The 72,089-nt window shown below is 34.9% G+C and overlaps 1 protein-coding gene across 3 annotated transcripts; it reads left to right on the forward strand.

Moving 5' to 3' along the window:
* The first annotated feature begins 395 nt into the window (after nt 1-395).
* LOC121322260 (growth factor receptor-bound protein 14-like) lies at nt 396-44,481 on the forward strand. 3 transcript variants are annotated; one of them, XM_041261955.1, is made up of 14 exons: nt 396-481; nt 15,578-15,707; nt 32,628-32,784; nt 33,755-33,876; nt 37,070-37,144; nt 37,477-37,614; nt 39,825-39,935; nt 40,183-40,278; nt 40,534-40,596; nt 41,306-41,422; nt 41,976-42,042; nt 42,757-42,844; nt 43,329-43,422; nt 44,026-44,481. In XM_041261955.1, exons 2-14 carry the CDS (start codon nt 15,600-15,602, stop codon nt 44,179-44,181), a joined length of 1,392 nt encoding a protein of 463 aa, XP_041117889.1. In that variant the 5' UTR covers nt 396-481; nt 15,578-15,599; the 3' UTR covers nt 44,182-44,481. The 3 variants fall into 3 exon arrangements, with proteins under 3 accessions (XP_041117889.1, XP_041117891.1, XP_041117890.1); XM_041261957.1 differs by lacking the exons at nt 396-481; nt 15,578-15,707 and adding an exon at nt 21,836-22,027; XM_041261956.1 differs by lacking the exons at nt 396-481; nt 15,578-15,707 and adding an exon at nt 31,876-32,163.
* The last annotated feature ends 27,608 nt before the right edge of the window (nt 44,482-72,089 follow it).

The raw sequence follows: 72,089 nt of genomic DNA on the forward strand, positions 1-72,089 counted from the left end.
AGAATATCTGGATGTTTGGGGGTTGTCTGTAAATAAGTCACTCTTATATCTAAACATACGTCTAATGAAACCATTTGTACAATTGTGATGAACCTTGTACAGCACAGGCTTCAGCACAAGTTATTGAATGTATCAGAATCATGGGGTATATGCAGGTTGTCAGTCTGGAAAGCAGCATTAATGAGAGAAACGTGAACACGTCTAGAAAACTAAACGATAATAAAAATATATTTTTAAGCCTTGGTTATGTACAGCGTGGCCCCGTTAATATTTCGCAGCTTCAACAGGTGAGGGCTGAACTGATAATTTTCTACATCCAAACAGCTGAGGTTGCAATGACGTAATACAGACGTGTCTCGAAGCTGACACCTGTTTAATAGGACCCGCAAGTGAGTCAGACACTCGAACCGAGCAGAGAGAAGAAAATTTTATTCTGCAAATCCAAAAGTGAAAACTGAAAAAAAAAAAAAAAACGTGGGAGGTGAGCACGATATTTATTTTGTACCACACATTATATACCTGTACTTACATTGTTCTGTATTGTTTGTTTTACGTGCCTGATTTTTAAGTTGCAAACTCTGTTTTACAGCAAGGACCCTTGGAGACGTATTTTCTGTAGTCTGTATAGTGTGAAATTTTACACTTTTTTTAAAAAACTTTTTCTAGTTGCGCACAAAGTCCATATATTTAATGCAGCTGGTGCTGAAAGTATAATCACGATAGACAGCTCCATTAATTATTGAATTTGCAACGCCCATTGAGAGTTAACTGGTGGATTGCTGAACATTTAGGTTATCTGTGTTTGGGTACATTTCACTTAATGTATTTAACCAACGTTGGGTGCATGTATGCACACTACAGTATCGGTAACCTCAGGGCATAGGTTTGGAGCATTGTACAATATTTCTTAATACAGCAGTAAGTGCATGTGTTTCATAATGTTTTAGGCAACATAACTGTTTAATTGTTTCATTATTTGAAAAAAAGTACTCAAGTATTTTTGGTGTATAATTTCATGATTGATTTAAACTGTTTAAAAGTACAATATATGATGCCATTGTAATGATTTACAATCATTACAAATAGTGGAAGTTATCAAACTTATGAAGTAAAAATAGAAGACATTTTAATTGTATTTAATGACATGTTAAACCCCCGGTAAGGCAAATGGGAAGGGTACAGAACCTTTTTCAAAGTCAACAGTTGAGTTAAACAGTGTCCCAAATCAAATGCACATCACGGTAATCTGCAGAAGCACTATATTGTGCATGCAGTATTGAATACATTTCAGTATGTGTAAATAACTTCTGACTTGGCTGCCCAAGTCATACCTAATCCTACTGACTGCAATCGTAATAAAGCCTTTCTTGTGTCCCCCGTAACAGGTAGTATTTTTGTGATGAAGCTTGGTTAGAATATTCTTTAACAAATGTGGCATAATCAAGGGGTATATGGAGCCATCTGTCTGCATCAAACTTATGTGCATACGATGGATGTAGGTCATTGGGATTTACCGTACCTCTGTATCTAGGTCAAATGATCTGTTTTGAACCAAGTGATTTTCATAATGAATTGAATGCTTAAAAACATGACTACTCTCCAGCCTTCAGGCTAAAAGCTGGTAGAGCAATGTGAGTAATGCAGTGATAAGCAGATGGTTCTTCCAAAGAGGCAGTGTCCTGTAATACACCCCACATGTTATACTGGGTGATTAAAACAATGATAGAAACACTCTCCATATTTACTGTGTTACAGCCAAGGGACTGTTCTTCCCATGGCTGTGAATAGCACAGCTGTTACACTACCAGGAATGTTAAGGAGAGAGAGTTCTCTTGCATTATTTTCAAGGCCTTTTATTGAAGGCCCACCAAATATTATAGCCTGTAACATAACTTGCATGTTTGCAGTAGGTTAATATAAAAGCTAGTTGGTTGAAATATGAGCCACAGTTAGATATTTCTCTTAGGGCTGGTTGAATGCCAGTCCTATTACTATCATATTGCCAGAGGAATGTTGGTGTCACAGTTGGGATTACACTGGGGCTTGCTGGGGTTAGGCCCCAATAGCTCAGTAATGAACAACGATAGCTTTATAAAAATGTCAGCAATCTTGTGGAAGGGGTCAAAGTCTGGTTGGCAGTTCTCTTCTGCAATACCTTAATGCTGGAGCAGTAGGCTGACTGCACCAATAAACATTTCCTACAACACAAGAATAAGTACTGGGAGATTTATGGGGAAATATATAACATTTCCCTTCAGCTGAGGTTTGTACAGGATGTCGTGAGTGTTGTCATATTTACAGTACTCCACAAATTACGTTTATCATTTACTGGCTAAAATAACCAGGATAAAATATGAAACACTTTGATAAAAAACAAAACAAACAAAAAAAAAACTAAAAGGTGTTGACTGACTCGTTGCTGTACACAGGTTCAGTGCTGTATATCGCCTGACTGTAATTTAAATAGCGCTGCTTTTAATGTAAATGCTTTAACATGGCTAATTATAGCTTTATTAAAAGCAGTAGAAAGAAATAAACTAAACAGTAATTAAATAGGCAATTCGTTTAGCTGATTTACTTTGAGAAAGCCTCGCCTTGAGCTCAGTAAAGTTTTTCAGCACAGAAGACTGCAGTACTCTGCCAATTTGTTGCTGTCTTGTTTTGCTTTCTTGTTCTCTACGTGTTTACGACTGGCAATATAATCTTTAATGGTAATGACTCATGGAGAATAATATCTCGGCATCCTCATAGACGATCAGAAAATGACTTAGCTCTGTCTTTTGCTGAAACGTTGCATTTTTTCTTCGTTTCAGCATAAAAGCAAGTTGACTGGGTGTAGTAAAAAAGAGCAGAGGAGACTGTCGCATTCCCAATGCCTAATTCCGCGATCTTGTGTGCAGTTCCGCAATCGCGGAAAATCAATAGCGAGTTTCTTTAGTTTTGCTCAGATTATAGTTTAGTGTTTGAAAATGTGTATGAATAAGGTACAGTGATACAGCTAAGTATGAATATGAATTTGCAGAGGCCTGTCAAAATGAAATAGCTGTATGAACCAATCACTAGAAATGTCATGGCGACCTGCAGATGAGTTTAACAAATGCTAGAGTGAATAGAAATGTATTAGTAGGTGTATCTTGGCAAAGCCTCTTGTTGACAAAATGGAAAAAGTACTGGGATTCTATCCTTAACCTGAAAGCTGTGGTAAACCTCCAAGCATACTGTGTAGTGCCTTCTGTTTATATAGGTTTCTTTTATTTTATTCTTGAGGAAAACAGAGAGGATTAATAACTGCAGGATACACGGAGAAAGGATGCTAAGAGATGTCTGGAAGGCAGCAAATGATGGCAGTAAGGTATAGTATGATGGAAGAAATGGGTAAGAAAGACAGGGAGTGGCATTGCCAATGTTAGATTATTAATTAAAATATTGGGTGCAAACTCCATTTTATAATAACTCCAAAGTTATTATAAAATACTTTGGTCTGAAATTCTTTGTACAATATAGAACTTTATTTAACCAGGAACTAAAACATGAGGTATTGTGGGGAGCTAAATCTTACTGGTACAACAGTTTTTATTTTTTTTAAAAATTTTTTGTAATGTAATTTAAATAGTGACAGTATTTAGATATGTAACCAGTTGAGTCATTTGAAGTAGAAGATTTGCTATCAAATGTAATTAGTTACTAAGTCAGATTAGGCTTTCTTTGAGAGAACAACACTTGCAGCATTTATTTTACAGGTCAATGTCAATTACTTATGTCAAAGTATGCAATAATGAGCATAGTTATTTGCAAGGAAGTGTAAATTATGTATTAATTAATAGCGACATGCATGTTGTGGAAAAAAGGTTTTTAACAAACTAGGATTGAAAAGACAGTACCATGCCACAGGGATCTAAATTTCTAGTTAACATTTTTCATTGGAAATTACATTTTACTTTCTAATATTGTGGTCAAGAAAGAGATCACTTTCTGCTTATTCTTTGTGCTCCCTACTCTCTCGGAAAGTGGGTGTCGCCTCGGGACCTTTGAAAATACAGTAATATTGGCTTATCATTGGCATGAGGGGCTCTGTAGGAGTTTGAGATATGTAAAGTAATTGTGTTAGGTGGTGCAGGGAAAAAAAGAACATACCACTTCTAACAGTTGTTTGCATTTTATTTATGTAGTGCTTGAAATAAGATATGAGAGGTAACACAATTAATTCAAATCATTTGTTCAACTTTCAGTACCACATGATGATGGTTGATACTTGAAGGTATTGTTAATAGTTTAGTGTCGAGTGGTATATTAAAAACTTACTGTATTGAAAATGTGAAACGCGAAACAGTCACCAAAATAGCTTCAAGTGAGAACTCTCATTCGTATCATAACAAACCTATTATATGCATTCACAACATTTTCACAAAGTTATTGCATCATAGAAAGGGTTTTGTGGCTTTATGCTGTTGTATATGAATGTTAACTGGAAATATGCTAGCTGTGCTTGTCTGTGGCAGACACTTTGTTGTAGGCTGAAGCATTGGGCTGTTGGATTGCATGTCAGATTTATCTCTGCTTTAACTCTGTTTGTTGATGAATCGTAGCATAACTGCCAAGTCACATAAATCCAGGAAGTGTCACAAGGGGCTGTCTATTGTTATGTTATCAGCATATGGTGTCTTAGCAGTTCAATCAAGCACACAGTAGCGCCTACAGTAATTATGACTATCCTGATCCACAACTTTTTTTTGATAATTGTAATACAGAAATAAAAACATTTAGGGGTGTATATAGATTTTGTTTAATTTCACAAACATTTAAACTTTAAAATAGTTGGACTGTATTTGTAATTAGAAAAAAAAACATCTCAAGAAGCCCTTGTTTTTATAAACTGTATTCCTTTAAATTGAAGATGCCCTCGAATTTAAGATGCAGCCCAAATTTCCCACCCTCAATTTGAGGGAAAAAAATCTAATAAATATGCATTTACAAAGATACCTCAGTTGCGCATATGGAGGGAGTTTGCCGACGTCGGCTATCACAAAGCATTTCAGTTATGTGCTGTTTCTCATTTCCAGTCATGATTACTCGCACCTGTTTTTCTCCCAGTTTGTGAACTGTGGTATTGCTTGGTATGTCGAAAAATACGGGTGTCTGATCAGCATTTCCGATCTGTCCAAGCTGGTTGTAAAAGCTTGTCTTTGAATTCCTCAGGAAGGTAATGACGCTTCTTTGAAAATGGCTGCCTGTATGTCATGGGTGATTCGAGATCGGGCTGTTGACATCACGACGATGCTGCAAAGTGGTCTGTTGATCTTGAGCAGGTATTGTGACTCTTGTCTCACAGTTTGTGGCCTGTCATTGCTGGCTGTGCTCAACCAAGACGGCAAGCCACAGTCTGCTGCCCTAGTCCAGCCTCCAACATGTCGATTGCACAAAGGCTCTGCTCTCTTGACAGACGTGGCATTTTTTTTTTTTTCCTGTGACTTTCTTTATTGCTTTTATTCAAGTTTGAAATTGAACAGCTGAAATCATTCCATATTCGGTGTCTCACTAATTAGGTGGTTAAGTGCATATGCTTCGATCATATTCACTCAAGCATGTCATGGTCAAGGATGAATGATCAAGTGAATAAAAAGAAACCAAAAACATTTCGTCAGTATTTATATATTTTTTTTATATACCTTATTGTTTTCGAAAATTATAATAGTGATAAGTTTCTTTTGATGCTCGGTGTGTGTGTGAGATACACATACACACAGTACCAGTCAAAACTTTGAGTACACTTGCTAGTAACTAGTTTTTTTTTTTCCATAATTGACAATGTTTTACATCATATATGTTTCTGTAAATACTTGAAAATGAAAACACATGTTACAATATACAAAACAAAACATAAGGAGTATCAAAGCAATGTTCAAGAAAATTTAGAATTGTCTCTAGTTAACTCAGAGAGCATCTAACAAAGACACTTTTATACTTAGGCCTGTGTTCTGACTCCTCATTTCAGACTTGTAACTGACTTGGACTTCAGACTGAAATCCCCTTGCTTTGGGTGACCATTTCATTGAAATTGACAAGTGTGACAGGGTGCAGCCTGTCTTTGTGGTTTGCAGTGTTTTAGAGTGAATGTGAGAGAATGAGTTTGTGTGAAAGGTGCTGCAGCTGATGAGCTGTGAATTGCCCAATTAGGTGCAGCACCTGTATAAAAGGGAGTGGTTGGGAGTGTTAGTTGGTGAGTGTTTGTAAGAGTGAGAAGGTGCGTGCGTGCGTGCGTGCGTGCGTGCGTGCGAGAGAGAGCGATCCTATGTGAGAGAGTGTATTTTGTGTTTAGAATTTATTGTTAACAGTGTTTTGTGTTTGTTCTGTTTATTTGGCCATCGTGCCTTTTTATTTGGCAATTATTAATTAAAAGTATTATATTTGCTGTACTTTCCGTCTCTGCGTCTCCTCACTTTGGCTATCCTGTCACAACAAGATTTACATTTTCATTTAAAAATTACATTTTGGAATGCAATTCACTTATGATTATCAGCTTATATAAGTACACATCATATAATGAAATATTAAGTGTTTATAGACAAGTTTATACAGTTAAAAGCATAGATAATCATGAACAACTGGTTGTCAAACTTGACTGGTACTAATATATATATATATATATATATATATATATATATATATATATATATATATATATATATATATATATATATATATATATATATATATATATATATATACACACACTAAGACTAAAATAAATATTTACATACACTGACAATGGTTGACTTGTAGGCAATATTAGAAATTATTATACAGTAATGTCCGACTAAGAGGACACCGTTCAGGAAGCAAATGAAGAGCTTGCTAAGGCGAACTTGACCACTGGACACAATATGCAACAAATATATATATTACTTGTCATGACGCAAGTGCATCAACATATGAAATTAACTGAATGAGAGAAGCAATATGCAAGTGTGTGTTAATAAACTGTAATAGTAAAGTAACAGACAAACTGTCAAACTAAATGAACGCAGCACCCCTACACGTTAAATGCAGAAGCCGCTCTAGATTAATTATGAATGCTTGCACAGGAGCAATATTCAAGATAAAATTATTTAACAGCAACTCGCCAGAACGGAAAACCCCAAATTGCTCTAATTGAGGATTTTTTCAGGAGCTCGAAAAATTTTCACCTTTTTGTACCACAAGAAACAGCGGTGCATTTCGCCATTTGAATTTAAGTTTGATGATGAGTTATCAGGTTACAAAACCATACTAGATCAGTTGTGAATGAATCGCTAGCGGTACCAAAAAAGTGTTATTTTAAGTGAAGTTCCTGTTTCTTGAGCCAGAGCATTTACGATGGGGAAACATATTTTTCACCACAAAGGTGTTCTCTTAGGGGGGGTGTTCTTGTACGCGGAGATGACTGTATGTCTTCAGGGCATAGAGACCTTGGAGTAACAGTTTTCTTCCATAAGCCTCAACAGTCAGTGTTTGTATAGAGGTAGTACTCCACAAGCAGCTCAAAGTAACAGTAGATTTCAGACTGTGAAATAAGGTGTAAAAAGGCAGTATAGTTTTTTTTTTTTTTTTTAATGTATCTATCTATATTATTTGCCTGCTGCCACATACAGAACATTTGTAAATGTAGCCCATGGTACCATAACTCCCAGTAAAAATAGTTCACCACTGGGTGTCAATGTTGCTCCATCCACAGTTTATTTTATGTCAGCAGAAAAGTATAACTTGAAAGGCACTCAAACTGAAATAACCTGACCACATGTGTGCACATCATCTGTATAATTTGTGTGCAGGGCTTCACATGTTTTTTTGGTTTCAGTTCTTCACATGGTTTCAGTTTTGAAGTTTCACACTTTAATGCCTCGGTACATGCTGACATTTGAATTGAAAATCTCAATGATAGTCCTTCAGTATTTCAAAACCTTAACTTCTGGATCAATGGTTAACAGCTTGCTGTCCAGGGACTGCATGTGGTCATGAGCAAATCCAAGGATGTACCCATTTACCACACACCCAAGCAGATCAATCCACTGCCCTGTACAGCAGCTCAGCCAATAGGCTGTGTGCTTCCTAAAAACATCCTTGTTACCATTTATCTGTCTATTCCGAAGAAAGTAAAGCATGTATCATATTAATTTTAATAATGGAATCACCTTTGTGCAACTAGAATGCAATTTTGCCCAAAAGAAAACTTGCAGTTTCCAGATTTAACCACAAAAACGTCTAAAGCTATAGTGGTACAGTATGAATACATTTTAGGCAAAACCTGTTACCAAGGCATGAAAATGTTCAGCTTCTTTAACTTCTAATGTTTTCCATGCTTGTCCTTAAATTCCTACTTTTATTCTATTTTATTCTCTCATAACATATTTTCTAATGCTATTGCTGTGAAAACAAAACAGATAAAACAGACCTTGCCTTCCGTTGCAGTTTAATATTTCATCCCCATACCTTATGGATTTACCAGCTGCTTCAATAATTAAGTTAGGCTTGTGATAACCAGCCTGGCTGAACAACTGCAAAACCAACTGTGATTGAAACTTTGCCTTCTAACTGAGGGACTTGCACACGTGACTTGAGTGCAGGAAGCGTGTTTTATTTTGAGAATTCAGGGTAGCACAGTTTGCGACTTTGGGGGACATTATATGAAGCCTGGTTTTGTTTCATTAATATTTAGTTTCTTTTGACATCCTTTTTTGTAACTGAAATAGGTTGTCATTTTGAATAAGCAATGTTTTTTGGTAATATCTTGGTAATATCCTTTTTGAATTGGGGGAGAGAAGGTTAAACTGAACATAAATAGTGATAATCTCCAAATAAGTGCAGAAAGTAACATTATAAAATACTTGCATTGCATTATGCAAGTCATAAATACACACAATACCACAGTGTACTACTGTGTGTGTGTGTGTGTGTGTGTGTGTGTATGTGTGTGTGTGTGTGTATAATATATATATATATATATATATATATATATATATATATATATATATATTATTATTTAGCATTTTGTTTTGGACATTGATTTTCTAGTCATTATCTAACTTTACTGGTGATATTTTGCTGAAGTGTAGGATGAGTTCGTACTGACACTGCTGTTGCAAAATTAGATTTGTCTCTCTGCTTATATGAATGTAATTAGAAAGTATTCACTTTGACTGATACCAGAAGAATGTGTTTTAAGCCACTCTATTTTTAGCTAAGTCATGCTGCTTTAGCAGTATTTTCCTGGAGGTCGAATTTTGCTACTCAGCGGTTACACCACACAGATCCTGTGTAAGTTAAAGGGATGCCCAAGATATTGATTTAAAGTACATATATGCATTAAATTACAGTAATGCTCACAAAGCTTTTCCTTTTTAAATAAAGTGGTTTGCAGGCAGCCAATGTTTAGTTATTTTCTTCTCGCCACATTCTCACATAATTTTCTTTGTCCATGCTAACATTCTCCTAAGAGAAAAGTTTAACTAATTGCTATTGGTGTCTTCACATACAGTACAGTAATTATGTCAAACTGAATGGGTAATATGAGACCCATCTACAACTGGTTTATCAAGAAGTATCCCCAGTTCAGTGCATTCTGCATTGCTGGAACAGACATCAACAGGTAATGTGGGTCAGACTGATTTCCATTTACCAAACATTTTAACAAAAACTTTAACAAACGCGAAGAGCCTGACAAAAGCAGTTTGTTCGAGTGGACTGAGAATGGCTTTCTTCCCTATTTCTCTAGTTCCCAAGAAGGTCAGACGCTATCTTATGGTTGCAAGCTGCTAGGTCGCCACCTTTTTTTTTTTTAACTGAAAACTTTGGAACTTTTGAAGGTGTAGCTTCTTAAAGAAACTATGTAAAGCAAGGCCCAAGGGACCTTGATCTTCAGCCAAGAAACTGCATGCAAACTGTAAGAGTTAATACACAGCATTTAGATAGAAGTTTTTTGAAGTAGATTTACAGAGCGGAAATGCAGTAAAAATAACATTATACAGCTTGTGGTGTAGGGTTAAGTAACCTATTCAATGTTGAAGAGAGTCTACACCTTTTAAAAATACTGAAAATGAGTTGGTGTGTACATTGGTGTACACCAGGTGATTGGAGGTCTTTCAAAAAAGTACTTATAAGGCAATGTATTTTGTAAATTGTCGTACAGTAAAATACATATTACTGTGTACACCACTGCAATTTATTGGAATTTAATGGAACATTACATTGGCAGGTAATTGTAATATTTCACATGTATCTCAATTTATTTATTTATTTTTTTAACAAAGATTCTGAGAAGCATATTATTCAGTTATATAGTTTTTACAGTTTGAAAGAAAACAACTATTAAAATAGATAGCTCTGTTGGTGACAATGAATACATGTATATTCTTAATTCCAAAGGTCTGTCAGTTATTTCTTGTGCTGATTGATTTCATTGCACAATTAACAGTTGTGTGTTAATTAAACAATCAGAGTCAGAGGTAGACATTTAAATATTGAGGGAACTATAACTTGTTTTTCACACACACATTAAAAATCAGTAGGGTCTTTTATTCAGATATATTTTTGAAAAGTGGTTTACTTGCTACTGTTTTTCCACAGCATTTTTCTTAGGTCCAGCCAGGTTGCTTTTTATTAGCTGCAGAGATCACTGGATCCCTTGACCTATAGGATGGGTACAAACACAGTTCACCTATAAATGCTGTATTTGCTTTTTTCCCCCAGTTTTTTAATAGCTGCTAATTGTTTTAACTTATTTTAACTTTCTTATTTACAGTTTGATGTTTTATATTCGATCTAGTATATATTTTTTTTCAATCAAATATAACATCCCCTGTGTTCACAAAAGCACGCAATTATGGCAGTCCGGATAATTGCATACTGAAGGAGTTATTTGCAAAAGTCAGTGAGCAATAAGAATTGACGACATCTGATAGCAGTTGGCTTTTTACAGTGCCAAACCATTTCCAAATAAAGATTACTTAAACTGTGGGCCAGTAAACGTGGCATTAACGTGTGCTCATTATCGTTAAGAAACTTTTAGCATTTGAAGTACTTATCTTAAAAGTTTCAATATAATTCTGAGTATAAAGAACAATTAGTGCAAAGTCCATGACAAAGAAACAGCTAGTTTACAGTCTGGAGGCTTGCCAGATCTTATTGTAGCACGTTGCATACCAACCTCTGCATGCACCCCTATTACCACCAAAACTACAAGAAAGGGCAGCTCTTTTCAAAAGAAATAAGTATGGTCAGCTTAATTACTGTTAAACACTTTTTTAATAGGGTTTCTCTGTGTGTATTTGAAATATCCTTCATCAGATACTGGGGAAGAATATCTATCGGAGGGAGTGTTTTTATGTATTTTATGTTGTGAATTGATTGGGCTAGTCTAGATTTTTTAATCAATAATTGTCTTTATAAGTTACAGCATTATATCTACTATGATCTCAGTAATGTGGCAATCTGTAGTTCTATGCACCTGTAAACCATATAGATCAAAGGTTGATTGATTTTTATGTTTATTTTTATGTTTATCACTAAGTCAGCTATAGCTGTGCACATTTCATTTTGTAATTTGATATTGCCTTCTGTTTCTTTCCTGTAATATATTCCGTGGAGCTCTGCTCTTTCTCTGTAGAGCAGCTCAGCTACCTGTGGCATACCCAGCCTGGTTGTTAACAAGACTGTCACAGCCACTGCCTTCTCCTCCTTACATAGTTGTGTTTTTTTTTTTTTCCTGCAGTCTAACAATACACAACTTTTTTGTATTTATTAATTTTATAAAATACCGTATTTGCTCAAGTAAAATTCAACCTTGGTTAAAAGTCGACCCCCACAAATTATCTTATGAGGGCGAGATTCGGGTATACAGTTCAGATGTTTATTTTTGTTATATATATATATATATATATATATATATATATATATATATATATATATATATATATATATATATATATATATATATATATACCTGACACCTAGAACCGCCAGACACCTTGTATGTGTGTACTTTACTTGTGAGACTGCGTGACTGTCGACTAGTAATTATTTAATTAGCTGACAGTCACGCAGATTTATTAAACTCATGCAAACTATGGCCGCGGGGTTAACAAGATAATTAAGAGCCAGTTGATCCCTTGTCCATAGTATAAAAGACCTGCAGCTTTGGCTGCTCGGGAGGAGTGTGTACAAGCGGAACGAAGCGTGAGCTGTGAAAAGTACTACAGGATATAACAATTGCTACGTATGCTGATTTTTGCAACCAGAATAATAGTTTTTGCTATTTGTGTTCCGTGTTTGTCAATTTTAGCCCATGTGCTGTTAATTTTGAGTGTTTTGTTTTATGTTTAAATCTTTTATTTGTAAATTTAAACTTGCGCATCAGCGGTTTCATTACCCCAGTCTGTTGTCTGTGTCCACGGTCTTCTGGGTCTGACATCATCACTCAAGCCATCCTGCCACTAGCATTCAATAGTATACAAGCACCACCCCCACTTCCTTCCTAGCCCACATGGAAGTCTGTATTTCAATGGAATGTGGAGGGTGATGTGATCTTCTGTAATTCAATTAAACTCCGTCTGTGTTTTACGTGACAGCTCCTGGATGTAAACAAACGAGAGAGAGAGAGAGAGAGAGAGAGAGAGAGAGAGAGAGAGAGAGAGAGAGAGAGAGAGAGAGAGAGAGAGAGAGAGAGAGAGAGAGAGAGAGAGAGAGAGAGAGAGAGAGAGAGAGAGAGAGAGAATCATTTTTGCCAAATCTTTACATGTTTGCATTTTGATTTGAGAAAAATTAGAAGCGTTCCCTCTAGGGGGGTCACATGACCTACAAACGCAATGGTCGATGAACACTAGCACTCCTAGCCCAAACCCTTCTTTTTGCTTAATTAAGGCTATATTTACTTTTATTTAATGACTTTTGTAATATCCTCGCTGTTGTAATGTCAGAGCACAAAGACACGACTTCGCCGTCTACAACTCCATCTGGGAAACATTTCGGACCATTGGGGGAGGACGTACCAATAATATGTGTGATGATGTGTTTTTTTTTTCTGTACTGTGTAAAAATCTATAAAAATTTGATCACAAAAAAAGAAGCATTTGCTCTGGCAACAAGGATTTGCCCACAACAATGGGGGTGCTGCTGTTTCCCACAGAAGCACTCTGCTGTAGGGTCACGCAATAGAAAAGGTAATGTTGTTTGCTCCTCCATAGCATTCATACTGCCGACAGTCATCGCAATCGGTAAATATAGGCTCTTACTATAAATTATAGATTGGTTCATGTTTGAGCGTGTATTGGTCGGACCCCCCCCAACTTAAGGATTGTGTTTTGGGTTTAAATTTTATAGTCAAGCAAATACGGTATACTGCAAGCAGTGTGTCCTGAAATGCTGGAGACCATGGTTGATACATTATCTATGAAAAGGCTGATGCTTGTCAAGCATGATAAATATGATCTACGTATACAATCCTGTTAATCTTCATGTGGCAGAACAAAGCTCTGCCCTTTAAATTGGCAGGGATGGGGTTAACTTCCCCTACCTGCCTGGGTTTATTATGTTCAGGTGGCTGGGGTTGATTAGTTGATTAGGTTGATTAACGATCAATCAGCGCCCAGCCACCTGATATAAAAGGAGGCCTCTGCTTCTCATTTGGAGAGGGAGCTGAGGAAGCAGGTTGGTGTTTGTTTTGTGGTTTTTGAATTTTCTAAATCCAGTGAAGGCATTGCCCAGCCTGGAAACTTTATTTTTGTGAGTTTTGTTTTTGCTTTATTTGTGTTTGAGTATCTGTTATTTTGCCCTTGTGCACTTTCATTTTGTGTTTATTTATAATAAAATAGTTATTTTTTTGAACTGCAGTCTGTCTCTGGGCCTCTATCCACTCGCCAGCCTGCCACATTTGGTGTCAGAAGTGGGATAGCGCCACCTAGAGGCCCAGAGACAGACTGCAGTTCAAAAAAATAACTATTTTATTATAAATAAACAAAAATAAAGTGCACAAGGGCAAAATAACAGATACTCAAACACAAATAAAGCAAAAACAAAACTCACAAAAATAAAGTTTCCAGGCTGGGCAATGCCTTCACTGGATTTAGAAAATTCAAAAACCACAAAACAAACACCAACCTGCTCCCTCTCCAAATGAGAAGCAGAGGCCTCCTTTTATATCAGGTGGCTGGGCGCTGATTGATCGTTAATCAACCTAATCAACTAATTAACCCCAGCCACCTGAACATAATAAACCCAGGCAGGTAGGGGAAGTTAACCCCATCCCTGCCAATTTAAAGGGCAGAGCTTTGCTCTGCCACACTTCATAATTCGCAAATTCAAAAAAAAAAAAAAAAAAAAAAAAAAACGCACAGATATGCTTCAGATAATTGCTGTTGTGGTTGCTGTGTTGGTATCATCCTTATGTGATGGTGGGTGTTGACCCTTTTGTTCTTTTGCAAGCAGAGGGGGAGGGTGGTATTTGGGAAGATGGAGAAATGATTTCAGATCTCTCTTTGCTAACTGTACTGAGCCGCTTGCTGACTCAGTGAGGACACTGATCATGCACTTATTTATCTATCTATCTATCCTATATCGATGTGTCTGCCTGTATGCATTATACAAGCATAAACAAACTCAGTGGAGTTTGTTTTTTAAATGTGTACCTCAGTACCTAGTCGTGCTTTTTTTATTTTCATACATTTTACAATATGTGTTAAACCATGGAGTTGTGAGTTACATTTTCTTCAAATAGGTTAAATTCTGTTTTAAGTACATTTTAGAAAATCTGGGGTGGACAGACCTGTGGTACATTTTTAGAGGTTATGCCAGAGAAAACAGCTGGCATGCTGATATGTTTTTTATTCAAATTGAAGCAGGTGAAAATCTGTTTTGATTGGGTAGGGTTTGTAACCCCAGGACTGTCCATTTAAAACTTTGAAATAAACAAAGTAATGTTTTTTTTTTTTTTTTTTTTTCTGAGTGTTGTATTTTTGAGGTGTTACTCTTAGTTTTAGTTACACTAAAACCTTTAAAGGCATTGAGACAGGCTTCTAGTTGGAATGTTTTGTCAAATAATGATATTCTTTTCTTATATACTAGCATCGAGTGCTTTTTATAGTTATCCGTCATCTGTACCTGTAACATACACCCACGGGTTGGGTTACCTTACAACCTATTTAATATGCCTGTGGTAATGATATTTCAATTAATTTCATTTAAACATCAAGGAGTAATTACCTTTCATAGCTCACTATGACCTACATGTAAAGCTTGTGGAATAACGTCTTACAACAAATGTCTAACAAACATTTTAATAAATATTATTCAATGTTTTACCTTAGTAATTACCCTTTAAATGAGGTGTGCTGCCAAGATAAAATTGTTGGAGATTTAATGGTTAAAGGATTTTATCTTGTTGCATAATCTGTGGCCAATTAATGTTTTTTTTTTTCTTTTAGCATTTAAGCAAGTACAGTATACAGTAATTCTATTTGAATGTTTTATATTTTAGATAACTGTATTAGTGATACCAGTTATGCACAGTAATTTATTGCACAGTAATATCTGGATCATGTTTTTCATTCAGGAAACATGAAGAGGGTGAGAAAATGCTGGAAGCCTCAATTCCAAATCCTTTTCCAGAGCTGTCCACCTCCACAGTTTCATCAATAGTCTCCGAATGCTTATTACCTTGGACCAAGAAGAGTACAACTCAGGTTTGTAATATTAAAGTTTTATACAGACAAACTGTTTAATTTTGGCAGACATTAATACAAAATAATCCTATTTACAAGCTTATTTGAAAGTAACACATATTGGTAAATATCCTGCATAACAGTATACACCATGCCCAGTGCTGCATAATATTCTTTATTGCAATTGTACTTTGATAGCTTTTGGTAATGTTAAGCATGTTTGTCATATTGCCACGCAGTATTGATTTAGGTCAAGAAAACACACAAAAGGACAGAAGCTCTTTGTTTGTTGTTGTTAAAAGAGATCAGTCATATATTCAGTTAATGTACACATGTAGAGTAACATTAAGTACGTCAATTGCATATATATATATATATATATATATATATACATACACAATAATTTAATAGATACAGCAAGAGACATCCATATTTACACATGTTGTTTGAGCAAATATATTTTCATATGTCATACTATATAGTCCAAGTAATAAATAATTATAGTGTTTACAGTGATGTTTGTCACATTGTATTTAAAGAATACGTGATTGGTTTCCACACACTGATAAAGCAGTATAGCTTTCTCCTCCTCCAGTAGAAGCTATTTAGTTTCTGGTGAATGAGTCATCGACTTGTCCTTTTTCAGATATATACAAGTCTTTGTTTAAAGTCTGCTGACAGCATGAATTAGTACAGTAGCTTCCTGCAGTTTGTGTTAGATTAACCTCTCTTGGCAGAATTTGAATTGTGCTCATTGTTAGTTATCTCCCCAAATGAGTTTGGTTCTCAACTCAAACTCATTTTCAACTCATTGAAATTCCTCTACTAAAATATCCTCATCTCGGTCAATATGTAGTTCAGTTTACTTCCATCCTAAATGTTTGATACTTTGTGAATATTAGTTAGGTTGTTTGGATTTGTCATAACACCAATTTCAGAGCCGGTCAGGGAACTAAAGTCCTATCACCTACTGCTTTGGGGGGTTAGATATGTTTAGGTCAGGGAGTCCCGTCTATCCAGTGAATATAATAGATGATGGTGGGACTATGCCAGGGTGTAATTCTGCCGGTATTCACTGATACTCTGTACCGGGTCTTATTTTAATGCCTACATTGGGTACCGGGACTTAATTCATCTGCTTTTCATCCAGATCACTTGCAATCTGTTCATTCACACTAGCGCAACATTTCTCAAATGTGCTTTCATTCAGCACAGTTTGTGCTGCTTGCACTCTGTTTCCTAATACTGCTTCTCTGTCTCTTCGCTGCTATTGGCTACCATTAAAGTCGGTATAATCACTGCATGTTGATTGGCCGAGCTTTCATTCTGATTAGATTTCATTTTGGCATGCGCCACAAATCTCTGCCCATTTCGCTTTGTGTCAGTACTCATCGGTTGATCGAGAGAAGACTTTAGCAGTGAGATGTGAAAACAGCTGCATGGAGTAATTATTATATTCTTCAGTTTGGAGAAACTATCTGAATATTAGAATGACCATTGATGCACAAGAATATGAAGGCAAAAATTCACGTGGTTGTCCGCCATAAATTAGAGTTGATAAATATTATAAATAATTATCACAAGGTGCTTTGTCTTGTACCGATTTATAAAATAGAAGATGATGTGTGGGACAGCAGGGATTAACATAAGAAAACAGGATCAACAATTTAAAGTGTGCTTCAGATTGGGCAAGCGAGTCAGAGTTGGGATACAGATTCAGCCTTGCTTTTATGCTTTCCAAACACTGGCTCAACTTGCAAGGTAAATGTTAAGTACAGTGATCAAAATTTAGTTTTGTTGTGATCCTAGTATTTTCTGTAATGAGAACTGTAAATGTACAATGCCCCTTCTCTACAGTTTAAGTTAAATTTTAGTTTGCACTTGCATGTAAAGGCATAAAACCACAGTAATGATATTACTTTATGAAAATGTGTAATTTGTATGTGTAGGAACCACAATGCCAGGGATTAAAAAATAAAGATGTCTACTTTTATACTGTTTCTGCCTGAAATATGCAAATCTTTTTTTGGAATAGGTCATGGTATAATTCATCTACACAGAAACACAACAGCAAAGCACACAGAACATATTGTAGGATAAGTAATCCGTGAAAAAATAAAAAAAACTAATAATAATAACAGGGATATATGTTCTAGTCAAGGGGTGGAGATCCTGGTCCTGGAGGGCCGGTGCCCCTCCTGTTTTTTGTTCCAACTGTGCCCTAAATTACTTAATTAGAACAACAATTGGTCCAATTAAGTAACGTAGGACACAGTTGGAACAAAAACCAGGCAGGACACCGGCCCTCCAGGACCAGGATTGGACACCCCTGTTGAATCTAATCCAAGGTTATCAATGTAGCTTGGCCAGGTCCTGTTGTAGGTGAGCACCCAGGGTCTGGAAAGTACAGGGAGGGTTTCAGAGAATTATTATTAGTATCTTTTATAAAGTGGGAAACCATTGCTAATAGAGCTTCACGATAGATGACTGAGGTTTGTATCTCCCACATGTATATACGCGCAAGGCCCACAATGCAAATCGTATTGTACAGTGGAGTACACATACCTACAGTACAGAACAACGTGGATACAATTTAAAGGTGTGAAGTTTATTTTATAGACCAAAAATAAAATTTAAATAACTATTAAAAACATTACGGTTTTATAAGATAACGGGCAGTGACCTGACAGGATATTAAGTTCATTCAGTGTCTATAAAATGCTATGTTAATCTGTCATGGAGGTTATTTTGTTATAATGCTAACCCTGGTTTCACCCACGCTAAAAATGAACACATATTAGGTAGATATAATTATTACTTTATCAATTCTGACTACAAAAAAAAAAAAAAAAAGAGCCAATTGCTAGCTATAGACGTGTGCTTTAACATAAAATGTTACATATAAACACAAATGGCTAACAAATGCCACTGTTTAATAAAACAAACTCAGCATATATATTTCTTTTAAACCTTGTTGGTTGATATCCATTATTCTGTTCATCAGTTTAAAATGCAGTGAAAAGGCCAGGTGTGAGCATACATATTTATGAACAAACCAGTTAGTATAACACGTTGAATGAATATTTTTAATGCAGGATTCAACGATATTGTGGCACTTGTCACTGTCTTTTTATAGGTGTATGATTTGTTCGTTATCGAAATGTCGGTCAACAGCTGAAGACATAAGAAGATGAATTCATACCACTTAATTTGCACCGATGAAACATAACCTTGTTAACTGTACTGCTGGCATATCAAATGTTTAGATGACACATATGGTTGCATTCTTGTAGAACTTAAGGATAAAACAAAAAATACATTTAGACAAGGAATTGCATTAGTTCTATTACTTAGTTGAGCAGAAGATGGTTTCAGTAAATACTTTCTGCTTTTTAAATATGGGTCTACTATGTGATAGTTTGGGTTTTTCAGTCTATTTAAAACAGTAGGTAGGTGTTTATTTTTATATAGCGACTTTCTGTTACATGCAATGAATAAATAATTTTTTTTTCCCCTTCACTTTACAACTCCATTTCCACGTTTTAAAGTATTAAAGTTAAATTTCAGTTCCCTTTCTATTCGAAGACGACCAGCAACCAATACTTGGTATTTACTGAGCATTTTATGTCAGAGCTGCCGATAGGCCCCTCCGGTGAGTGACGTCCTCGGTCCCATCTACCGAGGGATTATGTAGTCACTCTGCGGAGATCACATTCTCTTTTGCTTCTCACAATCAGGTAGGTATAACTAACCTCTCCAGTTGCGTGATTGTGTCTTTGTAAAAGAGTTCTCACTTCAAGTTTTCTGCTAATTCCGTGGTTACATCGAAGCAGCGACTGTCCCGCTGGATTGCGGACACAGTTTCGACTGCATATACCCCCAGCTGGGAGGGTGGCCATGCACTCTACCAGAGGAGTGGCTACAACATGGGACAACATCTTTAGAGGTGCCTCACTGACTGATATTTGTACTGCAGCTAGCTGGGCTACTCTGCATACATTCACCAGGTTCTACCGACTCAATGTGGTAGATCTTTCTATGCCTTCATTAGACATAAGGGTCCTTGAGGTGGCATGCTAATACCACAAAGATTAGTTTGGTGGTCTGCTCGCACTCCCTCGCAATGGCTTTGATATACTTCCCCAAAAGTATTCTGCTTGTATTTATTGCATCTTGTAAACTGCTTTGTGATGGTATTCCACTATGAAAGGCGCTTTATAAAATAGAGATTGATTGATTTATTCCAGATATTATGTACAATTTATGCTTTATTGTATTTATTTTTTTCATGTAAGTTGGGCATGTGCAATATGTTTTTAGTTTAGCGTAGGTTTCTTTTTCAAGGGCAGTGTATGAATGCATTTTTGTTTTGGAGACTTTGCTATCAGTCTGGCTCTGTTTATTAAATTAATTAGATTTTTTTTTAAAGCTACAGTATGATAATTTTAAGCATTTGCTTGTCTGTGCGCTTACATGAAGAGGCATTGAATTTTAGGATATGCAGTTAACAATTCTGGATTTTTCTGCTTCAGTTTCATGACCTTACTGTATTACAACCGATTCTGCACTATAACAGATCGCGTTATAACAGGGTAGCACTGTACTTCTTTTTAAATCCTGGTCCTAAAGGGTTAAGCCCGGAAGTAATTGTGCTGCTTTGGCTAAATCTGTAGCCAAGTTTCCAGGGCCTTGTTGTGATGGTAAAAATGTAACACCATTACTCCCTGCCATAGCTATTCAAAGGAATGATTACAAGGCCAGTAGTTATTTTGTAATGTACTGGATAGCTAAATTGCTTTATTTGGTACTTTTAACATATTTTAATTTACCTTATGGAGTTTTTCAAACTAATTGAAAATGTGTTCAGTGAATCTAATTCTAAAAGTATTGATGGGAATAGCATAACACATTTTAAACATTCAAACTAAATGCAGTACAGCTTTGCCCCTTTTTAAAATATAAAACATAGTGTATTACTGTACATAATCTGATACTGTAATTTCTATGTAATCGGGGCAGAAGAACATTACCACTGACATGACAGATTTCCATGAGGCTGTTTGGATAATGGAGATGTTTGTAAAATCTAATTTTGGATTGGGGTAATCCAGGGCTTTATTGCACTGTTAATTAAAATAGGGGTCAGTGGTATCTGATTCACAATAACCCTGAATGGGCTTTTATATATATTAGCAAACCAGCCTGTGTAAAATAATACATTAAAATAAAGACCAGAATCCTAAAAGAAAAGCATTTGATAAAGACTTAGACTTAGGCAGGCAAAAAACAACTAAAACAGTAGAACCTACCATATCTGATTTTAATTAGTTTCAGGGGTCCATCAGATATGAAAAAATGAAAGTAGGGAGTTGTTATACTACATTGTAGTTGCTTTATTAACATTGGGGTATTTAAATGAACACATTGAAGTACAGCAGTGTGTTTAAAACACCAAACTACAGTACTGCAAGTATGCAATACAAAGAAAATCAGTAAAAAATTACTGCAAAAAAAAGTCCATCTTTCAGTCCATCTCAAAGGAATCTGACAATTTTTATTTTTGCAACGCAAGCATGTGTTAAACCGACACAGAAATGGAGTTTACAAACCAACACAAACTGATTTTGAAGGTCATCAAAAACAAATATTGGTTTTAGCATTTTAGCGGTAGATTTAATTTTATTAATCCTTTGCTTTCTTGTTCTGTTTTATATGAGCTTAGTGACAGCTAGCATGGAAAAAGTCTGTTCGACTGCCTCTGGGCCTGAAGCAATACCCCTCTCGTCTTTTCTAATGCCTGGTTTTTATCTGAAACTGATTCCATTCTGTCATTCTAAAAGCTGAATTTACACAAAGACACGTAATAAAATGTGCACTGATCAGTTTCCATCTGTACCATTCAGTTGGTACCAGCATGTGTAAATGACACATGCCAGAGATCCATCACTGAAGAGGTTTTCATATCTTGCAGGATCAGGTTATACTGTAAAGGATGTTTAAACTTAATATAATTTTAATAAAGTTTATCTTTGTTGTGAAAGAAAGCATTTAGAGTTTTGTTCAAAGACAAAGGAGGAGCTTCTGTTCACTATGATTGGCTGCTAACTGCTTCTCTGTCCCACACTCCCATCCTTTAGCAGATTAGCAGTGTGCTCGATCTATAAAAGCTTCCATAAAGTGCTAAGAGAACAGAGCTATAACATATACTGCCAAGATTGCTTCTTCAATCCCATAACTTGGATATTTTTACCCTTACTGTAATGTTTTGAAGACCAATTATGAACTTCTATGCAAGAAGAGTGACATTGCCTGCTATTACTCCACTTTTCCTTCAAAAGCGGGTAGGGGTTTTATTTTTCATAAATAAAAACATTTCATATTGCAATACTGTATACACGGGTCGTAAGAAATGTACATTCACTATGTGCAGCTGTGGAGAATTAATCTTCTATAATCCTTACAAGTAGCACAATCTAAAGCACTGTATGGACCGCTTAATTACATTGTCTGGAATCTAATTTTTGGCAGCCTTGAAAACCAGATACATTAAGTGCAAAACAAAAAAAAAAAAGAAAACCAGCTGCTGTGCTTTTAAATTGTTTGATAGAATGTGTAATTTTGATTGAAACCACACAGTGGATACATAATTTTGAATAAAGGCACTTACGAATTGTGTTCCATAGGACTGTTTTTGTGTTAGTAGTGGTGGTTAGTACTGTGGATTTCTTTTTTTTTTTTTTAATTGTACAATGGAATTTTACAGTTCACTAACTACATGTTAATCTTTCTTTCTTTCTTTCTTTCTTTTACACTAAGAAAATATATTTTACTTATTTAGTTAGGTATTACATAATGTGATTGAGATATTTTGAATGTTTTAAAAAATGAAACACTGAATTTCACCTGTTTCTCTTCTGTCAGTTCAAGTTAAATACAATGCTGTCTTGTTATTTCACTCTGGGATGGCTTTATATATATATATATATATTATATATATATATATATATATATATATATATATATATATATATATATGTGCATTACGTAATGTATCGACAAAAGACCAAACTCTTTTATGAGAGTACAATTAAAAAGTTAAAGTCACCTTGTTAGGGAACAAACTTTTAAAATTTGTTAGAAATTTTAGTCTACCCTCGGACCCCACCAGCATCCGTCTCGGTTTTACTGGGCCACGGTCGCCGTAAGCATTTTCACAGCCTTATATTGCCACAGCTCAACTGGGCAAGGCAATACATTATTCGGCTATTTGCTTACACTAAGTCCAGTTTTAAATACTTTGTTTAACAATTATAGTGTAGTACGAAGTGTTACTGTGTGTTTTGAAATACATCTGGCGTTCATTCAAATGCAATGACAGAATTACACCACAATGCGAGCAGATGTAGAGCTAGATTTCCATGTGTTTTGCCATCGTCATTCGTGGCATAACTACAGTACTCCATGAAATATGCGTGGAGTATCCTCTGTCTATGCCAGTAATTGAGAAGGATGTAGAGTAGGGTGCAAAATTATAACGGGAAAAGAACATTAAATAAATAACATGTTTTATAATTTGTTATCCTTTTTTATTAATTACAGTAAACCAATTCACTATATATCCATAGCCTTCTCTTTTTAAATCTTACTTCGCTCATGAATGCTTGATAATAGTGTGCAAACAATATGTAAACACTAATATGTAATGTAGATATCAGTGTGTGTGTGTATATACAGACGTGCTCAAATTTGTTGGTACCCCTCCACAAAAAACGAAGAATGCACAATTTTCTCTGAAATAACTTGAAACTGACCAAAGTAATTGGCATCCACCATTGTTTATTCCATATTTAATAGAAATCAGACTTTGCTTTTGATTTTTTATTCAACATAATATTGTAAATAATAAAACAAATGAAAATGGCATGGACAAAAATGATGGGACCGCTAACCTAATATTTTGTTGCACAACCTTTAGCGGCAATCGCTGCAATCAAACATTTTCTGTAGCTCTCAATGAGACTTCTGTACCTGTTAATGGGTGCCTTCTTCAGACTGCACGTTTCAGCTCTTTCCATAGATGTTCGATAGGATTCAGATCAGGACTCGTAGAAGGCCACTTCAGAATAGTCCAATGTTTTGTTCTTCTCCATTCTTGGGTGCTTTTAGCTGTGTGTTTTGGGTCATTATCCTGTTGGAGGACCCATGACCTGTGACTGAGACAGAGCTTTCTGACACTGGGCAGTACGTTTCGACTCCAGAATGCCTTGATAGTCTTGAGATTTCATTGTGCCCTGCACAGATTCAAGGTACTCTGTGCCAGGCGCAGCAAAGCAGCCCCAAAACATAATCAAGCCTCCTCCATGTTTCACTGTAGGTATGGTGTTTTTTTCTTTGAAAGCTTCATTTTTTTGTCTGTGAACATAGAGCTGATATGACTTGCCAAAAAGCTCCAGTTTTGACTCCTCTGTCCAAAGGACATTGTCCCAGAAGGATTGTGGCTTGTCAATATGCATTTTACCAAATTCCACTCTGCTTTTTTTATGTTTTTCTTTCAAAAGTGGAATCCTCCTGGGTCTTCTTCCATGGAGCCCACTTTCGCTCAAATAGCGTCGGATGGTGCAATCAGAAACTGACGTACCTTCACCTTGGAGTTCAGCTTGTATCTCTTTGGCAGTTATCCTTGATACTTTTTCTACCATTCGCACTATCCTTCTGTTCAATCTGGGGTCGATTTTCCTCTTGCGGCTGTGCCCAGGGAGGTTGCCTACAGTTCTATGGACCTTAAACTTCTTAATATTTGCAACTGTTGTCACAGGAACATCAAGCTGCTTGGAGATGGTCTTGTAGCCTTTACCTTTACCATGCTTGTCTATTATTTTCTTTTTGATCTCCTCAGACAACTCTCTCCTTTGCTTTCTCTGGTCCGTGTTCAGTGTGGTGCACACAATGATACCAAACAGCACAGTGACTACTTTTCTCCATTTAAATAGGCTGAATGACTGATTACAAGATTGGAGACATGTGTGATACTAATTAAAGAAACTAATTCATTTGAGATACCACTATGATCCAATTATTGATTTTCTTTTCTAAGGGGTACCAACAAATGTGTCCAGGCCATTTTAGAATATCTTTGTAGAATAAGCAATAATTAATCTCTTTTCACAGCTTCTTTGCTTTATTCTATGACGTACCAAAGGCATGCAAGTGTACATGACAAAATAGCTTTTAATTTCATCACTTTTCAGGAGGAATGAAGTATTATTTCAAATTTGAGTGTGTGTGTGTGTGTGTGTGTGTGTGTGTGTATATATATATATATATATATATATATATATATATATATATATATATATATATATATATAATAACATATCATATATAATATAACATCCTCCCTTTTGACTTTCATTGTGCAATAAAAATAGATTGTATGTTTGAGGAAAAAGAACATTAGCCTCGGGTAAAGGAGTGCAAAGCAGATCTATTGACAAATATGGGATGAGAATATTTTGTAAACCAGTATCTTTCTAATTCTTCTCTTCAAAGCTACTTTGTTCTGGCTCATAGACTTTTAAATATGCTCTTTTAAAAATGTTGAAAAGCGGTTGACTAGCCTAAGGGTACTGTAGTGTAAAACAGATGTGCAGAGTTTCAGGTTCCTGTTTTGAGACTGAACAGAATGTCCTGTCTGGCCAATTCAGTTGTCCGTTAAAACCACAATATACTGGTACTTTAGACTGTTGGTATATTGTTTTCACTTTTCTTTTTTTAGTGCTTTTGAGCAGTGCAGTAGAACCAGTCAACCAACATTTCTTGGTGTAATTTGATCTAAAAAAAATCTACTCGACTGTTTTTAAATAATGAAGCTTTTCTAATAGTGTTTATATAGCCCAATATTTAGCATTTTACAGAACTCTATTAATAATAATACACAATTGCTGTGGGAAAAAAAATCTATTTGTCAAAGACAACCATGATGTCCCTCCCTTGAAGGAAGTTGTTCAAATACAGCATACAGTATTTAGGTATATACTGCAACTGAATATACCTGCTAAAAATGAATGAAAAAATGAGAGAAGTGCAACTAAGAATTGTGTCATTCAGTATCTTGGACAGGGAAAAGTTGAGCCATGCTTTCTGTGAGGCTGGCTGTATAAATAGAATGTGCTTGTATACCTCTGTGAGCTCCTTAAGAGAAAGTTGAAGCCAACACGAGGTGTAGCCAGGCCATACCTTTGAAATGATGTGTGATTTTTAGAAACCTGGGTTATTAGTACTTGCAGTATACATTTCTTTGTGTGCAGCATACATTACCTGACATCATGTCAGGCTGTTGGTTTTAGAAATGTGTTAAACTCTCTCTCTCTCTCTCTCTCTCTCTTTCTATATATATATATATATATATATATATATATATATATATATATATATATATATATATATATATATATATATATATATATATATATATATATATATATATTATATATTTTTTTTAAGCAAGATGCTTAAATCATTTTCCAGCTGTTTCAAACAATGAGAAAACACATGTCAAATTGTTGGGGGAACAAAATAAAAAAAAATAAAAAATGAAATGAAACAATGGAAAACTGGCGCCGACAGACTGTGTAAAATAGAACTGCATACGATGACATCAGATTAAACACACAACTGGAAAGGAAAAGTTTACTCAACTTGTTTTTGACTATGGTCCCAACACTACATTAGGTGTTCTGACTTAAGTGAGGCATTTGCTGTATAGTTTCTTAATTGGAAAATAACAGTAGTCGACAAAGTACAGATCAGAATTATAAGAATGTATTTAACATTATACTTGTTGTCATGGCTACAAATGCAGATCTATTTATCTGTCTCCCTCTTTCTCTCTCTTGGTACAAAACGGTACAAAAATGTTCTTTTAATCCACTTTAATACCTTTAATTTAGATCTGTGTCCTTAAGAAATTCTTACCTTCGCAAAATATATTACCCTAAAAGATTATTGTGCTATTCACTGAAACATTCTAGTATGATAGCATATCATAAAGCTATGTCAATATTTCCTTCAGTTCTCTATCATTGTAGCAGTCAGCAGTTTTTAAGTTATAATCACACCCAAACAGCTGCCAAATACTGGGAATAGGATACTTTAATAGCAGGCAATTCTGTTCATACAATAAAACAGCAGGAAAACGTGACTTTGTGTGCTTCCCGGGTCCAGACAGTTTGACAAGGGGTAGTCAAAGTATTGATTCCACTTAAACCAACATTCTATTTTTTTCTTTCAATTATTAGAAGTATTTTTTTCTCCTTTATAACTTTGGAACCTTTGCTGGTTGCATAGGACCCTAAAGTGCAGAGGCAAATATTTAATAAGGCAAATAATGTTTACCCACTGAGAAGCTTGCGTTTCATTACCACTGTTCTCATTGCGGCAATACATTGTGTGCATTTTGTGGATCAAATATAGGTCAAATGTACTGTCAAAAAATCCAACAAACCACTAGCTAACTAGTATTATTTTCTTTTGTATTCCTTTTCAAAAGATTTGCCTCTTGCTAGAACCCTTTGACTTACATTTCTGTAGACTCCAAGGGTTCCCGTCCTTCCACTACTCGACCACTGTGGGAGAAATATTGTTCTTTTGAATATCCTTCGGATAGATAGAAATTATGCTGAAACCCTTATAGGAATTTGTCTGAATACAAAGCGGTAAAATAGAAAGACCATGATTTGTGACGGAACCAAAACAGTGTATACTTTGTGCTGCCTGTCAGTGTCAAAGCTATAGAGAAATACCTGCTAGTTTAAAAAGATTATAATAATAGGAAAAGTTAAATTCATGATAATTAACTACATTTATTGGGATAATTTTTTTTGCATAAGTAGATAAAAACCAGCTCTGTACAGCTGTGGGAGTGAAGTTTGAAGTAAAATGATTTGTTTGTAATTACAAACTGTTCTCCAATATTCTCTCCTTAGCATAGGCTGGCTTGAGGGAGGAAGTGTTTCTGTTTAAGAGTCTATATTTTTTAAAATGCTGAACTATTTCTTTCCCTGAATTTGTCTATGTAAAGATGCTTTTTTTTAAATGTGTGTATAAGAATATTGGAATGCCTGTATGTACCTACATACAGTATGGTGCATGTGTCACACTTTTACATGTATATTGGATGTAGGTCATGCACAATTTTTTATGTTCACGCTAATTTTGTATTTAAGTTTCTGGTGGTGGATACATATACTGTCAGTTACTTTTATATCAAATTAAAACAAACAAACAAACAAACAAAAAAAAAACACACTGGCATAAAATCCAAGGATGCATAAGACCAGACAGATATTTCCATTGTAGCCTATACAACCTGACTCCCCATGCCCATCACCACCTCAAACTCAGCCTAATTCATATTAACTGTTCCAGCCATTTGAGTCGACCTTATTCTCACTCATACTATAAGAACATTATTTTCTTGTTTTTTGTATAGGCTTAATCTAACTCTGATTTACATTCATTTTTTTATATTTCCTTTAATGGAACAATGTGGGGCTCCCTCTAGTGGAAATTTCTGGAGAAAGTGAAGGGTGCAGGTTACATATCATCACAGTAATAAATAATACAGTAAGCACCAGTGAACTTGCAACATTTTTTGGTTTTACTATATTTTAATAAGACTATAGAATCATTAAAGAACAGTGATTAAAAAGAAAGCAAACACATATTTTGTGATTTAGCAGGGCCTTTTGCATTGTACCACTTCTTTTAAAACCATTATTAACATTCAACAAAACAGTAAAGGGGAATGCTTGAACACCTGAATACTTAACTTGAAAATATCTCTGATCTCTGCACACAGCTGTAGTATTAAATACAGCTACAAAATCAAATACATTTCATGTAGAGAACTTCATATCTATTTATTTTACATCTACTGGTATGTACAGTGCTCCTCCTTTTATAAGGCAGCCTGTTATAGTGCAGAACGGGTTATAAGGTGGTATGGTCATGGCATCCATTTCCCCCCCCAGATCGTTTAATGTGTACAGACACATTAATTTGATCTGGTCTACATAAATAAACACCCCTTTTTGCTAAAGTGGTATCGCCCTTCCCTTGACTCATGACCAGTCAGAGTTTGGCATAGATCTCGGTGCCCTTCCTTTTTTAAAAAGTGCATGGCCAGTGCCCTCTGCCTAACCCCACCGCCTCTGACTCTTATGCTTCAGGAAGGGGGAGTGGCTAGAACAAATTTACCCCACTTGTCTTGTTTAGTAGTTAGGCACCTTTTTTATATTGGCTTTATTTCCTTTTATATTCAATTTATTATCAATTATAATAAAATTATTTTTTCTGGGGGATTTGTGTGAGAGGGTGTGTGTGGTGGGATTTTAAGAATTGTTTCACAGGTAGTGTAAGCTGGTGGAGCCCACTTAATTTTGTAGGATAACCATGACGTGTTGAACTTGCAGAATGACAAGCAGGACACAAGGAGTGCAAACAATGGTAGGGTTTATTATAAAAGAATCCAACACAAATAAAAAAAAAAAAAAAAAAAAAAAACTTTCCCAGAGTTTAAGAGCTTAACCCAAACTTTAAAGTTAATTTAAATAATAATGAAGAACAATAACACACAAAAGTTATTTTTCATTTGTAAAGTCCAGAGTGGTTTCAGAGTCCGACTTCCGTCCGCTTCGGCCTCTTGGCGTGGAACTGCTTGGTGAGTATTGAAACACTGCTCATTATTTAAATAAATTCTGCAGTTTTGCTTTTAACTGTCTTTCCTTCTTTCTTTTTCAGGTTTTCAAATGCGTCCACCAGAGCGTGCTGCTGAGCCCGGACACACAGGTAAGGAAGGGAACAGTCCATACCACAGAACAAAGAAGCACAGGTACAGAGCTGCCTCTCCAGGGTCCAAGCACAGTGCTTTAAGAGGTACCACCAAATGTTCCTGTCAGGACAACTGAGGAAGTTAGCATCTCTGTTCACTTTTTTTTTTAAAAGTAACAAAAAAAAGGCATATTCAATGCAAAACATTAACTACTTTAGATAAGTAATGACTGCAGTATAGGATACTGACCTTAAGGTTAGGGTTTCAGTGTACAGCAAGGATTATTCATTGTCTTATTAACAATAATATGATAGCCAATCGGAGTGCAGTGTCCTGAGAGTTGAATTTCGTGTTACCTTTGTAAGGACAGCGGCCAAGTGGGATTTCCAGGAAGATGGCTCATGGCTGCCTCTCCTGGCACTAAGTGGAACCAGCGGGAACTTTTTTTTTATTGTATCTTCAATTAAAAAGCAAAGTGTCAAAATAAAAGTTTCTTTCTGAAATGCTGGTTTCAGTGTGTTTTTCTGCTTTAGCTCTGTCAGCCTCCTGTACCACGTGGCTGAAGAGATGGTAATTTATTTCAAGTTTGTGTATTTTGCTCAGACTCCAAGCCTTTTATTGCAAAGTTAATCATGTAGTATTGCTTGTACACACATGGTGAAAACAAAAGCCTTAAAACTGAAACAGGCCTGCATCCTGCCAGTACAACACACAGTCCTGTTCCATGAACATTCCCGAGGGTATTCACAGCGAGAATATTACAGGTTAAACAGAGAAAAAGTCTGGCACACAATTGTAGTTTCCCTTTGTTAAATTTTCACTCACTGCTATTTGATTTCATTACGCCTTTCCATGGCGTTTATAGCATACCACAATACGTAAACGACTCTCGTTGCTGTTTTTTAAACAAGCACATTACTTGCGTTTTAAGGTGTTTTTTTTTTTTTTTTTATAAAATGCATAAACTAGAATTTAAGGTGACAGAAGACTTACACTCTTCTATTCAGATTGAAACTTTGTTGTCCAGTCTTTTCAAGCAGGTCTGCAGTGTTCCGCTTGTCTCTGTTAGTAGCTCCTACCTCAGGCTACAAGAATACCAGAACCAGCATATAACTCTCTTACTCTCACACTCTACTGCAGACCTTTCTTTCTCTTTTCTTTTCACTGTCTCCACCAGCCGATTTAAACAGACTGCTACCCATGAGGCAGTGGCTGAATTCACTAGTGATTGTGGGTTTTATAGTTTTCTTTATTTATTTTTCGCAAGTATATTATTTAAAAACACAGCGGTATTATTCGGTACAATGCTAAAATGACCTCCTTGTTTTATTATTGTACCATCTCTGTACCACCTTTCTGCCACAGTAGAAATATATTGCCCTAAATGCTTCTTATTAAAAAGATGTTTTTAGCTGTATCTAATCATGATTAAAAATGCTGTGCTTTGTAACGGTCACTCATGCACACACACCCGCACACGCACACCATGGGTTAGATGAGCTCCTGACTTGTTCACTTGCTTACTATGTCATAGAATTGGCCATTTTTAAATTCAAATACAATATTAAAAAAGCAAACTTTAAATGTCTCTGTAATGTCATATTTGGGCAATTACATTATTTTGACAAATACAAATACCGTAAATATATTTTAATGATTATTTTGCATGAATGAATTATCAATCTGAAGCATCAGTACTGTATATTCAATTTGTGTCAGGGGGTTTCTTCAGTTTTAAGACATTGGTACTGATGTTTTGTGTACCTCTGTTCTTCATGAATTATGAGAGCTTTGAGATTTGATTTGGCAGATTCTCAGGAAATTAAATGTACACAGGGATGCATTTGGAATTAGGCCTAGAGCCAATTCCTACATTTTGATGGTGAAATCTGTTAGTATGATTATAATATACATTGGTGTTACGTGGGAAATCAAAACATAGTCAACATCACTGTTTTAACATGTTTACAACTACAAATTAAGACACAATTATTACCGTTTTTGCTTTTTTTGTTTTGTTTTTAGCAAGGATTTATAGATTGTGCAACAAAAATTGGCTGAAAGAGGTTTTTGTAAATCTGGGCTTTTGTTAAAGGTCTTCAAAGGGAGATCCTTCAAGTTTTTTTTTGTCTTGTAAATCTCAAAATTTGACTGCTTAAAAAAGCAGATTGTTTACCTAATTTGGGGATGATGTCATAGCTAAAGGTTCCTATTCGCTGCAGCTCTTGGAGTACAATTCCTGCCCCAGCTGGAGCATAGTGACCCCCTTTCTTCTACACAGACAGGCAGGGCTTTTTGCAATGAACTACGTGGAGTAAGCCAGGTAATTTTTTTTTTTTTTGTTTGTTTTCTTAATCCTGAGATGGCTTGTCCTGTGCGCTGTTTTTTTTTTTTTTTTTTTGTTACTAGAAAAAGGTAGCAGGTGATTGGGCAGAGCCTCTGTGACATGTAGCTGTGGAGTCGGAAAACTCTGCTGCTAAGAGGCAGCTCTACATAATCGCATCATTTGCGCTTGCTGCACTAAGAGTAGAGTGCTTCACAGCTGACAGTGTTGTAATGCATGTTTCTACAATGCTGTACACTCAGACCTGCATCAAATGCAGAGATAACCAAAATACACACGACTGCTTAGCTCCATTTTCACTGGTAAGTACACTATATTTTAAAGATACTATATCAGAACCAAATGCAGAACCTTTTTATTTTCACTGTTTTTTTTGACCTATTGCATTTTGAATTCTGAAATCAAATATTTAATTTAGGGCTGGCGAGGGGAGCTAGATTCACAGCACTGAAGTGTTGTGGTTTTTTTTTGTTTTGTTTTTTTTGGCACAGAAAAAAAAAAGCCTAATCTGTGGCAATGCATGTAATTTGATTCTCCCTTTGTTAATGTGCCCTACCCAGTAAGGTGCCTTCTCTAAAGCTGTGAGAGGTCTGGTAATGGACTTTCTTAACTAAAACTCAATTCACAGGCCCCCAAAGGCCCTCATGGAGGAATGACATATACGTATCAGCCAGTGTATTGACCGCAGCAAAGAATATAATTTTGGTATGGCTGTACAAAAAAATAATAATAATCCTTTTAAAATGGGATTTTATTTTCATTGCAGGTAATCAAAGTGTACAATGAAGATGACACAAGTCGAGCACTAGAAGTACCCAGTGATATTACAGCACGGGATGTCTGCCAGCTGTTAATACTAAGGAACCATTGCATCGATGACCATAGCTGGACACTTTTTGAGCATCTGGCCCGCATAGGCATTGGTAGGGCCATATATTCTGTTTTTGTATTTCCCTTCCAAGTATTGTATAGGCTGCAGTACAATATTGCTGTATCATACTGAATTAAAAGCTGCTGACATACAGTGCATGTTGTGTTTTTATGTCATTTTGATGTGCACATAGTTGATCTTCCAGGTAGGGTAAAGAATGTCCCTTAATAAATACTTTGTGCATACATTATTTCTGATGGGCCATTCACATAAGCAGGGAAACCTAAAACATACAATGTCCTAAGTTGTCATGCTCTTGTCAGACCACCCTTGTTGGTTTCTGGTGCATCTCTTTATGGACAAATTGGTTGTCCATTGGATCCTATTGCTAATACTTTTTTAGCTTTTAGATGACTGTTAGAAACATGATTTTATCACCGATATTTAATAATGTTATCAGAACAAAAAATAATCAAGACGAAAGAAATTATACAAAATAACACAATAATTGATTATTGTTCCAGTCCTGTCCTAGAATGGATAATCATCTGCAATGTATATGGGAAATTTATTGTTAGTTGACTAGTTGAAGCCTCTTGTGTCTTGGTACCAATTCTTCAGAAATAGAGTAACGTTTATGGATCCAGATCAGTAGAAATGAGAAGGGGCTGGTGACCAAGGATATTTTGCCGGTCAGAGCAATACAGTGAAAACCCCATGGGTTGAGAAAGCACAGACTGGAGAGGTAGATCTTGGAAGCTTTTTGTAGGAAGTCCAAAGTCTGGTTCATGGGGCCTGGGATCAACCTTTCAAAAGTGTAAGTCGTCTTCATGGCCTTTTTGACCAAGTACAACTATTGTGATTTTAATAAATATACATTATTAGTACATTAAAGTATCTCATTTTTAATATTGTTATTCACATTGTCCACTGTTTTTTATTAATCTTTATGTTCCGTTTGTCTGTCTAACTTTAGGAAAATGTATATTTTATATAAACTGTACTTTATATTTAATGCACAGAAAGAACCATAGAAGACCACGAGTCTGTTATTGGAGTGCAGTCAAGCTGGGGAGTGGAAACAGACGACCGTTTATATTTTAGGAAAAATTATGCCAAATATGAATTCTTTAAAAAGCCACTGGTAAGAATTGCATCCTCAATTTCTGTTAAAAAAAAAAAAAAAAAAAAAAAAAAAAACATAGTTTGTAATGGAGTCATATTTATTATTTTACTATCTTATTTTATTCTGAGGTAAAACAAAAATTAATAGTTTGCACTTAGGTAAATGCTACTGCTAAAAGTAGAAAGATAAATGCATTTACAACAAAAGTTCCTGATTTGCCTGTTTTTAATTGCACGTGAAATTATAGGCTGACACTACAGTAATATCCAATGTTGCTAATGTATTGGCTAAATTAGTTCATCTACAAAAAGCAGCTTGCTGTTCTATGCAACAATTATTCCAACATGCTTGTGAAAATGCATAGGACAGGATAGTCCACGTCACATGTACTGTCCTGCAAGTAAGTGTTTTAAGAAAAGTTTCCAAAGCTGTTCAGATAACGACAAACTCTATTATCTTACTAAGGGCTTCATTTACGAAAGGGCACTAAACATTATGGTGCACCATAATTGCAATTAGTGTGCACCTTCATGCTTTGCGTATTTACTATTGCAGTTTTATTCATTATAGCGCAAAGTAGTGGGCATGTTGTGGCACATGCTGATTTTATTGTGTCACATTATGGTAGTCAGAATGAATATGTGGTTTGTATGGTAATGCATGATAATGTATTTCATTGAAGCACTCCGCTCTGAATAATGAGATGAGCTTTATTCACACCGTATTTACTAAAGAACGATAATCGTAGTTTGCACCTTGAAGTGAGCGATAATTAGTTAGTTTGGAAACCAGGCTTTAATTTCATAATTTTCTATTGGTCATACTGACTGCTGTTGCAACAGCGCAGACAACTCTAATCAATCAAAGCCATAAACAATGAGAGAGGGGTTCTGTCAATGGGTTATTTAATCAGGATTTTCAAATGAAGTCATTTCGCTGAGAACATGTGTGTGGTTTTATTAATTGGAGAAGTTGCTGGCATTCTATTAGATATGATTGCAATGCATCTCATTAAAGCACATTGTATTTATATGGGGAAAACATCACCCCATGCTGAAGATAGGGACAGGATAGAATGACACTCATTTGATATTTTCATTAAAGTGCTATACATTGGTGAATTATGTGAACAAGAAACAGCAATACACTTCACTTTTAGAAGGTGAAATGAACACACAAACCCTGACTGGCACCTTCAGTAGTGTTAGTCCAAGATTAGTGCTAATAAGGGTCTTTGAAATCAACTGATATGCTCAGCATGTTTGCGTATAATTCACCAGTACAGGCATATTATTATTATTATTATTATTATTATTATTATTATTATTATTATTATTATTATTATTATTATTATTATTATTATTATTATTACATATGCACTCCGTTTATTTACTGGTATAAGAATCAACCACTGGGACCAAATCATTCCTATACTAACCATGCTGAAATACTCTGCTTGTAAGAATCAAGCAATCCGCTTATAGGAATCATTTTGGGACAAACTGACAGCATTGAATATGATACTCTATCAAGTGCAATGATGTGTACAAACAATAGAGCTGTTTCTGAATTTGATCAAATCTCACATGATTAGGCACGTACACAGCAAGTGCAGCATAATCCCTGGTCCTCAGTGACTCCCAGTAGAGAAAAAGCAAGTTGTGCAGTTTGTGTGTCGACATGGCAGAAAAAGAAAGACACACGACTGCATGTACAGGTATTCTTTGTGTTCTCTGTTAATGAAAATGTGTTTTAATAAAGTGAATACATATTCATTGAATACATGCTGAGTACAGCACTGTTACTGTGTGATATGCATGTAGAGGAGAGGGGGAGGGGGGGGATTGCGGATCTTTCCATCTCCGCTTACTGAAAAGAAAGCAAGCCACAGATCCTGAATGCAGTGGTAGTCCTAACAGTAAAATACTGTACTGTAGTGTCATTTTAATTCAAAGCCATTACATGTAACACCACACAGCACTTAAACTAAGCAGTACCCTCATGAGATATACTGTAGTACAACAGGATTCTGCAGCCCTGAGTAAACATAATCATGATCCTCTAACAAATCTCCTACAATGACTTGTTTTAATGTATTGTCCTTAGTGACTGAGCACCAGTGACATTTGTATACTATATTTAAACTGCTGCCGCACTTCTAATTGTGATGATATCTGCCTGCTTTTAAGAATCAACCGCTTATAAGAATCAAATCATCCGGGACAGATGTGATTCTTATAAACGGAGTGCACTGTATATTTTTTTTATACAGGACAGATTTACTAAATCTTACTCTAGTGCATGCTTTGCGTTATTATTCTCTAAAGGAAAAAAATCATTGTTTTGGCTAGTTTCACAGACTGCAAATAACACTAGTCTTTGAGTACCTTATCTAAGGAAATGTAAGGTGCTTATTGTGGTCTGAAAAACCAGTCAGCAATGTTGATCTGACCTTAGTTATTTTTTTATTTTAACCACTTATAGGCACACCATTTAAACCTGAAATCTATCTGGGTATAGAGGCATTATTTGCATTAAAGCTTTCATATAGAGCAGTGAAAATTACATGCAACTAACAGGTTATATTAAGAGTGAATAAACATGAATGAATGTTATAATGTCTAAGATTTTATTTTATAGTTTATTACATTGGTACACATAATAGAGTGTTTAAATAAAACACTAGAAAAAACCAGGTGTTCTATTTTAAAACAACTTCCTTCACTAGAATTTCTAACTCCTATGCATACAGTTTTAGTTTGCGTTGTGTCTGCCTGTACCCTGTTGATCGTTCATTTTCAGTCAATGTAAGCCACCTCCGGCTTTCACAGTAAGCCACTGACCAAATGATACACCTGAACTGCTGCAGTTTTTTATATCATGGTGGTCACGGGTAAGTCTTGGACATTATCATGCTCATTAAACTATCACTCGCAGTACATATAGTGCACGTTATGGTATGTAAATTAGCATGTACATGGGATAGTAAATTTAGATTCATGGTGCACGTTGTGCTCACTACTTAATGTGCACGTTACAGCTGTATTTAATGCCTTTTCATAAATAAAGCCTTAAATGTTATATATTTTTCTTGGTGACCATTGACCATTTGATATGTTTACTGTTTCTTGTGCACCTGTGCAATCTGAAAATGAATTTTAAAAATACCTCAACATAATAATGTTAACTGACCTGCTTGTTATGTTATCAGGATTTTTTTCCAGAGCATATGGTGTCTATATCAAGCGAAACCAATGGAATTCTGAACCATTCACAACTGGTACAGGTATAAAGTTTACAAATTTACTAGCCTTTTTTTGCTGGGTTTCTTTATTTTTGACAAATACTGTAGAAGGAAATTCTGGAACACATGAATCAATGTTGTCCATCTTAGTAAAAAAAAGCATTTTTTTTTTAAAGTAAAACAAATGGTGTACATGTTGTTTTAAACAAGTTTATTTTGATGTATGACAGGCTGTTTTCACATGTCTATTCAAGCATCACAGTTGTTATAAGTAATGTATGACAAATTGTTTAATTCTAACTTCTGCTGTTATTAAACAAAACAAAACAAAAACTTAGTGCCCTGTATTGAAAAAAATAAAATCTCTTTTTAAGACATTTCTAAGTACCAGCTCTTGTCCTGAAATCCATGGCTTTCTGCATGCTAAAGAGCAGGGAAAGAAGACTTGGAAAAAGATCTACTTTGTCTTGAGAAGATCTGGGCTTTATTTGTCTAATAAGGGAACTTCAAAGGTCAGTAAAGTTTGAGTGTATTTAATAATTTCATCATTTTCTATTGGTCATACTGACTGCCGCTGCATCGCTACAATACAGTGCAGACAACTCTAATCAATAAAACCCGTAAACAATGAGAGAGGTGGTGCCAGTGGGTTATTTAATCAGGATTTTCAAATGAAGCCTATTCACTGAGAACATGTGTGTGGTTTTATTCATTGGAGAAGTCTGCTGGCATTCTGTAAAATATGATTGTAATTCATCTCATTAAAGCAAATTGTGTTTATATGAAGAAAACCTCACCCCTTGCTGAAGATAGGATAGAATGACACTCATTTGAACTTTTCAATGAAGTGCTGTACACTGGTGAATCATGTGAACAAGTCACAGTAATACACTTCACTTTTAGAAGGTGTAGTTAACACATAAACCCTGATTGGCACCTTCATTAGTGTTAGTCCGAGATTAGTGCTAATTAGGGTCTTTGAAATCAGCCAATATGCATGATATATACATGATATATACATGACTCATTTACTAAACCTTACTCTAGTGCATGTTTTGCATTTTTATTCTCTAAAGGAAAGCACTAATTGCTTGGAATTTGACTATCTTACCTAAGGAAATGTAAGGAGTGTTGTTGACTGGTGCTAAAAACTTGAACTGACCTTAGTTCTTTTTTTTATTATTATTGAAACATAAATACCACTACAGTAGTGTCTGTTCTTTATGAAGAAGATTAATTCCATTGCAATGACATATAGAATGAATTAAATAACAACATTGTTAAAATAAGTTAGTTTCAATTTAATTGAAATGTTTGTCCAGATTGTCATTTCCCCAGAGGTTTCCTCCCTTTCTTCAGTGGCGGGAGTGTTCCTCTTCTCATTTTAGCATGAATTAGAGGGAAATGTTGGCTAGCGATGAAGTCATTGGCCAAATGCAGTTTGGAGAATCAATCTTCTACAGTCCTTGCAGATAGCACAATCTAAAGTCCATGTATGGACTCAGCTTAATGTCATACATTAAAGCAGTGCAAAAAGCAGATAACAAATAAAAGCAACTGCCTTACCGTGCTTTACATTGTTTGATAGAATTTGTAATTTTGATTGACACCACACAGTGGATAAATCTGTTTATTTTTTTTAAATGTTATTGCATGGCACTGTGCTTGTTTTGTTCTTTTTTGTATTATTTATTTCTTTTTTTTATAAATGGGTCATTTACATTTTTGCATATATTAATTTACTGTGCCTTTTTGTATACTGGTATAATAATAATAATAATAATATAATAATAATAATATATAATAATAATAATAATAATAATAATAATAGCTTGCACACACCATTAAGAAAATATGTTACTGTGTCTTTTTTAGCTGAGAGATGCAGAATATAGACATTTTTCAATATGGCACACCTGAATTAATTACTGGTGTTCAAATTAATTACAATGCTCTCTTGTTATTTTGCTATCTCACTAGAAAAAAATGTGGATGTCTATTTCAGCAGGTTAACCTTAAAACAGATATTGGGACTGGCTTATTCAAATCAGTGAATTTCATGAAAAGAAGAGCTGTACTATGAGCAGACTGCTCAATAAAGAGTTGTGTGAAATAAATAGTTTTGCGAATAAAGCCCATAGAATATAAAAAGCAGATTCTATAAGTTAGCATGTATTATTACACAATAAAATAGATTGATAGTGTTGTGATTGATAGTGATAGATAGTGTTGTGTCCAGTGGTTCTGGACTGGTGAAGCACTTGTGCACGGTTTGTGAATATGGCCTAAAAGTTGAGAAGCTGTAGTCTGAACGTGTTGTCTGGGCTGGCTGTATACAAACTCATATTACGTTGTCATCCCATCTTCAGTTTTAGGGAATTTCCGATACTTGGTTAAAAAGTATGGAACATTTTGCATAGTACGTCTGTTGGCATTGTAGAGATGTAACTGTTAAACTTGTTGACGGGTGAAGCATGTTATGTACAACCAGTTATCTGCCTGTGTTTATGTGTTTATATATATATATATATATATATATATATATATATATATATATATATATATATATATATATATTATATATATATATATGTGTGTGTGGGTGTATATATATATATATATATATATATATATATATATATATATATATGTATATATATATATATATATAATATATATATATATATATATATATATATATATATATAATCTTTTCACCTAGGAACCAAGGCATCTTCAATTTGTTGCTGAATTCAGTGACAGTGATGTTTATACATTACTGGCAGGCAGGAAGAAGTACAGGGCGCCAACAGACTACGGATTCTGTATTAAGGTATGTTTACCCAATTTAAACCTGTTATATTCACCATGCATTTGTGTGGCATGGAGATTAAAAACAGATCAGTTACATATTTTCAGAAAAGATAGAGACAATTATATTACAACTGTGCAATACAACAATTTGTGATTTTTAACCTGTGAGTTATTTTTAAAGTAGGACAATTTTAGTGGCGTTTATTCCAACAGGTGTTGTCCTCAGGATATACATTAACCCTAAACAATGCGCTGTGGCCTTGCAGCATAACAAATCGGGAGGAGCCAGGGGCCTGAGACTGCTCTGTGCGGACGAGGAGCGGAGTAGGACCTGCTGGGTGACGGCCATTCGGCTTCTCAAGGTATTAAACTCGTTACTTTGAATTAATATTCCACCATGACAGATCTTTAAGTTCTGAAGACCAAAAAAAATAAAAATAAATCAGTCTTGACTGTTGTAGGTAATAAATAATTCCTACCAGTGATGAATTTGAGACAACGCTTATGCATAATTAAAATGCTGTGCTGTTGTTACACAGCATAATGTATTCCTGTTCGTTTTTTTTTTTTTTTTAAGATTTGTGATTTTTAAACATTGCCTATTTTTGTATTTTTAGTATGGGATGCAGCTGTACCAAAATTTCATTCAACCTCATCGGAAGCAGAAAGTATCACCAGTGGTTTGTACTATATAATGTGTATGGTTTTCTTTTTGAATTTATTTTTTATTATTATTATTACAATTGTGGGGCAATGGGAGTGTGGTAATATTTTAAATATTGATTTGAGTGTGTGCCCTTACCTTGCCATTTTATGTTTTATTCATAAAAAAAAGGTATACTAACATTTAATACAAAGAATGAATCTGCAGTCATGTGCTGGCAAAACTGTTCAATGCCAACAGACTGACAAAACCAGACAATTGGAGGTTTAAATAAGTGACATGCTTTTCCATTACAGTAACTATAACTAGATACATGAGTGCTGCAGTCTTCCCAAAATAGCTTCTTGATCAGCTGTTTTCAGACAACTCATCACAGCGACTTATCTAATAAAAAAAACACACATACTTGATCTAGGGGTTTTGGAGTAAACCCCAAATAGACAAGTGTAACCCATTTTAAATAATACAAAAAAATATGATGACACGTTACTGATACAAAAAAACAAAAAAAAACCCTCTAAATAAAAGGTTGTTTTGGTTACCAGAACAAACATTCAGTTCAAAATTTAAAGAAAATTTCTCAAAGATAATTAGTAACTGGTTACTGGAGTTTTCTCCAGCTGAGCAATTACAAATAAGATGCATGCTTTCCCCTTATTTTGCCACTAGATGGCAATATACTACAACACAAGTATCATTAATGAAATTGTGAATATTTTTTTCAGAGAAGCATTTCAGAAAACTCACTAGTGGCAATGGACTTCTCAGGGCACCAGAGCAGGGTGATAGAAAACCCTACAGAAGCTCTTTCTGTTGCTGTTGAGGAAGGACTTTCCTGGCGGGTATGGCTGACTTTCTTTTAGGGTAGGGCAAACTTACCCTTAAAAACATGTTTGGATGTGTAACCTAACTTCCCTTCAAATGCATTACAAAAATCCAGCTTCAGAAACATGTTTGCATTCCATTGGCATGCTATGCAAGATGTTGTTGAACAGTGTTGTTAAAAACATTCCCTGCTGCCTTTAAAAATTACATATTGAAAAGGCATATTGCAGTATACCATGTTAAAAAAAAAACCATAGTGAAAGCATAGACAAGCATAGACAAGCAAAGCAAGTCTCAGACATAATAAAGCAACGCAAAGACAGTAGTTAACATGGCAAAGCATAATAACTGCAAAGTGTAAGCATGGGGAAATGACATCAAAATGACCATGGTAAACTTTTTTTATAAATAATTAGCCTACCCCCAAGCTGCAAAAGAGGTCCACAAATACCCCATACCCCTGTGAAATTGGTAAGCCAATCCCCCTTTTCAGGACTATTGCATTTCTCCATTATTAATGAAAGGTGTCTTGCCTAATCTTTCAGTATTTAAAATTACTTCTTTACACAGAGGAAAAGCTGTCTACGACTCAATCCACAAGGAGGTCCCTCTACTCAGGGTTCTACTTCAAATTTAGGTCAGTTAATAAAGCAATGTGAAGTATTGTATTTGCTTTAGTTTTAGACATGTTTTATATCAAACTTGAAATGTATTGTTCTCACTATAAATGCATTTTCCATTAGCCCTATATTTGTATCAAGAAATTATATAGTATAACCAGAGTTGTTGTTAAGGTCTGGCAATGGTTTTCAGGAAAGCATTCACAACATAAAACAGGACTAATTTCTTATGTGCTGTATGTTTTGTTTTTGTTTGCCAGTAGAAATGAAACATTACTAACCCAGCACGCTTTAAATAAAAATGTATAGTTTTAAGTTTAGTGTTTTTAAATAAACAAACAATATAACTAGCGCTTCTGGTTTTCAGGTTTTATTTTTGATCACGTGATGTCCCTTCAAACATATTTTGAGCCGATTTCACTTTCTTAATCAAACGCTAATTACCAAAGGGAGTTGTTTCTTTTTATCCTCATATCTTCATTGAGTTCACAAACAACGTGTAATTGATCTCACCTGATTCTGTTTGAACCTACATTTTGCTCTGGATCTAATCGCCGAATTCAGCTTGTTAATTTCCACTGCGTTAGTTTCTAGTAGTGTGGTGCTAATTTAAACAATTAGGTATTCAGTTAAGGCTTAACAACTATTAATTTAAAGGGAGGGAGAGAGATAGATAATAAAAACCAAAAAACTAGAAGCCCTAAATATAACACAATGTTTTTTCCTAATAGTTCTTCACAGAACTCACCCCTGGTTTCATCATAAAATTTCCAGAGATGAAGCTCACAAATTAATTGCACAGCAAGGTCTTATTGATGGGTAAGCAGACTTTGTTTGATGATTTAGGTGGAAATTGTAACAGAATTAAACAATTGTTATGTAGTGCATGTTGTTCTTGGTTAACTCTCGTGATTTTGAAGACATTATCAGGCCTCACAGATTGGTGCTGGGGCCGTTCCCTGTTCTGATAACTTCCTTTTCTCTGAATAGCTCCTTTCACAAGGAACTTAAGTCAGATTCCTAAAGGAACTTTTTTGTAAAATGTGTGCTTCCTCTTAAATAACATGTCCAAATATTTGTTTCCAATTAAGAATGCATTTGAAATCACATTTTCCACATAGCATTGATCTACAATTGATATTCATGTTCTACATTGTCTTTTCCTTAATTAAGCACTTTAACTGTATGTGAGTTTGGCCAACTAATTTCTTCTTAAAATATCTTATTTCACCTTTAATGAATTGTGACAGGCAAGTATGTGTGTGAGTTTAAAATATCTCTGTGTACTTTTATTGTATTTCAGGGTGTTTCTTTTAAGGGACAGCCAAAGTAATCCTAAAACATTTGTTCTGTCATTGTGCCATGCCCAGAAAATAAAGCACTTTCAGATTGTACCTGTAAGTATACAATTAAGCACTATGTAGCACTTAGTGATTAAACAGTTATTCTAATATACAGTGCGATTCTTATATAAAGACAATCAGAAGTTGCATGCCATAGGAAAATCATCCATCCTGAAGAAGTTAGAATTAAGTGCTATTCTGTTGCTGGCACCTATCAATTGGTTTAACATATCGGTCAAACCCTGGCTATGTGTGTTACTCCCATACCTAGTAAAGCTCCTGTTTTTTTTTTTTTTTTTTTTTTTTCTATATACTGTACATTAACCATTCATCTGAATTAACTTGACATGATAATATTCAAACTATCTCACGTCATGGCAACTAAGCTTTTGTGTCAACGCTTTCCCATCCAGTGCAGAATACGTTTTTACAGATTTTCTACAGCTGTACTCCTAATCATCTGTTGGTGACTTCTCTGACACAAAAAGCAAACCAACATAAGCCTAAATATGTTCATAATTGTATGATCTAATGTGGTCGGTTGCTCAATTTGCAAGTTATGACATGCTTGTCTGTTGCATGATGGACTGTGATTTTGGCAGTTGGTAACTTTGTTTTGAATGCATGTTTAAATTATTTTTTTTGTAATTTGTGTAGCTGGAGGAAGATGGAGAGCTGTTCTTCACCCTGGATGACGGTCACACAAGATTTATTGATCTAATCCAGCTTGTGGAGTTTTACCAGCTGAATAAGGGAGTGTTGCCCTGCCAGCTAAAACATCACTGTGCTCGAATTGCTCGAATTGCTCTTTAATCAGGACGTGACATTTCTGAAAAGAACCACAGAAAACTAAAGGCAGTGAAAAAAACTACTTCATTGGAAAGCTTTTAAAATAATTGCGAGTTCTGCACAAAAAAATCAATCAAAACCTCTGTTTATCCAGATGAGTCGATTTTGAGAACAAATTATCATTTACAATGTGCCTTGGACTAAGAAAACATTATGTATTGCAGCCAAATTAGCAATAAGCTGCTGATTTACATGAGCATTTAAGCAAAAGTACAATAACTAAGGCATTATAATATTTATTAAACTATTTGGGGGGGGGGGGGGGGGGGGGGGGGGGGGGGGGGGGGGGGGGGGGGGGGGGGGGGGGGGGTGTGTTTGTGGTGGGGGGGGGGGGGGTGTGGGAGGGGGGGGGGGGGGGGGGGGGGGGGGGGGGGGGGGGGGGGGGGGGGGGGGTGTGAGAAGAGTATGCGAGTGTGCGCTTTTGCCATTAAGATATATTGTAAAGATTTTACAAAGCCCACATCATACATCATCATGTGTTACTATACGCCACATCATGTGTTACTATTTTTAGTAAAGTTGTCTCCCCATCAAGTACAATGGGGCATACTTTTAGTTGTTTAAATCAATTGTTTATTTTTTTTATCAATTAATTATCCCACATTTAAATTGTTAATGTTATGTGTCTATGTGTTCTACTCCATAATAAATGCATTTCCCTCAGTGGGAATTCAGGTCCAGAAAAAAAGGCAACAACAACAATCACAAGCTCAAACTATAGTAAATCTACCTAATATTTGTTACAACCTATTTTATTTTATACAGAAACTACTTAATTCTAATGAACAGGTCAATGCAAAAAAGGAAAAACCAAATCTACATGTTAAAATAACAACACTTTTTTTTTTTTCTTTTGAAATGCATGTTTCATTTTAAAGAGCAGCATAGTTTATATCTTATTATTGAAAGTATCATAACATGCTAACAGAGAATAGTTTGTTGAAATGATTAATGAATGTCCAGAACTGTAATGTTTTTTTATTGTATAAATCAAAGTCAATTTGCACTGTATGTTTTCAGTTTGATTTTTGTTTGTAAATTTATTCAGGATTGAGACGGTTGCACAACTTTATAAAATGTTCTACATTCAAGGATTACCGTATAATCACTGTAGATGACATGTTTGATTTGTTAATTGCACTGTAGTTGGTATACTGGTATCATTTATTACTAACTATACACATTGGCTCTCCGGACTGTCACAATATGCCAAGTAGTCCAATGCTGTTTAGTTCTTTAAATGTATGGTCATGTATTCAATTGCTCACATTTTCATAAATTGATCTAAATGACCTAAAGTTATTGATATGACAATGTAGTACAATAAATTGTGTGTGTGTGTGTGTGTATGTATATATATATATATATATATATATATATATATATATATATATATATATATATATATTTATATATATATATATATATATATATAGTATGTATGTATGTATGTATGTATGTGTGTGTGTGTGTGTGTGGTATTCAAAGAACCTGTTATGACATTATTTCTATGTCCCTATTTTATATATTTTGTTGGCGGTATTTAATCCACAATATGGTATTTAAGGTATCACCTTAAAAACAGTTCAAACACCTGCTACAAGTGATATTTTATAGAACACATGGCCTGCAAAATGTTTAATGAGTTCCTCCCAGTAGGGGAGACTGGTGTGCTTACAAGGGATGAGCCTTGATGGGCTAAATGGCCGTTTTTCATTCTCAGACCTTTCTTATGTTTACAGGATTGTAAAGAATTCCCAGATTAAAAATAATTTTAAAAAATGAAGTCATTGAAAATATTTTTTTTATATTTGTTTTGTTGTAATGTTTTGCTATTCTTCTTAAACTCCTGTGTATACCAATGCATCACTTGTATTATGTATATGTTGCATTAGTAACATTTTCTGTACTGTGTGTGTGTGCATAGAGAGAGTTCACTCTTTTTAGTTCTAAACAATTTAATATTTTATTACATTAAACAGATGTGTGTAATATACCAGCAGTTTTAAGAGACAAATGTACTAAAATACAGCTTTTCAACATCATACTACAATATGAAAGAAGGTCACTAATGAACAAAATAACTTTCCTCCTTTAACGGCAAATTTACTAATGTCTGAAAGTTGGTAATTTAAGTTTCAAGCACTGGGTGGCAGCAGTGTGCTATTAACAGATTTCTCTTTCCCTGACGTCTCCCTATAATAACATGTATTGGCTTACAGCAGTGGTGGCCAATATACCAAACACTGCAATCCATTTTGGTGGATCTCAACGGGCTCTGCGATCCAACAAGAAGCTATGACCAACAGTTATTAGCAAGATTTAATATAATACTAGTGTCTAATATATGAGAGAGCGATAATAAAATAAAACCACAACAAAAATGTAACAAATGCGCAATAAAAGCATTTTTTAATATTGTAGCGATCGTGCAACTGTTTTGTGTACTGTATTTCCACTGTGTTTGTGTACTGTTATTACCGTTGTATTGTGATCCCTCCCTGTCATTTTGTTGTTGTTTGTCTGTGCCCATTGGTTCCATTGTGCGGCTGGGGACCAATGAGATATTTGTTTGCTCTGGCACCCGGTTAGCATAAAGGGGTGGAGCTAGGTTATAAAAGGGTGCTCTGCCACCACTTTGTGTGCATGTGTGTTTGGGGTTTGCAGAGTGAAGCTGTTATAAAATTATAATGCACAATTTTTTTTTCCAACTTCAATAATTTTTAACTGCCTGGTAGCATCGTCCTCAGAATGTGCTGCTTGCCTGTTTATGGTAGCGGGATGGTCTGGCTGACGTTTCTGGATGTATGCCTGTCCGCACATTGCATGCCATTTTGAAGAGCTGTGCTTTAATATAGTTTTATGTTTTAACTTCTGGTTCCCTGTTAAAAATGCAGTCTTGCCATCAGTACCCCTGCATCCTTACAAAACGTTCACATCATGGATGCCAAACTTAAGCCACTGTTGGTTGAACTTGTATGTTCTTTTGCTACAACTGTAAACATGCTGTAACTACATAGCCTTCCTTGAAGTTCCCTGTTCGCATTCATCTTCTGACATGCCTTCATTGCTCAATTCTTGTAAAGACGCTGACATATCTGAATTTTGTTCATCGTGGTTTTCTTTTGAAACCTCTCCAATCACATGAAAATAATTTGTTATTTTCCTCATCTTGATTTGACAAATTTGGATATGAGTAGCCATCGCACTGATAAATCGTTGAAATTGGCAGTGTATGGGATTTGTAGTTTTTAATGTGTGATTAACAGTGGACAGTGGACACCAATAAACTACATTCCCAGAGTGCATTACGATTGAGCTATGAGAGTTTAGATCCGACCTGAGGTGTGTGTTTTTTTTTTTTTTTTTTTTTTTTTTTAATTTCAGCTGAAAAAAATCAACCTTTAGGAATTTCTAGTCACACACATGTGCCTAAATTAAAATTTACATTTGCACAAGCACTTTCTCTCATATGGTACTGTACAACACAAGAGGATCTCCCAAACAGCCATGGAATTACTGCAAAAGATTTGACACAAGAATTGAGAGAAGATGGTCAAGAAATTCACGAGCGAATAATATCTTAACGAGATGAATGTCCATGGGCAAAAACCAAGATGCAAAACTTTATTAAAAACAACACACAAAGGAAAGTTTGTACTTGAAGTCTAATGATTTCTGGTCAGATGAATCCAAAATATAACTTTTTTTCACCAAGAAACCAACAATACGTTTGGATGAAGAGAGGAGAATAATTGAAAGTTCCTCATGCCCAGTGTTAAACACGATGGAGGTTATGTGATGGTATGGGCTTGTTTTATTTCCTCAGGCACTGGTGACCTTTCTATTGTAGAAGGATCAATGAATGCTGCAAAATATCAAGACATTTTGCACTCTCATTTGCTACCCAGTGCTAGAAGGCTTATTGGACGGTAGTTTGTATTCCAGTAGGATAATAACCCTGAGGATTCTGTGAAGTCTACAAAGAAATTTCTGCAAAATGGAAGATTGCAGTTGTTGGATTGGCCATCTCAGTCCCGGACTTGAATCCCGTTGCGATGTTATGGATTGACTTGAAGGCTGCTGTGCAAAAAGGAAACCAAAGTCAATTACAGAACTCAAAGCTGTATTTGTTGAAGAATGGGCAAAAATATCTTTGGAAAGATGCCAGGAATGCCACCCCCCCCCCCCCCCCCCCAATTCTCTCTCTCTCTATATATATTTTTTACATAACGTCAGTTGGAGTAGATCCACACATGCCGTGATTTATCTACCGTATTCCTTCGAATTTAAGACTCCCTCAAATGTAAGATGCAGCCCAAATTTTCCACCCTCAATTTGAGGGAAAAATAAAACATCAGATAAATATGCATTTACAAAGCTGCAATCTCAATTATGCTGTTGTATCGTACAAAACTGGCATGATACAGAACTCATTTATTGTGCTGTGCACCGTATAATACTTAAGACAGCATCTCTCTTGTACTTTCACCACACTGACTTGCAGCATCACACATAGACGGGATGGACTGCATTTAAATAACAAGGGAACTAGTCTACTTGGAGAAAAGATCCTCGAGCAGGTTCGGAAGCATTTAAACTAGAAAGGAAGGGGGGAGAAATCAACAAAAAAAAAGAAGGGAGACCGCATCAAAACAAGAACAACAACTCAGGTAAGACAACCATTAAATGTATTTATCTAAATGCTAGAAGTATCAGAAACAAAATTCTAGAACTTGAAGCTACTGCACTAACAGGTAACTATGATGTGATAGGTGTTACAGAAACGTGGTTATCTGAGAGTGATGGGGACGAATATAATATTTGTGGGTATACACTGTATAGGAAAGACAGGCAGGACAGAAGAGGAGGAGGGGTAGCGCTATACATAAGAAACAGTCTTGAAGCCCAGGTGTTAAACCTGGACAAAGAAAATAAAACCGAATCAATATGGGTCAGAATAACAGACAAAAATTCAAAAGGCATAATAATAGGAGCATGCTATAGACCGCCAGATTCAGACGGTGAGCACAATAATCTGTTATACAATGACATTAGAAATGTGTGTAGCAAAGGAGAAGCCATACTAATGGGGGATTTCAACTTCCCCCATATAAAATGGGAAAACCCGGTGGGTAGCGCGAAGGATGAAATAGAAATGGTGGAAATGACAAATGACTGCTTCCTAACACAATTTGTGAAGGCACCCACTAGAGGGGAGGCATGCCTTGATTTAGTCTTTTCAAATAACGAAGATAGAATAACTAAAACAGAGGTCAGAGAACCACTGGCAAACTCAGACCACAACATGGTCTCATTTGAAGTGTTTTTTAAATCCTCAAAAGTAAAGACTAAAGCTAAGGTTTACAATTTTAGAAAAGCAAACTATGAAGGCATGAAACAGAGACTAACAGAAGTAGATTGGAGTAAAATAGAGAAAACACCCACAGAAGAAGGATGGTTGTTCTTCAAAAACGTAGTACTAGAGGCGCAAAACAATTATATCCCTAAAGTAGACAAATCTAAATGTAAAACTAAATTGCCAAAATGGTTTAATAGATCAATTAAAAAAAATATTCAGCGAAAAAAGGCACTTTACAGAGCATTAAAAAAGGACCAAAAAGAAAGTACACAGAAAGAGTACACAGAACTGCAAATGCAAGTCAAAAAGGAAGTTAGAAAGGCCAAGAGAGAAATAGAAATGAACATTGCTAAGGGAGCTAAAACCAATTCCAAAATGTTTTTCCAATATTACAACAGCAAGAGAACATTCAAAGAGGAGATTAAATGTTTAAGAGATACAAATGGCAAAATCGTAGAGGAAGAAAAAAAAATAGCAAATATGTTAAATGATTACTTTTCACAAGTTTTTACAAAGGAAGATACTGACAACATGCCCCACATGTCATCCAGTTCCTATCCAGTTTTAAATAACTTTAGCATAACTGAGGCAGAAGTGTTAAAGGGACTAGGAGCTCTTAAAATAAACAAATCCCCTGGGCCGGATGAGATCCTCCCAGTAGTACTCAAAGAAATGAAAGAAGTTATTTACAAACCGCTAACCAAGATCATGCAGCAGTCTCTTGACACAGGGGTGGTACCGACAGACTGGAAAATTGCAAACGTAATACCGATCCACAAAAAGGGAAACAAAACTGAACCAGGTAACTACAGACCAGTAAGCCTGACTTCTATTATATGCAAACTTATGGAAACTATAATAAGAGCCAAAATGGAAAATTACCTATATGGTAACAGGGTACTGGGAGACAGTCAACATGGTTTTAGGAAAGGGAGATCGTGCCTAACTAACTTGCTTGATTTTTTTGAGGATGCAACATCGATAATGGATAATTGCAAAGCATATGACATGGTTTATTTAGATTTCCAGAAAGCTTTTGACAAAGTCCCGCACAAAAGATTAATTCTCAAACTGAACGCAGTTGGGATTCAAGGAAACACATGTACATGGATTAGGGAGTGGTTAACTTGTAGAAAACAGAAAGTACTGATTAGAGGAAAAACCTCAGAATGGAGTGTGGTAACCAGCGGTGTACCACAGGGATCAGTATTAGGTCCTCTGCTATTCCTAATCTACATTAATGATTTAGATTCTGGTATAGTAAGCAAACTTGTTAAATTTGCAGACGACACAAAAGTAGGAGGAGTGGCAAACACTGTTGCAGCAGCAAAGGTCATTCAAAATGATCTAGACAAGATTCAGAACTGGGCAGATACATGGCAAATGACATTTAATAGAGAAAAGTGTAAGGTACTGCACGCAGGAAATAAAAATGTACATTATAAATATCATATGGGAGATATTGAAATTGGAGAAGGAATCTATGAAAAAGACCTAGGAGTTTTTGTTGACTCAGAAATGTCTTCATCTAGACAATGTGGGGAAGCTATAAAAAAGGCTAACAAGATACTCGGATACATTGTGAAAAGTGTTGAATTTAAATCAAGGGAAGTAATGTTAAAACTGTACAATGCACTTGTAAGACCTCATCTTGAATATTGTGTGCAGTTCTGGTCACCTCGCTATAAAAAAGATATTGCTGCTCTAGAAAGAGTGCAAAGAAGAGCGACCAGAATTATTCCGGGCTTAAAAGGCATGTCATATGCAGACAGGCTAAAAGAATTGAATCTGTTCAGTCTTGAACAAAGAAGACTACGTGGCGACCTAATTCAAGCATTCAAAATTCTAAAAGGTATTGACAGTGTCGACGCAAGGGACTTTTTCAGCCTGAAAAAAGAAACAAGGACCAGGGGTCACAAATGGAGTTTAGAAAAAGGGGCATTCAGAACAGAAAATAGGAGGCACTTTTTTACACAGAGAATTGTGAGGGTCTGGAATCAACTCCCCAGTAATGTTGTTGAAGCTGACACCCTGGGATCCTTCAAGAAGCTGCTTGATGAGATTTTGGGATCAATAAGCTACTAACAACCAAACGAGCAAGATGGGCCGAATGGCCTCCTCTCGTTTGTAAACTTTCTTATGTTCTTATGTTCATCCTGGCAACAGCAAGCATGACACAACACTCCACGGCATCAGGCAACAAGTAACCTAGCAACCACAACAGCACTGAGCATTGCTGGGCATCTCGAAACATACATGGTCTGATCAGCTTTCCGATCTGTCCAAGCTGGTACTGTTTGTTAGATATATAAATATTTCTCTTGGAATTCCTCAGGAAGCTTGGTTTATTTTTTTTTCTCAGCAGTCAGTTACATTACTGCTTGTATAGTTAGGCAGACTCCTTTATTACCTTTTCTCGGGAGTCCGTCACATTGCTGTTTGTGTAATCGAGTAGTCACATCTTTTGTTGGTGATTTTTAATACACACGTTACTATTTAAGACGCAGGCTATTTTTGAGAAGCAAAAAATGATTAAAAGAGCGTGTCTTAAATTTGAAGGAATATGGTAGTTAACTTGGAGAACACAGTGACACAATACAACATGTCTATACTGTTGAAGCCTATGTGTGCTATGAAATCAATTCATATGAAACACAACATGTAAAGAGAATAAACAAATAGATCAGTCACAGCGTGTGCAATGTAAGCCTTCGTCCTCCAGAAAGAGGACCATGATACGCAGTGCCGCTGCACCGAGCATGTCTTCAGACATGTTTTCCGTGTGGTAGCAAATAGTTGCCTTCATATCCGCTAACTCAGTAGATCTTTGATTCGAAATAATCACCAGAAATGAACAATGTTTTCTGCACAGTCAAAACCACTCAGTCACTATATTATAATTATTCTTCGTTGGCGCTTTGAAAAAATATGATGCAATTATGAATTGTACAGTTAAGTCACATGTGATATGCAAATGTGGGTTTCAGCAGTGCCCCCTATGGGCTTTTTTTTTTTTTTGTTCCCATGAATTGTTCTGTCAGACCAAAAATGCAGCACTCTACATTGGGTAGATATGCCACAGCATGTATGCATATACCCCAAGCAACTTTAAGACGTTCTTGTATGATGCCCTTGAATATTGAAAGTTGTATTATTCATTTACTGTAATTATCCCTTAAAAAGTCGAGCCTGTTTCACTATTTATTCATTGTAACAAAAAAACTGTAGTATTGCATATGATTTTGACATTTACTTTCCCACAAATATAATCTTGAAGAAATAAAAAAATGAAAATATTCCTTGTGCAGTATAATATATAGTAATAATGCAAATATATATCAAGTTTATGCTGTAAGTATTGAGTGCTTATATCAGTCTTGATGATAAGTTGGAACACAGTACGTAAACAGCATGACCTATAGTAGGAGCCATTTATTAAAAAAAAAGCTTTACAGGAGGGATCATTAAACCAGAAAGTTATTATAAAATAATATATATGTTTCGATAAGCCTGCACATCAATTTTTAAATTTATAGCATAAGGCATTTTAATTTCTGCGACAAAGAAACAGCTGTTAATGCAAACATTCTAAATAAATCCTGGTGTTTTAAAAGATGACCAACTGCATTCTCTTTATCATTCATTTTACTTACAACTGAAGCTTCTTTTTTTCTTCTTTTTTTTTTTTCTTTTTTTTTACATTTTCATTGTTGTATGTACCAATTCTTACCAGATTGCGTTCTCCTTGGGTGATGTTTTCATGTACAGCCTTCTTTAACAAAACAAAAGTGTAAGATAGCAGAAACTGTATAGACTTCATGTTTTATTAGGTGTACTTCTAAAACAAGTAAATAATAGCAATCACTTAAATATAACACCTATGTCCTGTGTCCAAAGACTTCACTCAAATGGATATATGACAATTATGTCTTGCAGGGATATTTTGTTTATTTACTTATTGTTTATTTTATTTTATTTTTTTGCATTCCCTCTCACTTTTTTGTAGACACAGATATAGATTTGTTGCTTTCAGGCACTTAATAATTATGTATGCATTGTGCATCTTGCACATGTTAGTTTTAGTTATTGTATTCTTTCATGAGTTGTTTTATATCTAATGTTGCCAGTAGAGAATGTGAATCATAGGAATTTCATTTAAAAATATGTGGATGAGACTATAAAAATTAGCAAATAGCTATCTGTCTAAGAGTGTATAACACTGCCTGGCTGGAGTTTGTGCAAAAGCAGAGGGCTAAGGAGGGTAAAGAAAGGAAGCAACTCACCCAAATTGTATTTTTCTCTTCAATGATAAATTTAAATCCTTGATAAAGGATCTAATACAAAACTGTGAATGTAGAGAATATTTTTCCTTTTCCAATTCTGTGACTAAGAGAAGTCTCCTTCGTACTGTTAACAAAATAATGCATTCCAGTGAAAACAAAGGAAGATGTTTTCTAAAACCTGGAAAGAGAGAACTAACCATATATACAACAATGGGTTGTGCTCATCCATCTGTCTTTCACTTGGTGAGCATTTTAATTGCCTTGAATGTTCACGAATTTTCATTTACAATAAACTCCTGGGCTCCTATTGACATTTAGAATATATGCATTTGGGTGTAGTCCAATAAGTTGTTGAATTTATTCAAATGTATTAGCTTCATATCCTACTGTATATGTGTTTACAAATATTAAATCTATACATTGATATAATACAAGATTATGAGGACCCTTTAAAGGAATCCAGCTGAGTTGTTTTTGCACTTTCACACAGACTAACAGTATGAGAAGTGTTCTTTAATAGTATTTCATAGTTTTACATTGTACACTTTCATACAGTTTTATCATATTCAAAACAACAAGAAATATAGCACAACCATGTTTTACATGTATCCTGAAAACCAAGGGTTATTTAAGATGTTGCTGATTCATGTTAACACTTAAAACCAGCATAGTATTCTCTCTTTAAAAAAGAATAAGGTATTTGTTTAATCCAGCCAATATCATATTATATTGAATGCAGACTACTTGAGAAGTAGTGCTACCTCATTCTTTATCCCCATTGCACAAGTATGTGCTGCAGAATAAATACATTTGGTTTATATTGCCCTTTTCACCTTGTCACATGATTTTTAAAACTGCGGCACCAAGTGAACTACAGTACTTGGAGGATGCCTCCAGCCATTAATATAACAATGACTTATAGACCACCGTGCTTTGGCATTAGGAATGAGACAGCAGGACTCTTATTCTGATTCCACAATAAGCTCAAAGTCTAAAATGTCGTCTTTGCTGTTTTATTCACCAATCTCAGCTGGCCACAAAAGTTAATTGCTGTGACAGGCCCTGATTTCATATTACTATTAGCTGCAATCACTGGAAACACCAGTTTTACTCCAGAGACATGAATGATTTCTGCCAGGAAAATGAAATTGTAACCTTTAGTACTTGAAGAACAGCTATAGTCAAAACTATGTATATAAAATGTACCTGTGAATGAATATGAAAAAAAGAGGATCAAGGGTACCACCATTCAACATGGGTCTCCATGACATGAACAAATCAGTCAATAGTAAGTTGATGTACCTCAATAACATTTCATCACACTTCACGTTAACTTGTGCTCAATAAGATGATGTTTGGCTTCACTGTTTTATTTATATATATATATATATATATATATATATATATATATATATATATATATATATATATATAAGGATCTATTCAGTTGATCTATACAGTGGTATATCTAAATATCGCCATGATTAGATCACTGAAATCAGATAATTTGATACACGTAGATTATGTGTAACAGTGCATGTACGTTGTTGCAAAATTTAAATCTACAGCCTTTTGGATCAATTTAATCCATCACAGGCCACACCTTAATACAAACACTTTGCCTAAGGGTGATGTTCAAAAATAGAAATAAGGAATAGAAAGTAAATTGACCTGGTAAATCAATTGAAAAGCTACATGGGTTACAAGCCTCTTAGCTGATTTCTGCTGTTTGTAAAGAGCTACATCTCTATGTGTTCCACATGAGCAGACTTAAAAAGAACTACAAAGGAACATGCTCAGTAGAGCATTCTAAATGGTTTGTTAAAGCTTCAACAATTACTTTTTCTTGGAAATTTCCTTTTTGTGTTCATACCCTGAATGGCTGCAGGTGGATGGCTGCATCCTGAGCCATTCCAAAAAAAAAAAAAAAGGCATAATATGACAATAATGACGTCAAAAAGTGATCATTCGTCTAGAGGAAAATATACTTGAGCTTTGACCACTTCGACTCCTCAAAACCATCACTTTCAATTCAAACACAAAATATCTCGTTTTCAATCACTCGACAAAACCCACAATACAGAAATGTTCATTAATGCTCAACAAAATGAAATATGTTAAAAAAATTATGTAAAGCTGGTACATTCATGTCTCAGAGAAAATGGAGAGGAACGGGAAATTAACACAAGGCAAAAGCAATTATCCAAATAAAACTTAAGCAGTAATGAATAATGACATAGAACGTGTGTACAGCACTGAAACACTATGTGTAAAAAAAAACCAAAACAACTGTACTACTGAACCTCATATTTTTTCATATTATCACATCCATGTATTATAAAAAATAATAGATTGGCCTCTTCAGAGAGTTACAGGAAAACAATTGCATCGCTGGTTTCTGTGACAGTTTCTAAATTATTAGAACTTCGGTGTCGTAATTTATGATGTCACAGAAACCCTAGATAGAATTATTTTCACTGAAGCACATCTATTTTATATATATATATATATATATATATATATATATATATATATATATATATATATATTCTCCTATTGTCGATATATGACTATTGCTATCCTGACTATTGCTATCCATTGCTTTAAGATTACTGCTCAATCTGGCTACTGGACGGCAGTAAATCCCAGGCTTTGTTAATTACAAGGCTAACATATTCACTCATCTAATAATGGATATGGTTTGCAATTTCAAATTTTAAAAATCAATTACTGGAAGTAATTCTCCATTAAGTCACAAGAGAGTCATTAAGTCTCAAAAGACAAAACATGCTGTATGTATAAGTGTCAAAAGCTCTATTTTTACCAACCACGAGGGAACTGATTCTGTTTCATTTCTATGCATTTATTCTACCTCATTCTTATGCAAACTATCTCATTTAGAGCAGGAAGATTGCATGTGAGATTATAAAACACAATCTAAATACCTTACTTGAATGCAGGAAAGAGTGTGTGTATAAAATGACAGGAACATTTTTTTATTGCATTAACAACATTCTGATATATCAATGAAAAATATAAGATATGAATCTAGACTTTATTACGTTATTAAATACACTATTTACTGTTTTTTGGAACAGTTTTTTTTTTTTCATGCTTTGTATTTATCGGAACCCTTTACATTGTTTAATACAAAGAAGACCCACACATTGAAGACCTAGAGTCTCCAGTTGCTCACCTAGTAAGAGCACAGTACCAGGTGAATCATTTGACCAGGGTTTGAATCCTGCTCTCGTCAAGTTTCCGATCTTGGGAACCACAGGGAGTGCTGCGTTTACCTTTGCATTCCTGCTGGGTAAGAGCTGTCAGGCATCATCGGGGAGACTTCCCAGGCTGGGCCCTAGCCTCCAGGGTTCAGTAGCTTCAAAATATCTATTGCTTAGGTTTGGAGGGTGAAAGAGAAATTAGCTTAACAGCAGGAATTAATGTCTCGTTATTTTTCTGTGCTCTTGATTGGTAAATGGATGGCAGAGGTGTGGCAAGAAGCTGTACAGATTCTTCATAAAGAACTGCAAATGTGTATGTTCTGCCACTAAACTGTTAGTGTTTATTTATTTATTTAATTATTTATTTTCCTAGGAATTTAAGACAGACTTAGTATAGCACAGCATACAGGTTTAAATGCATTGTCCTTTGATTCTTTAGCTATCGTTATTCCTTTTACAGCTCTGTTACGGGTAATTACCCTGCAGACAATAAGTATGGATTTCATTGCATTTTGAATAGCAGACGTCTGCAATACAATTTTGATTTCTTAATAGATATTCTGATCACCCAAGGACAAACATTGGTTCCCTTTTGAAATTGTCAGAATGCTGTATTTAGGCAGCTAGATAAAAAAAAAAAAAAATAGCTTGTTAGTGCAAACAAGTACATATAAAGAAAGGGTTGAGAAAGTTGATCAAGGTTTTACAGATTGAATACCTTTGAAAGAACAATGACGTCACCATGTTTTATATCTTTTTGCTTAGGAGGGGGAGTCAGATAGTTTTTTATGCGTCACAGTGTGAGATTTTTTAATGAATAAAACATTCAGCTACAAAAAATAAATAAATGTGTATTTCTGGGAAGTGTATCATTAAATGAAAAACAAGTATCAGATGTAATTCTAAAACACAGTGTTAATATTTAATTTAATGCACTAACAGTTGAATAGAATGCTTTGATATAGGTGGGTCTAGGTGGAAAAAATAAAGTCGCTAATAGTATTGTAACATCAAAAAGTGCTCTTCGGTATTTAAATGCAATGTAGTTGTTAATGTATTTGTCTATTATTACCCGTTTATTAATCAGACTATCCTTATTGTAAGCACATGTCAAAAGCTATCAGTACTGTGTAACACTTAACATTACATGTCTCTAATTACTGTGTATTTGCATAGTAATTACATGGTATTATGTATAGTTGCAAGGTACTTATTGTATAAATCGTTTTGCATTTACCACATTAAGTACATTGTAAGTATGCATAATAACATTATCTGTAGGTACACATGTGTTTACTAAGTAACTACTATGTAAATACACAGTAATTGGAAACACGTTGTGTAAAGTGTTACTCTAATCGGTTTAAGGAAGCCTTCAATATCTATATTCCAGCTCCAGAAACTTTTACTATCACTAAAAAATAAAATGTATAGAGGTGTTTGGAGGATATTTACTGTACTCCAAACCACTGTTAGCACAATTAAGAACAAACAATTCTTCATCGCAACCGGACTAGTGATAATATTGCTTATGCTAACAATAATTGATTTTAATGTTTTGAGTATCACTTCAACGCTCAATCATAAGATTACCAAACAAAACAAAACTAAAACTAAAATAATAATTTTTCTGAAAAAATTGCACATACTGCATTGTGTTCTACAAGCTCGGCAAATCATAACACGCTTTCAGTGAAAAGTCAAATGTCCTTCCCATCTCCATCTGAATGAAACTTTTATCAAGGTAATAATAACTCTCAGAGATGTCTTGCATTATAAAAATCTGAGCATCAGTTTAAGAGAATGTTGGGGGGAAAAATATACCTGTTATTAATAAGAAAAGGAGATTATTCCTGCAGACCAGCTATGTACGTTATGGCTCAGTTCACTTTATGTTTTCTGTGTTCTAACATGCAAATCATATGCTTTTTCCTGAAATTGTTGTCTCAAAAAAAAAGAGGGGGGACGACTTATACACTGTTTTTTATGGTAATAACAATGTATTTTTATAATTAGTCTATGTTGTATTTCAACACCATGTCAATTACCAGATCTCTCATGTTACAAATGCTGTTGTAATACGGATGATTTTCTAATACAGGAATTATCTAGGATAGTATGTGTAGTGTCATTGCATGAATTGTCATGATATGAACAGGCACTTAGAATTTTGTAAATATTATTCTCTGTTTGGCTGCATTTAAAAATACATTTTAAATCTGCTTGTAAAATATAAAATCTAAACAGGATCCAATATAAAAGCGGCAGTGTTCCCGTGAGCTGAAGGGTGAATTTAATAAACTGATACTTATGTACAAATGTTGCCTTTTAAATGCCTGAGCTGGTATCACTTTGGACATGGAAGCAGATTTCTTGAAAGTTTGTTTCTGCTGTAGTACACATGGAATAATCCTGTATCATAACCACAATGGCCCTGCAAATCTACAAGAACTCAACACAAGATTTAAATTCTCAATCGATGAATATCCTAGAGCTATGTATTTCTGGATTCAATAGCAGTATGCTGCAGTGTTCTGGGTTAGTTAGGCATCCCCACAGCGAGGATCAGTGGTCAAAAATATTTCCAATGCCAGAAGGTATTATGAAAATTGTAAAAAAAACGATATAGCATTGACCTTCGCTGGTTATACAAAACCATTCGCATTTGGGTCTCAAGCTTATTTATAACAGTGGGAATCATATGATCTTACATTTTAAAGTTTCATGCCATTATTAAAAGTTTACAAATAACATTTTGGTCATTTTAAATGTAATCTGACCTCTGCTGAGTAGGAACTCACTATAAAGGTACACATGTCTTTATTGCTATTACTGTATGTAACTCTTTTTTGACAAACAGGGAGGTTTCTAATAAAATAAACTATACTTCATACAGAGAGACAATCAAGTTGTAAGAAAGTATAGACACGTTACAACTACATTGTATAATAAAAGTAAATTTGTATGGCATGTCTTCATCTTTATTAAGTAAAAATATTTTAGGTTAGTAACTGCAAAAACATGGGTGAACCAAGCTGACAACAGACCTCCACAGGTATGTTTACAATGACTTGTGACACCCAGAAGGGATTTTGGAAATGCACATTCCAAATGTGGAATGTCTAGGGGGGGCTAGGCCAGTGCCAGTTTGATATGATTACCATCATTCCATACAATGCAATGCTTCAAATTCATGAGACAAATTGAAGAAATCATCATCTTTCTGAGACAGAAATACACATCCTTTGAGCTACATGGAAAGCTCAGGTGGTTGCTGAGTTTTCAGTGATTTATCAGGCACTGTCTGAAGGTGTCTATATCAACTTGTATATTGGATTTAAAATGTAGAGAAATCGGTTGTGAAATTACTAAGATTGTACTTTTGACAGTCATGGTGAAGCACTGATGTAGCTCAGTGCTCTTTTGCTGGCTGGCATTTTTAATTGATATATTTACAGCGTTTCATTGGCCCTTGTGTTATTTCTTCTAAAGTGCTATAAGAATTTCTTGACATGAGACTTGCAACTTGATTACAGGAGATAATAAACTGTATTTCTCAGTAAGATCATGATTCTTCCACCTGTCCCTTGAATTTGACGCATTTTGACTAATAGTCAATCATACCAATTTGACATTGGTCTGCCCCCTCCAGGCACTCTGCTCTTGGAACGTGCCTTTCCAAAATCTAGAAATGTATAGCATGAGGATATATGATGACAGCAGCATTTTAGAAAAAAAGCGTTCCATGCTGGGTGCCAAAAATTGTTGGAAACATAACCATATTGTATCATATGTGATATCCCAATAGAAATCACAGGAATAATTTACTGTTGTTGTAAAACATGCATGTACAGTACTTTGCTGTAAGTCAATTATTTCTCAAGATTTTTTTTTAAAGCGTAATAATAATAACTGTAGTTCCCTCAACATATGTTGTACATACATTTCAAAATTTCAAAAAAAAAATGGTACTTCAAATCATATCTCCTTGTTTCAGCATTATAAAAGACTTTGTGAAATGGAGCTGACACTGAACAATCTCAGTGGGCATGTTATATATTTGGAATGGTGGTAATATGTTTAGTCTCATAAAATGTTACATTAGAAATAAACACATCCATTTTGATTGGTGAGCAAGCCTGTCATTGTATAAACTTGGAATTCCCTTAACCCATTTTGCTTTCTCATTTCTCATCATTTTGGTTCCTCAATCTTTTATATTGTATTATTTTAACAGATAACATTTATCAGCAGTATACACCGCACTGGATTTTTGTACACAGCCAATATCATACAGGTCATTTGATTGATGTATTTAAATAAAACTGGTTTTAAATAAAACAGTATCTTGTTTAATTGTTTTTTTTTTTCATTTCATTAATAACTCATAGAACAGTACAGTATGTCAAGCTACTGTATACATAACAGTGTTGCATTTGATTGATGGTAGTTAAAACCAAAGGTTATATTGTAATTAACTAATAATAAGAAACAATATCAAAAATATCCAGCAGTTCATTGACCACTAGAGGGCACTAGTAACACTTTGAGATTTTTTTTCTTTTTTCTTGAAGCAATTTGGATAAAAAGCTCAATTTCTCTTACAGCTAAAACAACAGCTTTACTGTATTTGTTTGTTCTCCTTTCTCTGAAAAAATAAAAGATTGTAAATCAGACCTATTGTGGGTAACATTTAGGGGCAATCAAATATCTTTTTTTTTTCATGGTAACTCATTATCTCTTATGATTATCCTATCTTGCACATATTATTCCACAACTGTGGCTTTTTTGTGATTTAAACTTTGAAGACAATACATGTAACTGCCATGCTTTTGTTTAAATAGACAACGAAGTATTAACGTAATGAAAAAATTGAACAAACATATAAAATAAAGACAACATCTTAACATCTGCACTGCACCTTGCAAAAGATGGTGACATTTAATTTAGTTCAAGAGAGTTCCCTGATAATCAATCATAGCAAATGATATCCCTATTAAATCAGTGGTTACACCTTTATCGAGGGAGTGTTGAAAATAGAGAATCAGTCAAATATTCTGAGGCATTTACATGGTCAAAGTTTTCCCACAAGCCTTGAATAGTGTGACCTAGTTCCTAGTTCCTATCTGTGTGATACTGACTACCATAACCAACTGTACAGTACAAAACTTTATGAGACACAAAGTAGCAACGACAGACAAACATAAAGAATCATCTTAGTATACCGAGCTGTAGCTGCAAATAGTAAACAAAATCAATCAAATAGCTACATTACATATTTATATATCAGATATCAATAGTACATTACATCTATCTATCTATCTATCTATCTAGATAGATAGATAGATAGATAGATAGATAGATAGATAGATAGATATATAACCACTTTGTTGTTACAAGCCCTCAGGGGTGCTTGTAGTCCCCATTAAAGTTAACAATAAGCTTGTTCTCAAAAGGCACAGCTGACAGTCTTCTGTCTTTGCTGAATGATCACTCTCAATAGCAATCGATTCCATGAGTAGTGAACACAAACCCCCGGGCAATTGAAGAAAATGGAATGATGAAGGGCAGCAAACTAATACATTGCACTTCTTCATTGATTAGCTATTATTTTGCCTAAATGACAAAAAGCTTGTGGAACAGTAATTGAAGCCTGTGATTTATTTACTTACCACCCAGATATAAGGGTGTTACAAGTGTCTTGATTCTGAAAGAACTACAGAGAAGTAAAGTGGATCCATAAATAAAACTGATTTTTTGTTTGCTTTTTTTTTTAACTGTAAGGTTTTAATTATAAAATCTTTAAAACAGCTGCATAATGGGCAATGCAATTACTTGTTTTATTATGTGGAGCTCAAAGACACATTTTTTTGATGCTTCATTTTTATGTTTGGATTGAAAACACATGTTATGTACTGCAATAGTTTTTTTTTTTGTTTTTTTTACTACACTTGAGGAAAATCTTTATAAAATGGTTGCTCAATTATCCATTCTTAATTAATAACTTTCAGGTAATTAGGCCTGAAGTTAAAACTTCCAATCTATTTAATACCGTATATCTTCATTTAGACAGATATTGAAAACTTTAACTTTTACTAATTAAAATTATTTTACAGTCATTGCTAGACAAAGACCGATTTGACTTGGGGGTAACAAAGGTCAAAGTGAAACACTGCATCAAATTACAGCTGAAATGTAATTGCTGACAATACAAAGTAACACATCCTAATAACTTTCTTTAATTAGATGTTTATACCTTTGTTCTTTAGTGACTGCAATAAAGCAAAGCTTACACTTTGCATCCAGGCAGCCTTACAGATCAATTTGTACGTGATTTAATGACACATTGGTGTGGGGACGAGCGTTTCAACTTCATTTCGGTGGGATTGATAATGTTTTGAGAGGGGGGTGCATGGGGTTGATCCTGTTATGTGATTGTTCAGTAACAAAAAAAGCCATGAATCTCCAAACAATTGCAACCCCCTCCAGTCTCTAATTTACTTCCCTATTCTTAACATCTTTTCATATGGTAGGATATCATTGATATCCACATGTGAGTAGTTTAGGAGGTCCCCACAGACCCTTATGATTGACATGACATGCATTAATGCTGCATTCGATGGGACGATAAGTCAGGTTGGTACACTGATTAACTACCTCTTCTGTTTGTGCATCATAATTGTGACTAATGTAATCTGAACATGAAATATCGGGAATGAGTGCTTATTAAGCTTAGTAATACAGGGTGATTAGTAAGTAAGTTTACCACATCAACACATCACCCTGTACGTGGAATTAGAAGAACAATACAACTATCCATTATTTCAGGAGATTCTTCGTGTGTCACCTATTCTTCCCCACTTAACTCACACTTGCTGTGTGCACATGGGTAACTATCTGTCAATCAAACACATTTCTTAATCAATAGTGCTGTCCAATACAGTGATACATTATAGACAAGCATCAGCCTTCATACTGAAGATTTACTGCAAAACACAGTGATTCCTGCAAGATACTGTATGTAGAGTGTATATGTACTTATTTAACAATGTGCTGCTTTTCTTGAAGCCATTACCAGTACTAATCACACAGTTATTACCTTTATAACCCTGTGCTGAAAATATTAGATCTGTAGGGATTGGTGTCTTCTGTAAAATGTATTTGGGGCATGTCTCTGATCAATTATAATGTTAGTTTATTGTTGTGTTTGCTTTTTCATGTTTTCTTGTATTCATCTATTTTCTTGGTGCAGTTAATTATTTATAAGATACTGATTGACAAATGTGTCATATCATAGGTGCTTCTTATATCCTTATATGAACATAGTAAAAGTAAAACAAGATTGAATATGTGCTGCTTACCTTTTTCCTAATCCTCTTCTTCAAAGTCCACCGCAAGCAATGAAAATGATGCCACTCGATGATGTTGTCATTACATCATGGTGTCAGTCGTCTTCACCTTACAAAGTGTGCATGCTCATTGTCTTTTCCTGAGAGAAGTACCCCTGCTGTTTCATACAAGTGTAAACCCATCCTTTCCGGAACGCAACGTTTCAGAATCCTTTCGAAGCGATTCCGGGACGCAAGCGTAAATGCAGAGAGGTTACCAGATATATATTTCTTGCTTATAACAGGATCTTCTTTTTATATAGATAGTAAAAGTGTAAAGCAGATGTATGGAATAATTTAACTAGCTAGAACTCCCTTTTCAGTTTGTAAATGCTGCTACTTTAAAAAGGTTTCATATGCATGCCAATAACTCTGTCTTTCATGAATGCAGTATTATAAATTTGTGCACCATTAAAAACCAGAAAAGTAAAAGTATAATAGACAGACTGGGAATTCCAACTTACATCCTTCTGATGTAGCAATAGCAGCATAGCAGCCTGACAGCTGAGCTACCTTGCTGGCTTGAAAATCTGCCTTTATCTAAGATACAGCTGTCATTACGATTGCCACAGACTGAACACAACCTCAAAGTTATGCTGCAAGCCACAGGTTAGCATTGCAAAGCATTTACCTTGCTTAGATTTCAACAGACATTTATGGGTCAGATCTTTGGCAGAAGGCATTAGGGCTAACAAGATTGTCTCTTATAATATTGCCTTCTGCCTCTTCTTGGTGCTTCCACCCCATTTCCTTCAGCAGTCAGAATTTTCTAGAAATCTATGAGAGAGTAGCATGTTGAATATACTGACATGTTCTGTAAACTTGCAGTGTCTTAGTTTTACAAAATATCAAGGAACACATGTGCTCTTAAACAAGTCTACATGTTTGGATTAATAAGGTATATCTCTTTTAAAACAAATTTAACTGTTACTCCTAACTCTGCTGTACTAAGCAGTGTGATATAAAGCTGTGTAGGATGGACTCAGACTGATAAGACTGCAATTGGAGTCTCTGGTATAGGAGAACAATGAAGTCCTGAGTTACACTACCTTTGATTCAATCAAGAGAGTAGAGCAGTTACTTTGTAAAGAATGTTGTGGAGCAGCACTGGACTCTTCAGGATGCATTCCACAAAATATTGAGACAGCCCAAACACAGTTCATCCGATATCACTTCTGAGTGATCAGCTCTGTTCCATAAACTATTTTTAAATGGCTCCATCTATCCATACCCCTTTCTTCCTTGACTTAACTAGTGTAAGAGAACCTTTAGAAATACGTTGTAGCATGCTGCTGTCATTGCCTACTGTACTGTTGCTGGGTATTGATAGATCACTACTGTCAACAGGATAGTTTTATTTAGAAAAACAAACCAACACTAGACATTGCAATGCTTATTTAAAGATGAACATATTTCAGTTCCTTCTTAAACATTTTGCCTCAGGCATTAAACGCCTACAAATTAAGCAAAAGCACAATGCCTTTAACACTAAAGCTCATTTAGCATCTTATTCAGGTAAGTAGGTCTTTCTGTAAGGAACACCTCTCCTTACAATTAACCTAGCTTATATAATTTTTAAATGCACCTTCGAACGTATCTGTGAACTTTGATATGAAATACCCAGGGCATGTTTCTGCTAATCTGTTTTTGGTCTCTTGAGTCCTGTATCTCCTATAAACTATTCCAGAGGAACTGCCATGAATGCCACTGCTCAAGCTGATCTAGTTCTTCAGTTGAACCTTTCACTCCTTTAATAGATGTGCTTCAGGTTCTACAGTGTGCATGCACTGTAAAGTATGAGTGCACTGGCAAATGGAACTTCAAATCACACGCTAGAATTTTCGACCCTAGGTTTGCAATCACCAGGGCTGTTTTACTCATGAACAAGAACCCCCTTCATGTAAAAAATATTTTGTCTTTTTTTTTTTTTTTCTTGTACAGCACAGGTTATTGTTTATTCTTTTAGATCCTCATTGTTCATTTACTTTCATCATCTTGCCAATTGAATCCTGTGGAATCTGCATTTTTTTTTGTGTGTACACAGCAGCTTCATAAAGAATCAGCCTATTCTTTAGTCTATCCTTCTAGTTCAGTGTGGATTACAAATGACTACAAATTGGACAAATAAGTTCAAATTATTTTCAAAAGCAAAAAACATATAATGCAAATGCATTATTTTACAATAAAACAGCATGTAAAGGTACTAAAATTTAGCTAACTTTTAGCTGAAAAAAAGTTTAGGGAAATTGCTGGTGAAACAAACCCATACCATTTTTGGAGACCTAAATGGTTGATGTTCAGGTTTTTGAAGTCACTCGATCTCAAACCCAGACAACAAAAGTAATTTATTTACAGATTTACAGATAAACTGAATTTCAATATTGATTTTTTTTATTGCACTTTATTATAATTTACACAACACACCTAATAGGAAATAAACACTTAAATTGGACATACATCAAGTTTTTAGGCTTTAACAAAGATATCAAGTGAAAAGAATCCACACTCCGGACCGAAATGCTCTAATTTCTACAAATTAACACTAAAAGTAATGTATTTTTTTTCCTTCCTGCAAAAACCAAGATTATTTTATTGACCAATCTGTGATCCAAGAGATTAAAGCAAGTACTGTGTTAGCTGCAGAATGGATAATGCTTTGGGGTCAATAGGCTTACTCCTACTTGGGAATGAAAGTGAATCATTCCGCTGGGAAAAAACAGGCTTGAAATTCTTATTGGGATTTTGGTGTTTATAGTTTCCTCCTCCTATTGTAAAGAAGAAAGTTTACCTGCTATAAGAACCCAACACTGCCCTTGAAGGAGTTTGTATAACAATGTTAAAGTAGGTTTAGTTTAGGCAATTTTAACTAACACATTCTAAAGTAGCATTTCAATGAAACAGAGCAAAAAGTGGTTTGAATTTAATTAAATCTATCTTCTTATTTAGAGTGAAAAATACATTTCCCCCATTAACTGCATAAACTTGCCTACCTCACCACAAATAGTCATTTATATTTGAGAGCCTATAAGAGAATCAGAATTCCAAATTGGAAGGTTTTTTATAACCTCCTGGTTCTAATCGCTTTTTTTTTTCTTTTGCAGGAATCTAACAACAAAGTTGGTTATATATTGATAAAACAATTACTATGCAACGAAACAGGTGCATAACACCACTAGATTGCCATGTTTAAAGTATAATGATATTTAAGTCATCTTCAAGTTAAAATAAAGTTGTAACACAAACAATTTAGCAACCTGTTTTCTTTTTTCTTTAAAAAAAGACTGAACAGCCTGTTATTAGGACTACAATTAAAAAACATCAGTTCTGCAGAATGTGCCACTCCTCTGAGAAGTGAAGCACTACTCCAGATAAGGATAGCATTTCAGTGTTATTGACAGAAAACCATTAACTCTCCAAGTGCATAGGCACACTTCATTTGTCAATGACATACTATATTTAACTGGTAAATTGATTCAAAGCACTTCAGCAGCTTTTTACTTCACTGAAGATTATTAATATTTACTGAATGTTTAGGTAGATAATTCTAATCCAGCTCTGGCAAATGTACATTATATAGGCCTCTAATAAAGTATTTTTGTCTTTATGTATTGGCACTGAAGTTGGTATCTATTGCATGCAATGCTTCAATGCTACATTCTGTGGTGTAATGGATAGTGGTGTTATACATATGTCATATGTCAAAATAAACAGTGCAACAACATTGTAGAGCATGCTCACAATTGGTCTGCAACTTATTTGTTACGGTCAGTGCATGTGCTTGCTGTTGTTCTTATTTGTATGGTTAAGCATTTTCAGATACATTTAACCTTAGAAAAAATGGTCTGTGTAATATGTACCAATAATGTACTTGTGGTTAACTGATGCAATTACTAGGAATACAATCAAGCAATTTGGGTTATATAGTATAGTAAATAAAGTATGAATTATATATAGTACCTCACCCTCCCCCAAACTTGAAAGCAATGGTTAATGTTGAAAAATTGGTTTACATAAGTATAATGAAGATTGCATCACTGACAATGCCCAGCAGCAAGCCTATGTGAAGAACTGGTGCATAATGGATTCCTGAAAGGTTAATGCTTAAAATGTTTTCTAGTTATCATGTTCCAAGGCAGACAACCAGATAGGAACATTCAGTGTAATTGGAATGTATTTTTTATCTACCAGCATTACTGTGCTTGTGACATAAAATAATAAATTAATTTGGAACTTATTGATTGTATAAATTCTTTAAAAGATAACCAACTTTATTTTTTAAATGTTTACGTAAATTACAGAAGCCCCTTGAATTGGCAGCACCTGAATTAAGCGGCCACATGTACAGTTCATTTGGTGACCACTTAATTCTGTTTGTACTGTATACAGTATGCACTGTACAAGAAAATAGTTATATATAAGATATAATTATTTATTATTATTATTATTATTATTATTATTATTATTATTATTATTATTATTATTATTATTTAATCTCAACAACAAGTAGATACTGTCTAATTTCAACCAACTAAATACAAATCATATGTATACTGTAATGAAACCAGACAACATTTTACATTTTTATGATATGTGTCTATACTCAGTATTATCTTATTAGGATGAATACTATATTTCCCTCTATATTTTGACCAGCAATGCTGTTGCAGTTACCGTACAGGGTAGTATATATGTTTGCTTTCTCAAGGTCATAAAAAATAAGGATTTAAATTCAGTGTGACTTTCATACTAATGCACTTAAATGCTGATGCAATCATAGGGCTTAAACACAGTAATTATGGACAGTATATTATCCACTTTGTACCTTGAACAAGCTTGTATTGTATTATGCACAGTTAAAACTTATACACTAGATTTTATGGGACAAGGGATTTTATACAAATAGACTGATGTAGGGATGTAAGGTTGGCAGGGATGATATATATATATATATATATATATATATATATATATAATATATATATATATATGTGTGTGTGTGTGTGTGTGTGTGTGTGTGTGTGTGTGTGTATGTGTGTGTAAATGTGTAACAGTGGATTAGTGAGAAAACAATATTCTACGTATCTGTATAAAGCAATATAGCTACATTTTAATGCATTAAAAGTTTATTGTACATGCTGACCTTTATATATGTTTCCTGCTTTATTTATCAGTTAGTGAAACACAGGTTTTATTTCTTTAAGAAAACACATCATACATGATAAGAGATTTATAATTGAACAGCTTTGCCTTGAAGTCAGCTGTAAAACAAAAGCGGATACATTTTTTTCTGATCTGTTTTCAGTGGGTGTCATTGCTTATCAAGCATTATGCAAATAAAACTTGAAAATAAGCCAAAACATAAAAGATTTGTGTTAGACCTATATTTTACTTACTTCAATATCCCTATATTTCCACAATTTAAAGTACAAAGAACTTTAGCAATCATTTTATATCAGTTGCATTTATTATACACAGGACATGTTTAAAAAAATAATAATCACTTTTAAAAAAATAAGTTAATCACATTGTTTTTAATGTGCTGTTTCAATAAATTCTGCAGTACTTTCTATTCTCTCTGAGGACAAGCAAATCTATTGGGTTTTTATGTCCTTTAGATACTGGGCAGTTCTCCAGATGGTAAGTTCCTGACTGATCAGCTGTACCACCCGCTACTAAAGCTTTCCAATATTATTGTGTGGAATGGTTTCATTCTCATCTCACACCTCAGAGCTCTTGAGCTCAACCTTGAGCATCCCTTGTGTGTTTAAATCAGCTTAGCAGTTCATACAGAGTGCTGATTTCCTTGTAGGCCTCTACTTTCTCAAAAAGTGATCACCTTTTGCCAATGCCCTCAGGATTAAACAGGGCAGCTTGGGTTTCCTTCTCTGCATTGCCTATACCTTTGTAGTCAATAAAAGACTAACTAGAAAAGAATCAGGCAATGAGAGAATCAATCTGCTGGAAGCCTCCCCACAGTTTTCTCATCATTCTTTGTGTCGTGTGTCGTCTTAGATTGTAAAATGAAAACCACAAGTCAGTATGTGGGCAAGTTTTTAGTGCTGTATGTTAAGAAAAACAGAAAGGGAAAGGGACTTGATCCTGTAGGACTGTGAATAAATAGTAATTTAGAAGGTATATATTTTCACAGAGTTTTCTTAATCTCCTGTCTATATTTCCAATGTGGAGGAATGCTGAGCCAGTGATATAAATCAATTAATTACACACATTGTTAAAGTAATTTACAAAGACACCAATTAAAAAATTCAGAAAATCTAGGTTGTTTTTTTTTTGTTTGTTTTTTTTAAATGTAACAAAAAATCTAGCCAACACAAACACAATGTGTATAATATTTGCTCAGTGTTTTGAAAGCAGACATAAAGTTTACTGCAGATAATTAAAAATAACCTTTTAGATATAGATCTGATAGCAACTTTTCCTAAAGTTTGCTTGTGTTTTTATTGGAAGATATGCCCTTTTTTAAGTGAATCTTTGGCATTTTGCTTTGTTGACCAATTTCTCTTCTCTCTGGCCAGTTCTGTAATTCCCTTTGCTGTTCCTACTTAGCAATACGTAATAAAATCCCTGTCATACAGCGTGTGTATACTAACTCATTATGAGGACCATTATCAAAATAGTGTTTATGACATGACTTATCATATATATGTATGTATATAACACATTTCGCTGCAGGTATTCAAAACTGGATTTTAAACATGTAGCATTGGAAATATACAGTAATTGCTTTTGTATGCATGCTTATAAACTCTTTTAGAATCCAATGGTCTATTTTAAAATTCAGCATGTATCACAGAAAGTATACAGATTTTCAGCTTTGGTGCTGCTTCATTTGGAATCTGCTGATGGTTACTGTAAGGACCACTACACTCAGCACTATTGTATTGTAATCAATAATTACATTTAGTGCTGACACACAGTTTATGCAGTGATCTCCAGCTGTCACATTCTCCAAAATGAATCCCTTTCAATTTGCCTCACAGTATATTGGAACAATAAGATCATTCAGTTGAGATACTGGAATGTTTTCCATGGTGGCTTGTTCTGTAGTTTGTTCGTTCATTAAAAGCAGACCTCGATCCACTTTGTTTATATTGCCCAAAGGTAGCTTCAGCTGCGGGCACACAAATGTCCTCATTCGTTTAGTCCATCTCAAACTGGTTTGATCCTGGGGGCTATAGCATTCTTCTACAAACTCTATAGCTCTATAGCTCAGCAATCAATAGAAACCTGCTATTCACTCCTGCAGCAGAAATCTGCTATTAAATTGGATCGGACATCATCCAAGCTCTCCAACCTCACATGAACATGTTTTATTATTTTAATGGTTTTAATGGTTCAGACAAATGAAGGACCATGTTTGAAACCCTTAAGGAGTGCTAAAGCAAATGATCAATGATCAAGATTGAGAATCCATAGACTACTGATAGACAAGCACTATCCAAATGCACTTGGATAGTAAGGCTCTAATTTCTGAATACATAGGGTTTTTTTCTGTCTATGCAGTGGTGCACTTGGGCATAATTAATATAATAGTCATGCCACAAGCACAGTAATTAAGCAGAACACTGCAATTCATGCCTAATGTAAACAGTACATT

This window comes from Polyodon spathula, chromosome 10, assembly GCF_017654505.1.
Source record: "Polyodon spathula isolate WHYD16114869_AA chromosome 10, ASM1765450v1, whole genome shotgun sequence".
Lineage (NCBI taxonomy): Eukaryota > Metazoa > Chordata > Actinopteri > Acipenseriformes > Polyodontidae > Polyodon > Polyodon spathula.

What these genes read in the sequence shown, in the direction of transcription:
- LOC121322260 (XM_041261955.1), top strand. Translation starts at nt 15,600, where the DNA reads ATGCTGGAAGCCTCAATTCCAAATCCTTTTCCAGAGCTGTCCACCTCC. An exon ending in CCAAGAAGAGTACAACTCAG is followed by an intron (nt 15,708 to 32,627) that starts GTTTGTAATATT and finishes TTTTCATTGCAG; the next exon opens with GTAATCAAAGTGTACAATGA. An exon ending in AGGAAGGACTTTCCTGGCGG is followed by an intron (nt 41,423 to 41,975) that starts GTATGGCTGACT and finishes TTCTTTACACAG; the next exon opens with AGGAAAAGCTGTCTACGACT.